General features: G+C 43.2%; 1 protein-coding gene across 3 annotated transcripts; it reads right to left on the bottom strand.

The window, feature by feature from the left end:
- Positions 1 to 33249: 33249 nt before the first annotated feature.
- Positions 33250 to 56554, bottom strand: CXCL12 (C-X-C motif chemokine ligand 12). 3 transcript variants are annotated; one of them, XM_056130486.1, is made up of 4 exons: positions 56365 to 56554; positions 52332 to 52449; positions 50335 to 50421; positions 33250 to 33787 (listed from the first exon to the last, which is right to left on the bottom strand). In XM_056130486.1, the coding sequence occupies exons 1-4, from the start codon at positions 56423 to 56425 to the stop codon at positions 33637 to 33639; spliced, it is 417 nt and encodes a 138-aa protein (XP_055986461.1). In that variant the 5' UTR covers positions 56426 to 56554; the 3' UTR covers positions 33250 to 33636. The 3 variants fall into 3 exon arrangements, with proteins under 3 accessions (XP_055986461.1, XP_055986463.1, XP_055986462.1); XM_056130488.1 differs by lacking the exon at positions 33250 to 33787 and adding an exon at positions 42016 to 45194 and having other exon boundaries at positions 56365 to 56550; XM_056130487.1 differs by lacking the exon at positions 33250 to 33787 and adding an exon at positions 47390 to 47741 and having other exon boundaries at positions 56365 to 56552.
- Positions 56555 to 72089: the final 15535 nt, after the last annotated feature.

Below are 72089 nucleotides of genomic sequence, written 5' to 3'. Positions count from 1 at the left end.
AAACTCAAATATGAAAATTTTGTAACTGTATCTCACAATGAATCAATAAAAAGGGGAGGGGGAAGAAAAGATGAAGTCATGAAAGTTGCCACTATATGAACAGAACCAAAGGGTATATTTCTGGCTGAAATCAGATATAAATGAGATATGGATGAGTCATATATTGGATATAAATAAAGGGAGTAATAATGGAGTATCAAAGGCAACAGAACTAAGGAGTTGATCTACAGAATTGAGTTTACTGGGGAAAAGATAAGGGGTATTGATGAGAGGAGTCCCTGGATATTAATGGATGATGTAAGCACTCTGATTATGGACATGGAACTGGAACAATGTTTGCATGAAACTACCATTAACTGTACTGTAAATAACAAAAGGGGGGAAAGTATGTGTTTTCTACTATTACTGCATAAAACAATATATGTAGATCAATGTATTATTCAGTTCTTTTTTATCTCTGCTGATTTTCTGTCTCATGTTGCAATGAATGCTGAAGTGAAAGACTTGAAGTCTCCAATTACAATTATAGACTTGTCTGGACATCTTTCCTCCATAAGTTTTTACTTCAGATAGTTTAAGTATCTCTCTATGTTTGGTGCACATGCATATTGGGATTATATGTCTTCCCCCATGATTGAATATTTTAAAAATTGTGCAATGTCTGTTTCTGACTCTCTTTTCTATCTCTGAATTTTTTTATCTGTTATTCATATAGTCAGAACTGCTTGCTTCTTAAATTAAAAAATGTCATGGTAAGTCTTTTTCATATTTTAACTTTCAATGTATGAAAATTTCCTATGCCATCATTTTTTGCTTTTTATCACTGTTATATTTATGTAATGTTTTATAGATAGCATTGTTTTATCATTGCATAAAGTCTATTTGTCAATTTCTAATTTTAGATCGATATGTAGATCATTTATATTTAAGATTGTTATATGATTACCCTTAAATATCACATTTTCTTGTTTTCCATTATTTGTGTATTTCTTTTTCCATTGTTCTTTCTTTCCATTGGGTGACTTAAATCATATTTTTGGATCTCATAATGATTTATTTCTATTTTTGTTTTTAACTCTTGAGAGAAGTTGCCATGTCAATATGTTGTGTCTTTCCAGTGAGAAAGACTCATTTCAGGACCCATATGGGACTAGTACAAAAGTCATAGGACCCAGAGCATAGATTTCTTTAGAGTTAAACACCCAGGGCCAAATGCAGAACTGTTTCCATTTTTAGCATAGTAAACACTTAACAGTGACCAAATATTAGCAGTGGAAACTGTGAACAACAAGAACAAGACCAACTCTCTGGAGCCAAATATTTAAATTTATTTTGGAATCAAAATACATGAAAGAAGGTAGAATTTCCCATTGTTTGAAGAAGGGTGAGCTTTATATTATCATAAAGCTGTGTTAGTTTCAGTTTTTACCCCAAGTGAAAATTGTTTCATACATGTTAATTTATCTCTTCTTTAGCCAGAAATATATAACTGCAATTTCCCCTGTGATGGTATTTTGAGACCAAATAATCTGTCTTACAAGGCAGAGTAAAATAGAGACAGTTTCCACATTCCATCTGACATAAGATGACAGAAATCCTATGCTCAGAATTTTCACGAATATAGAGTCATTAGTCCATGAGTTAAAGATCAAAGTCTTAATCCCTTTTGTGTAAGTGGAAAGATTAAAGTATAACAGATACTTGCTCAAAGTCACATGCTAATCTACAAGTTGGATTAGTAGAGCCGCTCCTTAGATATGTGAGATAATTGGCTATACCAGATGATGTCTGCAATGCCAATAATTTTTGATGTTAGTTTATATTCTAATTGTGACTTTAACCTTCCTAGAAAGACATGTACAGTCTGACTCAGTCATGGTTTATTTAGAATGACATGCAATGATGTGTGTGATGTATAGTTGCTAATAGTTCACCACATGCAGAGGCTTTGGGGACCTTTACAGAGAAATTTCATTGTATTTTATCATTCATTAATTCATTCATTCATGAAATTATCTTATTCATATGCCACTGGAGCCCAGAAGAGCTCTTAGGTTGCAAAGGAAAATGTGACAGTTTGGTGAAGAAGATCATCAGATAAACAAAAATTACAAATGTGGGGAAATTTACTTTTCAAAAGAGAGCTGAAAAAAAGCCAGGAAATAGTAAAACAAGACTGAGATAACTTTTTAAAAGTAGCTAACCTTTATTTTTAAATAAGTCAAACGGCCAAGAATGCAAAAAATAATCTAAGCAGAGAATGTTCCAGATTGAAGGGACACTAAGTACAAAGCCATTGACTTAAGCATCAGTGCACATCCACGAAAAATGAAGAATTTTTTGTGTCTGGAGACCAGGAAGATAAGTGTAGCCTTATTAGAGCAAACTGTATTGCAAGAGGCCCGTTAATAAAGGGCTTGTGGTTTTGTTTCCCTCAAAGGTAATGCACAGTGGTAGAAAGAACACGGGCACTGGAGTCACATCTTGTCAAGATAGCAACAATGCTTTTTCATGTAATTCTTTGCTTTTTCCTCCTGCCAGTCACCAGAATAATTGACTGAGGTGTCTAAGGCATTAGACAAAGTATGGATTTATAAAGCTGTAAAAATACCAATGTAATGTCATCTAATAGTTTGTGCATGTGTCTGGATTTAAAATCAGCCAAGCGGGGCTTGGAGCCACTTTGCTATGGTCATAGGATCTGGTGAAGCTTAAGAAATTGGCTGGGGACCAGGCTGTGCAGAATAATTGTTTGCCAACATCTGCTTCGAAGCTACCTAGAGCCACAGCATTCAGGCTTTCCACTGTTCCTTTACAAATACCTAAAAATTGTGTTCTTTAGGAGCAAAGCTCTATGTTAGAACTGTTGACACATAGATCCCAGGGCAAGATAATTGTGTCCACTAATAGCACTTGCTTTCACACACACAACTTTCTAAATTTTTCCCTGGGAGAAAAGTTCTTGGGATTATTATCGGTCAAGATTGATGCCTTTTCCTCTCTTTTCTTTTCTTTTCTTTTCCTTTTTATTTCCTCCAGAGATGATGATTTATTGAGTACAGTAGCCAAAACTGGAAGGCATCTAATGTGTCTATTAAACCATAACCATGGACTTACCACTCCGTTTAGAAAACTGTCTACACCTAGTCTGAATAATAGCTGTGTCGACAGTTCTGAAATAGATGAGGAAAATATTATAGATATGTAAAATGTAAAATAAAGTGACTAAGTTCTTTGATATTCCACTCTGTGAGGTAAATGACTTAGAAAGTTGCTTGTTTTCCCTAAAATTGAAATGAGTAACTTCCTGGGGTGATTCCAGCAATCAGTTTATTAAGTTTGTTCAGGGATAGCCTGTATATGTAGACATATTACTTTGTACTTAATATAACCTAAAAATAAACACTTCTTAGGCACACACAGAACACACCCCACAAAAAAATATGAAAACAATTTTCTATGTCCATTAGGACCTTGAAAGTAGTGGCATTAGGTAATTCAGTCTTGAGAGCTGAGGTGGATCAAAACTGTAGAAGTTTTAACTATATATGCTCATGTGCTGTGGCCACTTGCTCAGATAAGTAATTGTCTCAGTAATCCTTTGAGATAAGCATTATTCTTTTCACTCATAATGATATAAATGAAGTTCAGTTAAGTAAAGTTGTTTCAACGAGTTGCACAGCAAGTGACTAATTTTTTGACTGTCAAGTCGATTCTCTACTACTGTACTTATCAGTACAGAGATTATTGAATAAAAGAAAAATGTAAGAAGTGCATTTTACGCAAAGATAAATCATCTTTTCCACTACCCACATGATCTTTCATAAATGCATCCATTCAGTAAACTTCTATGAGCAGGACCAACTTTGTGCCAGATATTACTCATTTTGAAAAGCCTGTCAAAGTACAAATCAAATGCCCTGAGAAGGAGCTTTAGCTCCTGGTCTGCTTCATATATATCTCACATGCCAAGGCAGAGATAATTCTGTAATTCGGGTAATCAAATTCATGTATATGAAGTTACATATATCTTAAATGTTATAGCAACTATTTCAACTGGAATATCCTTTTCCACTTCTCAGCAGTTTGCCAGGATAGTCATAAAAAATTACCACAGACTGGATGACATTAAAGAACAAATATATTCTCTCACATTTGAGAACATGAGAGGTCAGAATCAAGGTGTTAGCTGAGTCACATCCTTCAATATTCCTAACGGATGATTCTTCCTTGCTTCTGAGAGCTTCGGGTTGCTGTTAATTCAGTGTCCTCCAGCCCACGGAAGTATATTCCTGCCTCTGTCTTCACATGGTTTTTCTTTCTTTGTGTTTTTATGTATCCACTCCTCTCCATACAATCAAATTAAGGCTTACCATAATCCAATGACTTTATATTAACTAATAACATCTGCGAACACCGTATTTTGAAATAAGGTCATATTCCAGAAAACAGGCAAATAAAAACAGGTTTCCAGGGGACACAAAATTTGAATGGAAATTGTTAACCTTACGTTGTATGAATAACCTTGTTTGATTCCAAATGATTATTCCCTAATTTCTCTAGTTTATGACTTTGCACCCACTTTTTGCACCCTATGTCCTCTTTCTCTAATAAAATTCTTAGATAGAAACCCTATAGAATCACTCTTGCTTAACACATCCTATTCCTTCAGGCCTGGATTCCAGCACAATGGACCTCGTGCCTCAAAACTTCTACTTAGTTAAGAGATATTTAAGCAGTGGCAAGACGAGATCTGGATTCAAATTCCCATAGGATTAATTTCCAACTTTATCATCAATTAATAGGATATTTGGAGAAATCTTCTATAGGTATTTAAGTACCATAAACCTTAATTTCCTTATCCATAAAATTTGGAAAGTTTAAACCACAGGATGTTTAGAAGATTAAATTCAGCAGTAAATTAATGTTACTGAACAGGGAGTTATTAATAGTAGTAGAGTGCAATAAACACTAGTCTCTTGGGGAAGCAACAATAAGCTCCATGATTTGGTCCACTGGAAAGAATATGACTTGTATAGAAGAAAACAGAAGTTCCCTTTTACGTTCAATTTTCTCCAGAAACAGTAGGATCTTCTATCCACTGGAAGTGAAACACAAATTGTCCTATTTTATGTGCAAAAAGAGACTGAGAGAATGTTCTGATATTAAGATTTCTTTCTTACCTGGAGTGTGAGTATATGCAAATGGTTGGAAATTTAAAAAAAATAAATCCTGATAAGACAAGTGAGGATCTTTTTTTGTGGACAAAAAAAAACTGGCACTTCTATTTGTAAAGGCCCTCCCGTTGATCGTCGATTTGCTCGAGAGGGCCCAGTAACGTCTCCATTGGAGACTTTGTTGTTACTGTGTCTGGCATATCGAATACTCTCGGTAGCTTGCCGGGCTCTCTGAGAGGGGCGGAGGAATCGAACTCGGGTTGGCCATGTTGGCCGCTTGTAAGGCGAACGCCCTACCCGCTGTGCTAACTTCTATTTGTGGAGAGTGCAAATCACAGGAATTTTCAGAATCAAGCAGAGACATCATTGGAATGCATTTTAAGATCAGCAATATGAGCTAAGTATCCTCTAAAGAAACAGCTACCCTTCTCCTCATAGAGTCGCCCATACATTATAGAGTAATCTGGCCTGCTCCTGTGATGGACCTGCTGCCTATACCTTAGTAGGACCTGGTGCTGACAAAACGGTCACTTTCTTAAAGCAGACATGTGATTGTGGACTTTGACTTTCTCCCCTATTCTATTTCACATTTTTATTCCCCTTTCCTTTATTGCTAAGTACAGATTGCTAAGTATGCACAGAAATAAACATTCCTGAAGTGTTCCCATACTAGGGATCAGTGAACAAGTCACAGAAACCCACCCGTTGGCCCAAAGTCATTCTGGAGATCGGTGTACAGAAGGGCCCTAGAGCTGTTCTTGCCCTTTGCCCCACTCACTTGCTTTTTAGGAATGACCTTATTCAAACCCCCAAGGACATGTGATGACTTGTGTATGGTGCTATTTGAAGCTGCAAAGTTTATGGTAAGGAGTGGGTTAGATAAATTGTGACCTACCATGTGACAGAATTGTGCACAGACTTCAAGACACGGTTTTTCTAAGAAACTTGAATTACTAGGAAATTCTATTCTGTCAAAATAGTGAAAACAAACTATATGTAAGTAAAACTATGAATATATTCTCATATTATCAGTTTGACTAGATACATAATTTAGCTATATATGTAAAGATATGCTTCTATAAGAAACTGGAAGAAGCAGTTATGTTGAAATGTTAGTGTGATTTTATTTTTGTAATTTTTTTATAGTGTTACATTTTAATTATGTTGAAATTTAGAGAACTTTTATTAGTGTGAGTTGTTGAAATTTAGAGAATTTTTATTTTTGTCATTATATTTTTCTCTTTTTTTGGCATTTCCAACCCCTAAAATTTGCATTGATTCCATAATCAAACCAAAATGTGTTATTCAAAAAAGAAGAATAAAGCAATGTCTTAGTGGCTGCTTGTTGAATACTTGTGTGCCTGGTGCTGATTTTTTCTAAGTGAAGAAGTAGAGAAAGAAACGGTGGAAAACAAAGCCTGATGTTTTTCAGACAGGAAAATATGTTTCCTTACACCCCACACTCTGTGGAAGAATCACAAACCATGCTGGAGAGAACGATGTGTGCCAACTATGCTTCGGAGACTAAGCTCAGAAGCTTATGGTCAACTTGACCATGAGCCCCAAGAGTGTTTCAAACTGAAGTGCCATTCTAGGTTTTCGTCTTCAGGGATTCTGAAAGGCACAAGGGGAGATAGGATTCAGATTCCACTCCTAGCACTGCCCGAACTCTGGGTAACAAGAAAGAGTCCCTATTCCTCCAAGTCTCTCCCATCCCTTACACAAATTAACACATTGAGCTCTCGAGTATTGTCTTGAGATGTTCCTAAGTAGAAGATGTCCCTCTTTCCGTGCACGTGCCTGCCATCTTCCAGACCCAGGTGTCTAATGCAGGTGTCCTCACAATCCTTGCAGAGTCAGGATCATGATGAGGAGGCCACTAAGAAAGCGAAAGATCAGAAAGGGTAGGTTTTTCTTTCTTCTTACTCAGCTTTAAAAGATGTTGTTCTAAATAATAAACTGGATAATTACTTTTAAGCCCCCCTGCAACCAACACCTGCTTATTTTCTAAGGAGTGTAAAATGATCCCCTCCAATGGCTTCCACGTGCCTGCTGAGCAGTGGAGCCTGCATTCTATGCTTTTTGTCTTTTTCCTCTCTCTCTTTATGGATTCTTTTGCAAGGACTATGTTTTGTTCGTTTGCTGCAGTTCATGTCATGGAGAAAAAAGCTGCCCCAGCTGTGTTCTCTCTAAAAACCCAAATAGAGGCAGCTGCAGGGCTGAATTCCATAGGCCCCTCCCAACACGAGGTTAGCATCAGGTTTCTAGGCCCATAGCAAAGAGACCACTACCTTCTGTCCCTTTGCCTAGCCTGTGGATTATCTGGAAGACAAGAACCAGAATAATCAGCTGCTTTCCTGAGCAGAGGGGAGAAGGATCAATTGGATGTCCAGGGGTAAAAGAGTTCTTAGATTTGCAAGGTCTTACGCAGAAGTTAACTATAGTTATTATTAATTGAGAGATGTTCATGAGTCACAGGATACAATTAAAGACTAATTCTCTGCTAAATCCTCTGGCTCTGATCACAGCTGTGGTGGAAACTGGCCACATAGAGAGACCAATGTGGTCACAGGGCAGAAAAGAGTGTCGACATGGAAGGCCAAGGACTAGGTGAAAGTTGCCCATACAAGGACACCTGATCTGAGCTTCTAGCTTGCACACACACACACACACACACACACACACACACACACATTACACACACACAGCAGCTTTATTTCCTGCACAGCACTCTTAGACCAGATTTGTAATTTGAGAATTTACATTCAAACATTGGTCTAGAGTAAACATGAACTTTAAGAGTGATAATAGTTTTTGTAACAGGACATATTGAATATAAACTTCAACCCACCATAGTTAGACTGTGCTCTCCACCAGTAACTCAGTTTCCTCATCTACGATACAACTAGAGAACCAATCCAATGGATCACAATCTGTTTAAATGAATCACAGCAGAGTTCTCTCAAATAGGGTCTAGCTTAGAATATTCTATCACGGTTAGAATTCTGCACAGACTTTGAATTTCAAAAATCAATCAAGGTAATCAGTTACTGTCCTCAAGAACCTTCAAGTGTCATGTTTATTAAATGAGTGCAGCCACCTCCATGTCACAAATGGATGAGAGAGAGGTGATCAAAAATCAATCAAGAAATGTCAGACAGTTTGCTTGGGCACCATGCCACAATTGATATATTCAAAAGGAAATCAGGCATCTTCACCTTCAGCAGGTTCTAGGTAAATGAAGCCTTCAAACAATGCCCTTGAAGATTCAGGCTGTAAGTCAGGATGAAGCACAAAGCACAGGACTCAGCCATCACTGAACTCATATTCAAGGGAGTCAAATCTACAGTGTATTTGAAATCCAAAAAGGAAACTCCCATCCTCCTTGCTCTATCCCCGTGTGGTCTGTCCAGGCCATTGAGATTCTTTATACCTCATTCCTTAGGTTCTAAGAATCATCAAAGATGAGGGCAAGCAGTATCACACTAAATTACTGGATATTTTCTTCCTAGTGAGAGACTGGACATGTTTCCTGCACTCAGGTTTTTAAATAAGATACGATATATTTATTTAGAACTGAACATTTCACACATTACCAATTTCATGGCAGTAGACACTGAGTATGAAGGGGTGTAGACAAAGGATGGGGAAACTTTACAGTCATTGCTGGTGGAAGTATCTCAAATGATATTTGCCAGAGCCTTTATTGTGGGCTTGGTAGAAACACTGCAAGTTCAAAGGTGAAGAGTGAGAGACATCTTAGGAAGAAACGTGAAGTAAGGACTAGGAACCTCTTCAGGCAATATTAGCTGTGTTGCACAAGTGGGAATCAGATCTATGCTAGATATCCTGTGAGATTATTAAATTATGGCTTGGTGATCAAGGTGTTGCTACTGAGTACACAGAAAGATGCAAATAATAAAATGAAGGATGTCATGGAAAGGCAGAGAGGAACTCCTTAGTAGAAATTGAAACCTGCAGAGACTGAGTCAAAGCTGCTTAGAGAGGACTGTCCCAGCTTGCTCATAACTGTCATAGTTTGGGTATCCAAAGTTCCATGATGTAGTTCACAGTCCTCCTCAAACAGAGAAATTAATCTCCCTATTTGGGACAGGAATTGAACTTTATCTCCTCTAAATTCAGACATTCGAGTATAAACTACCACCTTCTCCAAGTGTGACAATATTTGAATATAAAAGCAATTAAGTTAAAAGAAGATCCTTGGGATATTCTATTAAGAAAAGGACATTAGCAATAGTATAGTAGATAGGGCATTTACCTTGTATGCAGCTTACCTGGAATGGATCCTTAGCATCTTATATGGTCTCCCTAACCTCACCAGGAGTTATCTCTGAGCACAGAGTCAGGAGTAAGCCCTGAGCACTGCCAGGTGTGGTCCAAAAATAGAAAGAAAGAGAAGAAAGAGAGGAATAAAGAAAGAGGAAAGAAAGAAAGAAAGAAAGAAAGAAAGAAAGAAAGAAAGAAAGAAAGAAAGAAAGAAAGAGGGAGGGAGGCAGAGGGAGGGAGGGAGGGAGGGAGGGAGGGAGGGAGGGTGGGAAGGAACATTAGGATACAGACAAGTACAAGTGAACAAACACATAAAAGAAAACCATGTGCAGGCCAAGGACAGGAGTCAGGATCAGATCCTTTTTTTTTTTTTACCCTTAGAAGAAACCCTCCTAGGTCACACGCTGAACTTGGACTTTCTAGTGTCTAGAATTATAAGAGAATGTATATCTACATATGTGTTTTTTAATCATCCAGGTTATGGCATTTTTCTATGGCAGCCCTAGCAAAGGATTCACTTTAAAAAAAAGGAAGTCATTTATTTAGTGGCTCCCACAGGTGAAAATGATCTTGCATTTTAATAATTTTTTTTAAAAAATGGTGTCAGGCTAAAGATGTAGATAGTATCCCCAAAAATTAAGATCATATGTGCCAAAAGGGGATTTTTTTCCCCTCAAGGATGCTGAGTTGCAAAGAAGGATTTAAACATGTGGCCTGGTTTAAGTTTAAAACAATTACTCTCTCTCGTAAAGTAGGGGACAAATAGATTTGATGAGATCCAAAAGAAAGACCCACTAATAAAGTAGCTCCTGCAAGAATACTGCTCAGAATCTTATGCAGAAAAAAAAATTATGTTCACCTTTGTCTCAACTAACAAACATTCACCTAAGCCAGTTCCTCCTCACCAAGTTTGTGCAAAGAAAAAGATAATCATGAGATCTTCCCTTCAACTATTCAATACCCTATCAGGAATAGGGTCTTCCCTCAAAGTTCACCTAACAGAATATCAGAACAAGATCCCAGCATTTAATCTTATTATCCCTAGTTAACCTTAGGTAGCCTAGCAATTATCAGACATGCCCCATCAACAGACCCTGCTAAAGAGTAATAAAGGAGACAGTTTCCGCTCTGCCCAAGGTGACCCCACCAGAATTCCTTGCCTGCCCCCACTCTGAGATCCCCACTTAATTCTGGTGGAGATGCTATGGCAGTCAGCTCCCATGCTCAGTAGAAATACAGTTGATAACTCGCACAGGCACATGCCTGCGGGACGACTAACACATCACAGATGCAATAAGAGGAAGGTGAAGGTCAGCCATCCGCCACTCGGAGCAGCCTGGAAGCTGAGCATACACAGAGGACTCTGGCTTATGGGGAAAGGCTCTGACCTTTATTCCTAACTTGAAAAAGAACACTTGTTGAAACAGGTGGGGGAAGTGGTAGCTTTGGGAAAAGTTGAGACAAAGAACAGAGATGTTACCTAAGACAGTTTAGGCCCAACTCTCAGGGGGCACCAAATCCCACATCTGGCATTTGAAGAGCAACCACTCTCCCAGACTACTCAGACATTTGGTAAGTCTACTAGTTGTAGGTTCAAGTCAGAGGGCAGCAATTTTCAGAGACAACACTAGTCACGGTACATTGAATACCAGGTTCAGACACATGTTCTCCTGAGAGGCAGAAAATCTACTTGGAAGTGTCTGTCAGGGTCTTAACAAGTCCTTAAAGGTCAAATGACCACACACAGTGACAGGGCCTGTTAGCACAATGTTCTTAAATCTGTCCTTGAAGTGAGAGGGAATCATTTGTTCAAGGGGTCAGGCATATGTGCGCGCGCGCACACACACACACACACACACACACCACCACCACCAACAACAACAACAACAACAACACCAACACCACCAACACCACATTGTAGTGGTTTGGCAACTATCAAACTAGGCATTTAGGCCGGAGAAGTAGGACCCTGATTATGCAGTTCAAATGTGCCAAATAGGGAAGTGGATGGCTAGCTTATTTAATGGCCAGTTTTCAGATATGTAACAGATTTTTTCTAAATATTCTTAAAATTTCTTGCACTTTATATTTGATATATTTGCACTGTCTATGAGAGCTGCGGAGTCAAGATTCTAGACATCAGAGACTCCCTCTCCACATTTCTGTATCTTTAATCCTTTCTCTCAGAGAGTTGGGGCCATGTACTGACTGCCCTTTGCCTTTCCCTCAGTGGAGAATTCCTCTATGCCCAAGTACCTTTCAGGGTGTCTACACTGTAGCACTGTAGTACTCTTCTCCCATTGTTCATCAAGTTGCTCGAGCGGGCCCAGTAACGTCTCCATTGTGAGACTTGTTGCTACTGTGTTTGGCGTATCAAATACCTCATGGGTAGCTTGCCAGGCTTTGCCGTGTGGGTGAGATACTCTCGGTAACTTGCGTGGCTCTTTGAGAGGGGTGGAGAAATCAAACCTGGGTCAGCCGGGTCGACCGTGCAAGGCAAATGTCCTACCGATGTCGAATCACTCCTGCCATGTCTAAGACAGTCCAACTGGAACACCTTTGAATGAGCTATAAGTTGATAAAATTATTACGTACAGCAAAGACCATTAAAAGAGCCAAAAGAAACAAATTGTTGACAAATTGGTATACATTTACTGAATGAATTGTTAGCCAACCTGACTTATTATTTAACTGACTTTCTTTGAATTAAAAGAAGAACTAAAAAGGATCTAAAAAGAGACAATGAAATTTGCAACAGTAGTAGGTTTTGGTGAGAGACTGTCAAACTTAGACAAGGAGATGGGAGAGAGGGGCAAAAGGAAGAGCCAGTGATAGATGTGGCCAAGAACTGGGGCACCAGAGGCAATAGTAAGGAATAAATGTGTATTCTACCTCTCTGAAGATGTATCATTTTTACTATCCCTTTTCTCATTTGATTCTCACACAATTCTGTGAAGGAAAACATGTCTTTTAGTACTATTTGTACATGATTAAACAGGTTTACAGCTGTAGTTTTCCAAGATGATGAAGTGAATGCTTCATAAAAAACTTGGAGCTAAGGTCCAATTCACTAGACTCTAATACCCATATTTTTGTTTGTCTCATAAATTAAATTGACAATGAAAGATAGAAAACCAAGGAACAGATAATTAAACATGTTGAATTCATAACTGTTTTCTCACTATCTTGCACACAGTATGTAGACAAAAAATATATTTTGAATGAGTGTATGATTTAAAAAATTAATGTTTTTAATCATGAGTAACTTTGTAACTTTATTTCACTGTGCTTCAATGTCAATTTTAAAAAGACTAAAATATTTTCAGAAAAAAATATTTAGCATATTAAGTATGGAGGAATGATTTCATTTAATTTTTAACTATATGTGGTCAATCTATTATTAAATCCATTCTAAAAATTCCCTATTCTTTCGAGAAATTTAGTTTTTTTGCTCTCAAAGTATTCAATTTAATGAGGCTCATTAAAGCAAATTGATTTAATTTTTAATCTAATATATTTTATTTAAAAATAACATTATCTAAAGTACTGGTTAATCAAATATCTGGGTACCAGGATGTAGTTGAATTAGCCATAAAATTAGGCATAACAGGACTTGTTTCTTAGAATCAAGCCACCACGCTGTGATAAAAGCCACATGGAAATGTAAAGCAGGGGTGCTATGATCCACAGCCATCGCAGGAGAATCTAGCCAACCAATCAAACCATACACTGAGTGAAGGTAATTCTGGATGATTCTAGTCCATCCCTCAGCAGTTAACATCACTTTTGGCCAATTCAAGTCTTTCCAACTGTAGTCCCAGAGAAGATGGAAAGGAGACAAACCCCCATCACATTCTTGCTTTCTGTTGAAAACTCATGACCCACAGAATTTGTGAGCACAGTAAAATGGTGGTGGTTTAATGTCAAGGAATTTGCGGGTGGTTTGAATGACTTAATATAGAACTGGAGTACTAAAATATGTCAGAGAAAATTTTGATGAAGTCTTACTTGAGTAAGGTTGTCATTGATGTAGTTAAAAACCACAGTTCCCAAAGCAGTTCTCATTAAACAAAATCCTAGGACTTCTCACATCATCCTGTCTTTTATGTCTTTGTTTTTCTTCACCAGAAATATGTTTATGAACCATCCCAAGAAAGTTCAGTTTTAAAGTATTAAATCCAAAATTCTCCTCACTTCATCTTGTGTAAAATTGAGCCCTCTCCAAATCAAGTTTATAAGATAGATCAATTTAAAGCTTAAGGAGAAATCCAATTACGTAGAGGTTATGGAATTTTTATTTGATAAATTACTTAACTGTGGATACATCAGGGGTTACTTTATTAAAAGAAAGAAACATAATTACTGGAGTTAGTGAGTGATTCTTTCCATTTACAAGAGATCTCTTGTGAATTTTATGGTTAGTCCTGAGCTGGCTCAGAGCCACCTGTAATGAAGGACACTGGGAATATACACATAATAAGTTCTTTTTTGTTTTTGAGTGAAAAGAATTTCTTGAGGAAGGAAAGGAAAAGGAATAGATTGTTTAATAGATTCAGTATACTCAGATTGGTGTGAAGAACCGTTCCCCATTTTGTTGAGAAGGTAGGCTGAAAAGTCTGACTGCAGAAAGACTCTAAATATACCTGGGCTTTCTCTAAACATCTTTTGGGGGAAATAATGTTAGGGAAATTATAATTAGAAACTTGGTGTATCTATCTATAACATATGAAGACATCCATAGAAGTGAAAGACAAAATGAAAATGAATATCCTTTCCACAATGGATAAAAAGGACTCATAATCCAGGTAATAAAGGCAGGTTGACTATTAAATGGGCAAAATTAAAGGAATTTTGATTTTTTTTTCCTTTTCACCTGAGGATTCTTAGAGCTTTGAATTTTAGTCTAAAATTATTTGTATTGACTTTATTGCTTTATTTTACTTTATTTTTCTCATTTGGGGGCCATACCTAGCAATTTGTATTGAAGAGTAGCCTGGTAAAGGGAAAAGACAAAGACACACACTCTGGGGAACAAGAAAAAAAATTGTTTAACACCAATATTGATCCAGTGAAGTGGCTTCGAAGTCTGAGCCCTCAACCCAGGATTTAGGTTTCATTTATATAGGGTGCTGGGTGATGGTCTTTTCAGGGAACACTCCTCGGCTAAGGTGGGAAGAGGGTCAGGTTACACAGAACACTGCGATATAGTACAACAAACACATCTTAGTGATGTATATTATACACAGATATGGTAAGGTGATATTGTGATCAATAAAAATAGGAACGGGAATGAGACTTCTCTTGAGAGGAACAAGATTTCCCTTTATAAACTGGGTAAAGAATTCAGGCTCGCTTTCACAGCTGAGGACTAGCTACTCCTGGATCTGTGCTCCACAGTTGCTCCTAGAGATGCTTAGGAGAAATAAGGTACTGGACCTCCTGCATGCAAACATGCAGTGGACACACAGTTCTTTGCACTATCCTCCAGCCCATTGTTGACGTTTATTAAAAGACACCTAAAAAACCTACACAATACAAAATAAATCTATAATAATAATAAAAGATTTAGACACAAATTCAAAGAGGACAAAATTCAGTGAATCCTCAACAAGACTCGTTGTCCAAGTCTCTCTCATTGCCTGCCCAAGAGAAGAAGAGTTGCAAGTTGCTGAGGAGGCATTTGAGATCATCACCTATAGTAGAAATCCATCAAGATTGTTAGTGCAAAGAGCAAGGAGGAATGTCAAATGTCTTGGTCACAGAATGATACCCAAAACTAACTTGATTGATTCAGAGAAATCAATAAAATTTAGCATAATGAGAGTCCAAAGGAAATCTTGAGAATGAGTAATGATTATTCTCTCAAACTTCTGCAGAGGAAGACAGGTGAGAACCTGAAAATCTTAGGCATTCAGCAACTATCCATCTTAGAAACGTCTGTCTTAAAGGTTAAGGTGCTCAGAATGCGAACACAGTTCAGCCCCTACCCACATGCCCTCAAGCCTCTGGCAATGTAGTTTGAAAGATCAGGTGACAGGATGTCCTTCAGTCTGTATTCCTATAAGGCACCAACTAAGTGTATCTCAACTTAGAAATTGCCTGTATTTTGTTCCGAACATTATTGACGATCTCCCAGTTCTTAGTTATTAGTGTGGTTTCAATGCATAACTTTCCTTTGCTCTATAACACAGATTCATCTGAAAACCTTGCATATTGCTAAATTTCCCATGGGTAACATTGGGGTAAGAATCCAAAGAGACTTGGGGCAGGGTTGGAAGGAAATTAAGCAAGCATCCTCAAAGAGATATTTATATCTGTATTTGCAAAAATTAATAATAACTTGTCTAATACTTGTAAAAACTGAATCAGTTTGTTCTTATAGTCAGGTTCTTGTCATCCACTAGTTCTACCTAAAATGTAACTTTTAACACAAGGTCACCTGAAACCTGAGAAAAGAGAGGACATGTTTCTGAATTTCAATAAACTAGAGAAAGGGAAGACTTGAGTTTCAGGGCCTTCAAGAAAATAGCTGGAATATGTCGAAAAGTCTTAGCTGTTATATTGGACATTGAAACTTTATAAAGACCCAAAGTAACAGATGTGAAGATAAATAACTAAAAATAACTCATAGTACATATTTATTCATATTTGCTTTTTTTGTGCCCTGTTCACTCCTGGACCAGCAAAGTCAAGGGAGTCATGGTAGATAATTAGATCAGCAAATGTTTACTGATTCATTAGGAAGGAATTTAGATATATTGACCTCCTTGGGCACAGCTGGTAAGATGGAATCCTTGACCCAAATGACTTTTGGGAAAGAAGGGTAGATTTCTAGGTATAAAACTGCTGCTAGTATTATGTGAAGTAGAGAGTCTGTGCACTGGGCTTACTCCTGATGGTACTCACATGACCATATTAGCCACTTGCAAGGCAAATACTCTACCCCCCCTATACTATCCATCTGGTCCTAGAATGGGAATGTTTAGAATGTCAGATGGAAGGATCTATTATTATGTTTTCTGGACTTTATGAAGCAGTAAATCATACATGCATGTGATCTCAAGAGAATAATGCAGAGCTGAGCTACCAAGTTAGCTTTCTGCTTGATTCAACACTAGGTGAAATCTATTACTCTACATTTTCTTGCCATAGTATGTGGAAATGGGGGTGGGAGAAGAAGAAAGGTAACTGTTTCACATGAAGATTCTGAAGAACAATTTATCTAATATATGTGAGGCACTTTGCAGAGCAGCAGGCACATGAAAGGATTTATGTTCGCATGTCATATACCAAGACTTGTCTTGGGAAATATTTCACCAGCAAAGTGTATCAGAGTGAAGGAAGACTAAAGAAGGGAGACAGATGAAGGTATTGATATATAATTCAGTGCAGTACAAAATGGTGAGAACCTAATTAGGGAAGGAGAGAAAGAAAGAACAAAGGAGGGTGGCAAGAATGAGAATAGGGTAGCCAGATTTTACACCGAATGATTTCCCGTTAAGTAGATGATAATGACCTCCCTTCATTCATTCAGTCAAAGAAGACAGTGAGCACCAATGACACGCCAAGTGTCAGGTGACTGAGAAGAGACAGGGAAATAATGAAGAAGCAAAGTTTCCCCTATGTTTTATTGTTGTTGCATTCCCCTCTATCCTTTATAAACTTGACACTCAAAGTTTAAATTTTGTTGCATATAAGGTATCAATAGAAAAATTAGTGGGAGGTGACAACAGTCACGTGAGACTAAATTTTGGAAGAGTAATAGGGATGGTTTCCGACCTGGGTCGGTTCACCCCTCCTTAGGCAACCTGGTGGTCCTCCGCTCCCGGAGGGTCACCATATTGATGCCGAACTTAGTGCGGACACCCGATCGGCATAGCACACTACAGCCCAGAACTCCTGGACTCAAGTGATCCTCCGGCCTCAGCCTCCCGAGTAGCTGGGACTACAGGCACTCGCCACCAAGCCCAGCTGGAGCAATAGCACAGCGGTAGGGCGTTTGCCTTGCTCGCAGCCAACATGGCCGACCCGAGTTCGATTCCTCCGCCCCTCTCAGAGAGCCTGGCAAGCTACGGAGAGTATCTCGCCCGCACGGCAGAGCCTGGCAAGCTCCCCGTGACGTATTCGATATGCCAGACACAGTAACAACAAAGTCTCCAATGGAGACGTTACTGGGCCCGCTCGAGCAAATCGGCGATCAACGGGAGGGCCTTTACTTACTTACTTACTAATAGGGATGGAGTAAATATGTGGTGACTAGCAACATGGAATGATTGGAATAGATAAATTCCACTAAGGGGTGAATGTTAGGGGAAGGCAGAAGAGGACCAGAGGAACCCTTGAAGGGTAGGGTAAATAATTCCATTCTCCTCCCCAGCTGCCTATGAAGTAGGAAGGACAGCTTCCTGTCCTGTGGTCCCTCTAGTCTCATCCTAGTTTGTGTTGTTCTAGTACCTTTGTAGCCAATTTCTCTTTAACAATGGACCAAGATTCATTCACAGATAAGAAACAGAGAACTCTGACACAGGTTCCAATTTCACTACGTGGGTTACTGGGGGTGTTCCCCAGATCATGCATGCACAGAACTTTCAATAAGGCTAAACTCCAACTCAGGATACTTACCAGAAAACTGAGACTCCACAGAACGCAATGTAACCAACTCAACAAGTGTTTAATTGGAATGCTGTGTTAACCTTTCACTATTTTTCCTAATTTTATTGCTAAAAAATTGTGCCAGCACATGATATTTAATATGTGTATGAAACAAGTGATCAACATTAGATAAGGCACCAACCACCTCTACATGTTTAATCTGGTATGGAGGGGTAGGGTTCATATTAAGCAAGTGGGCTTAAATGCAAAACCCCCAAAGGTTGGTGTAGGATGGGGTTGGGTGGAACTTCCTTAGGGTGGATGTCATAATTCTCTCCTTTAAGATCAAAAACCAAGGGGGAAAAAATCTTTGCTTTAGCTAATGTTTACCTGTGTTCATTCCCTTCCCAAATTCTATGTAAGGTTACCGCCAGACCGCCTGTTGATCTGTAATAGAGAGCAAGAGCTTCTAGAAGAATTTTGAAAGGGCCCATTTCAAAAATCCGCAATTTCAGGGGATCATTTTGCCTCCCTGTTCCATAAACACCTAAGTAATTTACTTAATCATGTTAATTTAATAATTTTCTTTATTTTTACTAACAACAAATCATACATAAATTTTTAAATAGATATATTCCCAGACCTGCATCAGTCAACTGAAAAGTTTCTCTTAATATTGATGGTCCAAGTCATACAGAACTTCAGTACCATCTATAGATGTGCATGGTCCATTTCCACCACATTCCCACCCCATACAGTCTCCAGAAACATTGACTAAGTGAATATGAAGTAGTTGTCAATATATATGAAGAAAAATTGGAAATTATGCCCACACAAAGCAAAAAGACAGGATGTCGATACAGAGTATCTGTGGAATGATTCTCATCCAGACCTCACCAGAAGAACATCATGCTACAGACTCTGTCTTTTTCTTTTTTCAGGATATCTCTTGGTAAGCAGACTCTCAATTTCCTTGCCACTCAAGCAAAAATTTCATGGTTGGAAGGAAGAATAATGAGGAAAATTTTATTTACTATAAAATAGAAAAGTTCCCCAAACTATTAGAAAGGTAAAATAGATTCTGTGAAATCAGAAACAGCAATTTTAACTTTATGTGTTCAGGAGCTCTACCAGAACTGTTCACCATCTGGTCTCCATGGCACCCAGAACTATGAACAGAGTCAAGAACCAACTCTATTTGCTGACCCAGGCACAGTTCTCTTCAGAAAGCATGAAGGTGTATATTCATATTCAGGAAAGTTGTGTGTGAGCCTCATAGAGTCCATCAGGAAGTTCCTATTCCTTGTAGAGATTCACTTTAGAGTAATATTTCTCAATTCCGAAGTACCTAGGATGAGTGACAATAATAATGGCCTCCATTCACAGGGTATCTTTCTAATTCCCTTCTTACAGGAATTCCAGTCTCTGGAAACCTCTGAACTGAGACTGAGGTCATGATGAAAATGTAGCTTATGTTCACTATCATCCTTTCCCAAAAGTTGCTGACTCAAGAGTGCTGCTAGGATCTGGGATATCACCGAGGCACCAAGGAGCTCCCTGCCTGGAGGAGAGAAGTTTGATATGGGAAAAGAAACCACAGACCCAGAACAGAGGCTGTTGCTGTCTGGCCAAGAAGCTAATTCCCCGCCACCTGGACACCTCACTTGAGGAGAGTTGCAAGATTGCTGGATGAATGTCAGCCCTCAGGTCTTCTAGGCTATTTTATTAACCAAATGTAAGTGTAAGAAGCTTTTCTGATGGGACCACTGGAAAATGAAGGTTTGGTTTGGCCACATTTTCTACTTATGTTAGAGAGAATCAGATATGAATCTACTTGTCAGGCTGAGGTGGAAAGGGACCACTTTCCTTTATTTGCTTTATACAGGTTTAGTTCTGGCATTAAGCCTTCCCTTATCAGGGAAAACAAGACACCCAGAATCAGTCAGCTTTGGGTGGAGAAGGTAGTGGTCGCAGTGCTGACTTCTGCCCCCTCAGTGCATAGTGCTCAATATGGTGGACAATCCTGACCCCAGGGCTGCAGAAAAGCTGTTTTCTCAGCACACTCAATTACAGAGGTCTTACTTTCTGCCCTTCTGGAACAAGATCACCTTATACCGACTGTGTACATTCCCAATCAAGAAGATAATAGGCAAGGGATAAAAAGGATCTGCTGGTCTCAGCAGCCCAGATAGGACTTTAGTACAGATGGAGAATTGAGCAAATGTTCACCATCTGGTCTCCATTTGATAACTAGAATTATTTTTTCTTCATAACACATGTCCTTTCTGACACTATACCATGCATTGTTTCTTCTCTACCCTTTCTAGTTGATTATATACTTCATGATGCCTGCATGCTTGTTTTTCATCTACCTTGTTGAAGCAGTATCCTCAGTGCTTAGGGCAGGCTCCAGATTCTATCTGTTGAAAAATGAATGGTGTTTTCATCTGCTGAGAGTTCAGGGGAAAAAAATACGGACTAGGTGGCTTGAACAACAACCATTAATTTTTGCACAGTTTTATGGACTAGGGAATCCAAGATTAAAGTCCAGCAAAATTACTGTCTGATGTGGGCTCTCTTCTTGCACTGCAAATAACCACCTTCTCTCTGTGCCCTCACATGGTGTTTTCTTGATGCATACATGCAGAAGGAGGAAGAGGGAGGTCTATGCTGGCTCTTCATATCAGGTTGTTACCTTTATAGAGCAGGATTCCAATCTGATCACCCAATTTAATATTACTTTTATGCTTATGGGTAGGTCCTATATCCACATACTGTTATTTGGAGCTTAAGGTTTCAAAATAGAAATGGAAAGGTAGGACATTTATTTCCTAACCAATAGAATTCCCTAACAAATTCAGAAACAAGCATGGACAATTATATATATATATATAATATATATATATATAATTGTCCATATATATATATAATTGTCCATATATATAATTGTGATATATATATATATATCACAAATGGAGAATAAAGTCAAACAACAGAAAAAATAACAAAATTAAATATAAAATTGAACTCTGAAAAAAACAGATGATTTTGGAAAGATAATTGAAAACAAGGAAAAGAATTATGTTTACTTTGTGGAGTCAGAGAGATTATATCCACCCAAAAGCATAAGTAATGTGAAAAAGGAACATTCACAAAATAAATAGGTTTTAAGTATCAAAAATATGATTGGACCCAGAGAGCTGGACTAGAACCTGTTCTTTCTATACAAGTTGCCCTGTTTTAGTCCTCAGCATCTTATGGTCTCCTAACTAAGGGCAAGAGTGACCCCTCAACCACAAAGCCAATATTATCCCATGAGCACCAGCATGTGTGACCCCCAAAACATACACACACACCACAATCACTGAAATTAAAGAGTGAGACAAAAACGAAAACCTTGTCTCAGATGGTTTTCTGAGACTCAGGAAATGACTCAGAAAATTGTAAAGACAAAGTTCATTTTACTTTGTAAAAATTTGCTGAATAATGGTCCTGAGGATTCAGAAATGAGTATCAGAACATATACTCTTAGGAAATTCAAAGTCTAAAGAAGACATAAAATACACACAATGCACAAAATATGCACAATCAAGTTCTGTGGAAGAAGTTGGCACAGATGAACCCAGATGACTGGGAAGGGTACTTAACTCTACGAAAAAAGATGTCAATTTGACCTGACAAGCTTCCACTCTCCTCTTTTGCTCCTACTTATTTTGCAGAACTCTTTCTTTGCCTCATCATGGTATTCAGGGCACTGCCATCCCAGGTACAGTTTCTTCCACCATCCAGAATGTTTCCGTTCCTTGCCAAGTTAGTTAACAATCAATTGATAAGAGTTTAAGCAGAATTTATGAGACCCTTCCTGGAAATAGCCTTTAACAAAGGTGTCTATATTGGAATTCTGGGAAGATAAGATTGATGGTGTTTTTTCCCCCATGTTATGAAAGGTAGATAATATGATGCTAAAGGAAAGAAAGCAGGAATATAGTGGGGTGGGGGGACACAAAGATTTCTGCCCCCTCCCCCAAAATAAAGTTCTGAATCCTTTTGTTTCTAAAGCTCCAGCCATAATGTTGGACCAGTTTTCATAAACTAGAACACAACTTGATTTTGAGTTGACTTATTTCACTTCCAAATCAAGAATTTTATCAAATAGTGATGAGAACCTACACACCATGTGCATGAGGGGAGAGAATGATTTCAGGTGCTAATTGTTGATAAACTAAAAGAGTAAGTAACTAAGTATGATTGACTCAAAAAAAGGAGATGATTTCCATGAGGAGCAGAGGAATACCAGATTTTCAGGAGAGAAATTGCAACTTTGATAAATTCAGGGTGTGGAGTTGTTGGGGCTCACCATAGGGATGAAATGAAACTGCCTTGAGTGGAGAGCCAGTTCCTCAATAGCTCAGCTGTAAGACTTTAGGCACATTTGCTAACCTCTTTTCTGCTTCTATATTAGGGTTCTCAAGAGAAGAAAGAGAACTGAAAATGTATGCATAGACATTCATCCCACATATGTATATAAATATATGAATATGTATATATGTATATGTGTATACATTTATATGTTGGAAGAGAGAGATCTAGAAAGAGACAAAGGCAGGGAGAAAGACAGAAAGAGCTAAATATTTACTTTAAGAAATTGACTTTCATCACAGAGGCTGGCAAGTCCAAGGTCTTCAGGGCAAGCTGGTAGGCTGGAAATTCCTGCAGAATTGATGTCACAGTTTTTATTTAAAAAGCAGTCAGGAGACAGCCTTATTCTCTGGCAGATTTCAATGTTTTTGCTAAAAGCCTCTCAGTTGATTAGACAACATCTATTCACATATAAAGAATAATTTATTTTACTCAGTTTGTTGCTTTAAGAATTAGTCCCAGGACCAGAAAGATAGCACAACAGGTAAGGTGCTTATCTGGCTGCAAATCTTTAATTCAATCCCTAGCACCACATTTGTTACCTTATCCCCTAATGGAGTGATTCCTGAGTACAGAACCAGAAGTAAATATTGAGCACTTCCAGGAATGACCAGCCCCCTTCCTCATTCCCCCCAAAAAATCATATCCAAATTTTTTTTCTTTCCAGAAACATCTATATTGTTATTGACCCAATACCTTGGCATTATGACCTAGTCAAATTCACACATAAAATAATCCCTTACAGCTTTATATACTATGACTGTGAAAGAAATAAAGCAGTTTCTTTTATTGCTGTTGGGGGGGATTGAAATAGTTATTCTTTGCATAGTGCTGAGAAATAAGCAATCACACACCTGTACCAGGTATTTTTTAGCTGATTTTGCCAATTATTTTCATTCAAAATCATGTGCCAAATGTATTTTGTATAGACGTGTTTCATCCTGTATAGATACTGATGGGGGGTTGCCATAGTGATCACTGTGACCAGGAAAAGGAAGACCCCTTTTTCCTGGAAGACCCAGTTCATCAAGATGACCCTGATTCCTCAGCAAACTTTTATGAACTCTAAATCTGCCACTAAAATGTCCACATATACTAGTTTTCCCCACTTTCAATCAATGTTCCCATGAATAAAAAGCCCTCTACTCTCTGGGACAGTCCTTAACATTGGTGGCTGTCTAGTTTGGGTACCTGTTCTCATATCACTCCTATTCACTCCTATTGCTCCTATGATGGTACCATATCTTTACTGTTTTGTACATGGTGTTTTTTATTCCCTTTCCCCAGGTCAGAAAAATTCCATTCACTCTGGCTTCTTATTCCAAGGCAGCTAACTTTGCATGATGGTTATGAGCAAAGCCTTGGGAGCCATTAAATGCCATCAGTCTCTACCACCTAATGACCAAAAAACCTTTCAATTTGACTTCACTCAGTCTTTTAGGTTCTCCATCTGCAAAATGGGAACCCATCGTTGTACCGTGCGTTAAAGAAGACAGTGGAGTAAATCAAGTGATTAATAATGAATGGTTTGTTACTCATCTGGGCAGCCCTAAAACTTAACGTATGTGGTTAGTCATGTATCAATCAATAAATCCACACTTAATCATGTATAGAGTGGCCAGTAGAGGCCTATATTATCATGAAGTTTAACAAATGTGTTTTGAAAACCTGGTAGATACAGATTAACTGCATCCCAGTTGCTTAGATCCCATGGAAATGTCAACCTCCTCTTCACAGGAAGCACAAATGTGTTCCTGGATTCACCTGGAAGACACCATAACACTTGATCACTGAGATAAGTCATATAAGGTACCTGTGTGTTGTCACCAGAAGGGAAACTGCAATTTAATTTCCCCTGGGCATAGTGTATTCTGTCTGCTGATAACTTATCCTTGCTATTCTTTCTCAGAAGTGGCAATAACCTTGAGAGGTAGATATTCTCTTTGTCTTCATCATGTGGATGAAGGAATCATGATAAAGATGATGAACTTACCACAAGTCATGAAGTTAAGCTATCAGCTGTGTGATTTTACTTCCCAATGGTGCTTCTTTCCAGTTTTCAATTGCACTATCTTTGTACTGGAAGGCTGCAAACCAGGACCATGTAAATTCTTTGCACCAGAAACATGTAAATTCCAGTATTCCCAGGTTTCTAACTGGGGCCTCTGGATTTTCAGGGTTCTGTTGAAAGCCAAGGAGTATAGGTGGTATAGGAACCAGGAGAAATGACAGGTAACAAGACCTGAGTCCCTGCCAGACTCTGGCCATCATCCCAGAGAAGAGAGCACAGCTAGAAAACTAATCTTTGATGAAACCCACTTCTTGAAGTTGAGTGTTTCTGACCTGGGTGTTTAGCAAGCAGGGAGCTCCTAGAAGCTGCTTCTTCAAAGACTTCTAACTTGCAAAAATTCCATTTTGTTTACTTGGTTTGCTTTAGGAAGTAATAATCAGCTCTTTCTTTGCCTCTTCTCCTGTGACTCCCCCTTCCATACTTTACTCTTCTTAGTTTCTCTGTTTATTCAACCCCTTTCTATTTCTGCCTCCCACAACTCTTCTCTCCCACCTTTTCTCTTCTTTCTCTTTTCCACACTATCCCTTTTCTAATCCCCTTTATATTTTCCTCTTCTCTCTTCCTTCCTCTCCCTCTCATTTCTCTCACCCTCTTTTTTTCCTTTTCCATCATGGCAATCAAGTCAGGAAGGAGGAAAGTGTGAAATTTGTTTTCCTGCACCAGAGCTGTGATTTCAAATCAAGAGGGAAACTGTTTGGAAGAGAGGGACCTACAAGGATTTAGCACGTATCAAAGACACATCAGTGTCTGGGCCTTGGACATCCTGTTTATACCATTCTTCTGGGAGGCTCAGCTGAGCCTGGCCAGCTGTGGCCTGGGCAAGATGCCTAGCTCCAAGGCCCTGGATCCCACAGTTAGGTGTCAGGCCCAGGACTCTTCACCCCAACTTCAGGCCCACTGGAAACCTCCAAAAATATGTGTCTTCCTCATGCTATCCCTGCTATAGCTTCCCACACCTGACTATCAGTCTCCGAATGTCGCTGCTTAAATATCCCTAGTTCCTCCCATCAGGAACACCAAGGGCTTTCACTCCTTAGGGCAAGAGTTCCTGGGTGTGTTTCCTACAATCAATAATGTGTTACCCACATTATGCAACAGGTACATAGGGATAAATGACTACACATGGCTACTGGCCCTTCTGTCCTGGAGCAAGGACCCTATCCCTGCCATCATCAATTGTTTAATCTGGACAGGCGCCCTAGTGAATCATTTATCTGTCCAGTCCTCATTTAACTGTTAACATACCTAGTAGGACCCCAGTGGCACAAGCCAGGCTTTCTGTTGTACATGTACTTACGCTTTCAGTTAATGAACATGAAACAAATTATTAAGGAAATATCAAATTCTTGTAATGAGAGGACATAAAAGGGGTTGAAGCAATTGCTGAGGAAGATAGACCAATCTACCTGACATGACCAAGGGAAAAGATTCGTTTAATTAAAGATGAATGTGAGGCAATAGTTCGATGGGCATAATATATACTCTGAACAAAGGAGGTTCAGTTCTCATCCCCACTTCATGGTCTGCCAGCAATTCCAGGAGGGGACTCTGAGAACAGAGCTGGGAGGGTCTCCTGACAAATTTTGTTCTCCGGTACATCCTTTGTAGTGGGAGTAACGTTGTGAACATATGGAACACAGCGTTCTAGGAAAAAGCAGAAATTAATGCAACCTTCCTGAGGTTCATTTTGGTCAAATTTTAGAGTAGCAGAAAAGGCTGGATCACAGGAAATAGGTGAGAGATAGTTTCCATGAATTCTGAAGGTAACCAAGAGCTCACTGGGATGGTATGTGATGAAGAGGTGTTTATCCAATACACTGGAGAATTTTACTCCTGGACAAGGTTGTGAACTCATTCAGTCTTAAAAGATAAAAATGGCTTTGGGGAGCTGTTGGATGCCCTGATACCATGGAAAACACCGTATTTGATATGTATTTAGTAACAAGTCATGTGGGCTGTAAGGGATGACCATGAACAGAATCCTGAGCTCCAGAGACAATGCACATAAGATCTGTCTTCTTGGTTCATTCACTCACAGTCCTGGGGTCAGATGTGAAGAATGGAGAAATAGCTAGGAATGGACAGAAGTGAGGACATAGCCTTGTCTGTGAAGTACCTGCAAGCTGTTGAGTGTCATTGGAAAGCATCCCTCCAGAGTATTTGATTCCCTCTTTCCCTTCAGGGTTGGATGGCGAAGTGGATTTGACCTTTGGGACTCAGGAGCATGCAGCCTCAAGGATACCACTTTTATTGCAACTGTTACTCATGAGCTTCTGGATTCTTGAGAATTTTATGACAGGTTTGCTTACAAAATTCAGATATTTAAGAAGCTAAAGTTTATCATGCAGTTTAGGTACAAAGGTCTGGGGTTCTCTTCAGTGTTCGGATCTCTCCTGTTAGTCACATAAACATCGTTCATACTGTCCCTGAATGCCCCATCCAGATCAGGATGCCCTTGTTCTGCCTCTCGCTTATCTGCTTGCCTCCAATGTACCATGGCTCAGTGTTGCCCTCTGCATTTCTCTATCCATTGTGTAGTTCCCTAGTCTGAAATATGCAGCTGGAATTCTGTCATACTGTGTCCCCTTGGAGGGGCTTGATCCTCTGTAACCTCCCTCTGTGTATCTGGAGGACTGCACCCCAGAAGTTCCCTTTCTCTCAGATTTCCTTAGTTGCCTGCCGCAACCACATGTGCCTGGGTGATATCCGTGCTTTACTGCTGTCTGTCTGAGTATAGATATGAGGGCAAAGAGCAGTTGCCTAGATGGGTACTTCCTTTCATTTCCTATCTCCCACCCCCAGTCATCCCTTTAGCAATATGGACTGACAAGATTTAAAACAACCAATTCAATCAACTAGTTCATTTGGCTCTCCTCCTTTCACTCCTACCCTAACTCAATCATGACCTCTCTTTTATCAAAGTCAGTTGTGCTTATTTACAAAGACGCAGTTGGGGCTTCTAACAACGGGAAGAGTGATTAAATGGATATCAAGGATAGAATGCCATTATGGGGGAATTGTCCCCATCCATGAGGGAGCCCAACAGGGGGTTCAGTCTGAAACTCATACAGGAAAAGACTTCCTGTAGAACCAACATTTAAAATGGTCCAACAACACACTGAACCAGTGTGACCCGCAGGAAAGATTCTTATCCTGACCAACCACCTAGGCTACCAGCCAGCACCCTGGGGTCATTATTAGGAAGATTTTTCTTCCTCAGGCTTCAGATGACAACCTCTGTGCAGGAAGTGAATTTTCAATGAATGCAATAGGTTGCACATTTTCTGACAATGGGAACTTGGGCTTTGGAAGGAGGAATTTGTTATCCAAGGCTGACTAAATTTGTCTTTGGACAGTTTGGTACAGAATAAGGACTGTTACAGATGCCAGGGTGAAACACTTATTCTGTTAAAAATAAACTAAGTGGTAAATTATGTCCCACATTACATTATCTTAGTATTATATCGCTCTCTTGATTGTAATATCACTTTAATACTTATAAGAATGGACTCTGTGTTTTGAGCCCTTAAGACAAATGGGTTATCATAAACACTGTCAGCTTATTATCTCATTTAGTTATCTCCACAGGTGGTATTCTGCCAAAGACAAGGTTGGGGATCAGAGATGTGAGGGGACTTGTTCGTGATCACAAAAATCTAAACCTGGATTAAAGCCCAGATCTGCTTAACCTCAAAACCTGGGTTACAACCGCTAAGTGTGATACAGATTATGGAATTAGAACAGGCATTATAATTCTCACTCCAGAATTTAGTTGCTCTCAGCAAATCCTTTTGGCATTATCATAACTCATATCTGGGTTAAAAATCTTGGGTAGTTTATGCAAAGCCACAGGGAACTGGGTTAGCTCCATTGGTGCTGAAACTGAGCCCAGAGTGATCCCATTCAGAGGGCAGCCACTGCCCTTGTGGTGTGCTGAATGCTGCCTTTTCTTGTTCTATAGCATTGCAGTTTACTTTTATCATAAAAGTAGCTTAGATTTATTAGAAAGATGGAGAAAACATGGAGCAATCAGAGTCCCAAGAGAATAAGATGACACCCTTGAGTACTTGAGTAGAGTCTTTATTTTTTTAATTGAATCAAAATGAGTTACAAAGCTGTTCATTATCAGGCTTCAGTCATACAATTTTCCGACACCCCTCTCTCCACCAGTGTACATTTCCCAACATTAATGACCCCAGTTTCCCTCTACCACCCCATCCTGCCTGGCTCTATGTCAGACACTTCTCTCTCTCCCTCTCTCTCTCTCTCTCTGTCTCTCTCTGTCTCTGTCTCTCTCTTTCCTCCTCTCCTCTCCTCTCCTCTCCTCTCCTCTCCTCTCCTCCCCTCTCCTCTCCTCCCCTCCCCTCCCCTCCCCTCCCCTCCCCTCCCCTCCCCTCCTCTCCTCTCCCCTCCTCTCCTCTCCTCTCCTCCCCTCCTCTCCTCTCCTCTCCTCTCCTCTCCTCTCCTCTCCTCTCCTCTCCTCTCCTCTCCTCTCCTCTCCTCTCCTCTCCTCTCCTCTCCTCTCCTCTCCTCTCCTCTCCTCTCCTCTCACCTCTCATCTCCTCTCTCTCCCTCTCTGTCATCTTAAAGGAATTAATTGAAGGGATTCCTTTCAAAGCTGCAAGCAGGATACAGACCATTCCTGCTGAGAAGGAAGAGAGGAGTGAGCAGTCATCAGATGTAAAATTAGGAATCACCGAGGAGACAGTTTCAGTCGTTCATCAGCAGAAGTTCTTGGTGACCTGGTCTGAAATTCCAGGACATAAACACTTTCACCAAGATAATCTCACTTTGTTGCCAGCTTGACCCCTTGAGAGAAACTAAAGATAGTCCACATTTCTATTGCAGAACATCATTCCATCAAGTAATTTCTGTTAGCAACAAGGTCTCTGGACACCATTCTATGGACTGAGTTCCCAGACTCACTAAACCTGGAGTATTATTTCTCCAAACTGAATTTTCTGCGTAATGATCCTCAAGTTTTTCATCTTAAGTAGAAAGAGGTTTACAAGGTACACTTGCAGAATCACATTCAGAAATTGAGACAGTGGAAAGTTTCTGGGAGACGGTATGAAAAGAGAGAGTAATATGAGGGTGACTCCATAGAAATAATCAGGGATGTGGACAAAAAGAGAACACCAGGCACTGGAAATAGCAAATGTACAGAAAACACCTGCATCACCAAACTTTTGCCCCTAGATACCTCTCCCACTCCTCTATGTGCTGACCTTCCCTACTAATTTTCTCTAAGCTCAGTGAAAGTTTTTTCACAGTCAGCTAAGGGCACTCGTGATCATGTGTGGAGGTCCAGACTGTTCTAGAGGGCTAACTATTAAAGAGATTGAGTTTGACTTTGATTTTGGCTTTGATAATGAATTAAATGGGGTTGAGGTGTTAAACAAGTTAGGAATTATAGGTGACTCTGGGCACATGTCTGCAGAGACTGAGTAATAAGACCATGTGGCTTGCTGAACTAGGACATCTGGGTGAGGTTTGTATTCAGTCTCAGAAATGGGGATGTGAAAATCAAGAGTTCATATTTGTCCAAGCATACAAAATTTGAGATGTCTTTTATATCCAAATAACTAACTGAATATGTTTAAAGCTCAGCAGACATGTCAGGATGGAAGATTTGCACACAGGATTCTCCTACATCTGAACCCTAGGAATGCCCAACACCGAAGACTTCAACAACTGGGACTGTAGGTTTCACTACCCTCTTCAGTAGGTGGAACTGATTTTTCTTTCAATCTCTCTCATTTTAGTAATCTAAAATTAGATGAAATGAGAAGCCCAGGGAAAGGTGTCAGAGGAAGACCAACTAAATGGGTATAGAATACTTTGTTTTCTGATGCTTCTGGCAGAGAAAGGGAGAAGAAATATAAAATCAAGCCACAGGTCAGCTTCATAGTTGGCATCTGGAGACACTGTAGCACTGTAGCTCTGTCCTCCCATTGTTCATCAATTTGCTTGAGGGGGCACCAGTAATGTCTCCATTGTGAGACTTGTTGTTGGCATATCGAATACATCATGGGTAGCTTGCCAGACTTTGCCGTGCGGGCAAGATGTTCTTGGTAGCTTGCCAGGCTCTCTGAGAGGGGCGGAGGAATCGAACCTGGGTCAGCCGCATGCAAGGCAAACACTCTACCCGCTGTGCTATTGCTCCAGCCCAGGCTTACTCCTACCCTAAGAAATTTTATACAATTGCTATCATGAGAGTTATCATTTCATTTATACTAGTTGTTATATATCAGGTGATCTTTTATGTAATTTTTAAAATTTTATTTATTTATTTATTTATTTGCTTTTGGGGTCACACTTGGCAATGCTCAGGGGCCACTCCTGGCTCTGCACTCAGGAATCATTCCTGGCGGTGCTCAAAGGACCATATGGGATGCTGGGAATTGAACCCGGGTCAGCTGTGTGCAAGGCAAACGCCCTACCTACTGTGCTATCCCTCCAGCCCCTTCTTATGTAATTTTAATTACAATCTTTTACTTATCAGTGAAAATCTGGAGACACTAGTTTTGCTAAACTCCAGAAGGGCATAGTCTGCACTAGGGATCTGCCATAGGATCTCTCAGGACTACCCTGTAGAAAGTATGGGACAAGCCCCACCCAGCCGCACAGTCTTAGAAATTTTACCAGGCCAGAGAGAAGATGCTTCAAGATCTATTGGGACTGGGATTTTGAGTGGTTTCTGTAAATGAATTGTTGCTACCCACTATCCTGACCATTGACCACAAGATCATGGAGATCACTGGGACTCAGATACTAGGAGGAAATCTGTGTGTATGTGTGTGGTTTGGGAATCCATACCCTGTAGTGCTGGGACCTACTCTTGGCTTTGTGCTTGAGAATCACTCCTTTCAGTGCTGAAGTGATCAAGTGGTACTAAGGATACAACTTGTTTCATGCGTATAAAGCTTATGCTCAGCCTGAGAAGTTATCACTTGGCCCTAAGGAACTCTTTTAAAGAGTGTCACAACCAGTAACCAGAATCGGATTTCATTTGACATAATCACTGGTGCCCAAATTTGCAGCATCCTCCCGTGTATCCTAGATGCACCCAGTTTGGTTTTGTGGAGACTTAATAAGTGGAAAGCATCACAGATGATTCCCTCCAGGGGCAATAGCCAAAACTGGAGAAGAAAAAGCACTGAAATCTAATCAAGATGGGGATAGATTCTGTTGACTTGTCCAAGTAGATGTTTGGGAACTGTACCCAAACACTATCCAAAGAGGTATTGAGATGTTTGAGTACAAAAACAATGTGATAAATCTCTAGTTTTCACATTATCCAAACCATGAAGCAATTATGTTCAGATGTACTGAGACCAAGTAGAAGATGTTGCAGCCCTAACTGAGCTTCACTTAAGAAAAGAGTGCATGTGATCAAATCTAGAAGAAATGTCCCAGAGTTTCCTTGATGGTGTAAGTTCCATTAGGTACCTGTGGAAAGGCATTCTAGAGGTAGAATTAACACACCTAAGGTCTAGAGGTAGTATTAACACACCTAAGGTTGAGTACTTCTTTTTTTTTTTTTTTTGGCTTTTTGGTCACACCTGGCGATGCACAGGGGTACTCCTGGTATTTCACTCAGGAGTTACTCCTGGTAGTGCTCAGGGAACTATATGGGATGCTGTGGATCGAACCTGGGTCAGCTCGTGCCAGGCAAATGCCCTACCTGCTGTATGATCACTCCAGCCCCAGGTTGAGTGTTTCTTTCTTGAAATCTCATATTTCTCTTGCCCAGGGATCCTAAGCACAAAAATTGTTCATCACCACATGCATACCACCCACCACAGGGCCAGATGTCCTAGATCTAAGAGCAACTTTTTATAAAGGAAAAACTGGTTAACTACCAAATCCTAAATAATCAACAAAACAGTTATAAAGGCCCTCCTCACATTATTAAAGATGAAATGATTAGCAATATTTTAAAAGTTCTGTTTATATCCATTTTAACTTTTGTTTATTATTTTGTTTTGCTTGTTTTATCCTTCAGACTCTCTTCAGATCTTTACATTTCTTTTATCATACAACTTGATCTCCACTGGACAGACTCAGAGAGTCAGAGAGCTCGTGTTTCTGCTTCTGAGTGCTGGGAAGCACAAAGGTCTATAAACCTGCTTTTCATTTTATGAGACCTGGAAATAAGTCCCCAGAGTCTCATATTGAGGCCAGAGCTGCCCCCAAAGGTTTGAAGCTGCCTCCTTGGCTCCTTCATGGGTTTGACTGGATCCTTGAGCTGGGATTTCTCCTAAGTGTCTGTGGTTTCTGGCATACTGTCAGTCCAAACCTGTCGAAGATGCCAGTTTTTGTCTTGTTTTGTTTCCCTTGAGGCTGGATGGTGAGACACATGAACAAAAAGTAGGGGGAAAGAACATTTTAGTGCTGGGAACGTGACAAATTTGTTCCACTTAGATTTGATTCCTAGAAATCATTCAGCATAGATCAGAGAATGAGGTTTTATTTCCAACTTTCATGCATATTTTTGTGTTTACTTCCAAACAACTTCTGGGGAGTGACGAGGTTGAGGGATTGGGGAGGAGATACATAGGTAAGTGTTTTGTGTGTTGGTGCTCATTGTGAAAACCATTTATTTTAACTTTCATTTTCAGGAGACCCATCTGTCTGCTCTTAGCAAAGACCTGCATTTTTCACCATAGCACGAAAAACTGTTAGGACCCCCTGGCAGGACATATGGTGGGATGAATTTGTGGACACATTTTAAAAAAAGAAGAAACTGGGGTAAAAGATGGAAGTTAGGGATCTGAACTCCCAACAACACATATGTTCAAATCTCCAGGAATCTGTGGTTTGAGACTCAATAGCAACTTTAAGAAATGGTGAAATACAAATGAAACATTTTTAGTTCACAGGTAAAAGAGGAAAAACAATCTTCCAACTATATCACTGGCAGCAGACTTTTAATCATGCACTTCCTGAGTGACAGAATTTCAAAGGGAATTTTAGGCCTAAGGGGCACTTGAGTCCTGCCTAGAAGTGTGGCTGCTTCAGTTCTACCTGACAGGAACTGCAGGAGGTGACAGTTACAAAGTCTCAGTTGTTCACTGAGTATTCTGATCAACAAGTAAATATAATCTCTTGCAGTAAATTAATGGTAGGCCTGGAAATTCCCAGGGAGTTGGACAGACCTGGTGTCTCAGGATCACAGAGAGGAAGGCCTACAGCCTGAGTTGAATAGAGCACAGATGCCAGCCAGTGTGGTGTGGAACTGGAAAACAGAAAAGAAGCAATGCATTGTGAAATTCAGTGATCTAAAACCTAAGCACAGGCAATTGGGATGATTGCTGAAACCAGAATTCATGAGAAGACTTTGCCTTTGGGTACTCAAAACTGTACAGGTCAGTCTATCAGTATCCCATGGTGGGTGAAAGATTAATGATACGTGATTCTTTATCCAACAGTATCCCGTGGTGGGTGAAAGACCCAGATTAATAATTGTGATTCTTTATCTTTACAGTCTCCAGAAAAAGAACACCAATAGTTAAATGGAAATGTCACCAAGAGCAGTGAGCACTTCATGAAAGAAAAAAAAAACCAATTTGATTACAGATAGACAACATGGGAGGCAGTTTTGAGAAGTGAGGTAAATATCTACATGCTTGGAACCCTGAGGGGCAAGACCAGAGGTGGGAACCCAAAATGTATGCTATACTCTCTAGTCTCTGGCATATCGAACTGCCCACACCACAATGCCCTAATTGCCAACCTTCAAACAAAACCACACACAGATGGAGAGAAGGAATCCAAAGGTTGGCCTAGGATCAGTCCCATGTCTACTACTGATCTTGGAGAATCCTAAACAAGTCACTTACTTTCTTTCAAGTATGTGTTATTGTCACTGTCACTGTCTTCCCGTTGTTCATCGATTTGCTTGAGCAGGTCCAGTAACGTCTCCATCATGAGACTTGTTGTTACTGTGTTTGGCATATCGAATATATCACGGGTAGCTTGCCCGGCTCTGCCGTGCGGGCGAGATACTCTTGGTAGCTTGCCGGGCTCTCCGAGAGGGGCGGAGGAATGGAACTCTGGTCGGCCATGTTGGCCGCTTGTAAGGCAAATGCCCTACTGCTGTGCTATCGCTCCGGCCGAAGATATATATATATATATATATATATATATATATATATATATATAGGCTAGCTCTTCCTGGGGACATTTTGTTATGTATTCTAGACCATAGTTCTCAGGCCAGGTTAGTTTTTCCTAACCCCAGCAGAGTCCTTATTCAGTTACTTCTTTTGGGATCATGACAGTGTTTGAACATGATCATGCTCTTAACTTATTATACTTATGGTACTTAGCTTGTCTCCTTTTGATGCCAGGGTAGCTTACAGCTTGCCCTGGGTTCATCCAGTCCCTTTGTCAGGACCCTGCCATTGGAGTGCTAGGAACTAAGAACAACTGAGGCTTAAATCAAGTAAATATGGATGCCCAGGAGTAAATATTATTTTTGAGTCAATTAATTTCCATATTAGAAAGCATAGCACAAACTGTCTTCCTGTGTCTATATAAAAAAGATATTGCTAAATAAACCATGCAAAAGACATAAAGGAAAGACTTAAGCAATATAGGATTATTAGTGTTTGATGGAATTGGGTGCCTTGGGAGCACTGTTGTGGGAGTGGCTCAATAAACCTAAGCTCCCTGTGGGAGGAGCAAGGCAACATGATGTTATCCAACAAATAAGCATAATGGAATATTACTCAGCCATAAGAAAAGATGAAGTCATGCAGTTTGCTGCTACATGGAAGGATCTGGAAAGTATTATGCTGAGTGAAGTTAGTCCTAGGGAGACCTAAACAAAATGATCTCTTTCATATGTGGACTATAAGGAAACATAATGGGGTAATAACAAATACCCAAAGACAATGGAAACAAAAAACATGAGAACTAGGAAACAGACTACCTGAAGGAGCTGGGAGATAAGACAGAGAGGGGCAACTATAGCGGAAGGAAGATCAAACAGGAAGAAGAGGCAGTATTGAAAGATGTAAAGTGTTACTTATGAAACCCTCTCAGCAACAGTACAGTGAACTACAATGCAAAAACTTATATATTTTTAAAAAGTACCCCTCATAGAGGCAGATTGGTGGGTGGGAGCCAAAAGGGGGAAAAGGGGAGGAAATTGGTGGAGGAAAATATCCACAGGTGAATGGTTTGGTTCTGAAACAATGTATGCCTGAAACTCAACCATAAGTAAGGTAAGGTAAGGTAAAGGCCCTCCCGTTGATCGTCGATTTGCTCGAGCGGGCCCAGTAACGTCTCCATTGGAAACTTTGTTGTTACTGTGTCTGGCATATCGAATACTCTCGGTAGCTTGCCAGGCTCTCCGAGAGGGGTGGAGGAATCGAACTCGGGTCGGCCATCTTGGCCGCTTGTAAGGCGAATGCCCTACTGCTGTGCTATCGCAACCATAAGTAACTTCGAAATTTCACAACGACTAACACAAAAATTAGGGGAAAAAAGTATTTGAGCCTGGATTCCAGAACTCCAGGTTAGCACAAGTGGCATCACGCAATCCCTGATCTTCTTAAGTAACCCCATCTATTTGGATCAGCAGCATAAGAGAACAAGTATTACTCAAATGTTTTATTCATAGAGAACTGCACTCTGTAGTGATGTAAAAGCACAGAGCAGGAGGCTTATGGGGGTAACAATTATGATACTGATGTTTTGATTATAAGATATAATTTTATTGTAAAGTTCAAATATCTTTATGAAATAATAAAAGATTATTAGATGTCTTTTATGATTATAAAATGTATTCTGACTTTAGAATGTTATTGTTTTGTCTAAGTATCTTATTAAATCAAGAAAATCTAGTGTGATATTCTAAATTCCTTCCTTCTACCCAAAGACAGTAACCCACATTTATCACTGGATTTTATGAACAGAAGACCAGACACTTATTTGTTAACACCTTTATTTAATTACATTAAACATTATGAAACACAAACAGCAATTGCAGAGACCTTGCGTCCACAAAGTCATCTGCCTGTTAATGTGCAAAGCCCAACATTTCAAATTAATTTCCTTCTCTTCTGAATTTTCTATTTAATGGGATTTCATTCTCAAAAAAAAAATCACTGCTTCTTACAAGTTATACTGATTTCACAACTAGGATTTTCCCTGCATTTTATCCAAATAAAATCTCCTTTAAAGGCCAGAAATATCTGACAATCAAGAGTGCAAACCAGACAGCCCAATACCACTGCCTCTCCCTGGGCACCATACTGTAAATTTAAGGAACTGGTGGTTTGCAGCCGTGGAGTCAATCAGCTTAGGATCAGATCTATCTTGCCAATTCTGAGAAATAGACCATCTAGGGTCACCCTGGAACTGCTCTTTGTTTGAATCTATCACATAGAACAAGACTGGGATTGTTAGGGAATATCAAAGAGGACAGTGTCTGAAAGTGCTGCTCTAGGTCTGCCAAGACACAGGCCACCACCTGGATAATAAATGCCTGAACAGGTTGATTTTTCCCCGACTGGAAACTCTGCCCTGTGCCTATGCAAGGAAATGCAATGAATGCATTAGTCTTGGTTCCCCTTGGGTGCTCGTGCAGGGGGGTGCACATAACTGGTTGGGCAGGTGCTCTTTCAGAGGAAGAACTGGACAGAGCTGGTCACTGGCAGGTTTTATTCCCAGATGCCAAGATTCAACAAATCACTGAGGAGTTCCCATAGTGGCCAACAGAGAGCCACCTGACCCCAAGCATAGGAATTTCCAGAACTGTTGCTTTCTCACAGCCCACAAGCCCATGTGACTTGGGCCAGTTGTATCATGGCCAGGAAAATTCCTGGGAAGAGGCCAGGACAAGGTGAACACATCTGGTGCCTTCCAGACTGAGCAGGGGCCAGTCATTACTTCTCCTGAGCAACTTTTCCAGCTGCAGTGAGGAACCTGACGGCTGCCTGGGAAAACTAAACAGTCACCACTGCCAACAACCCTCCCCAAACCTTTGACCCCAAACTCATCTTCTTCCCTGAGGGATGGCCAGCCTCTAATTCTGGCTAGGACCATATGTCTTCAGGTCTGCCTAGCAGCATTCAGAGTGGACTGAGGCCTACATTGGAGCATGGCTGTGGGAAAGGCAGAGAGAACCTTAGAAGTCAGGAGATCTGGTTGACTAAGGGCTTATATAGGGAGTCAGAACCAGGTCAGAATTACCACTCTGACCCTTCCCAGATGTGTCCATTTGTGGAAGTACATGGCCTTGGCTTCAGTAGCTGATCCTCTTGTTTTTATTTTTTTCTACATGGTGGTATGTCTGGAATCATACTCCTCTAGGGCCCTGGCTGGGGTTTAAGTCTGGTCATCCATCCACTGCCCCCAGTCAGGCCCGTCCTGTGCTGAAGTATCAGCAATCTCACCCTCAGAATGTGCACAGGCAACAGGAACTCTCTGGTGTGGCTATAACTTACCCCATGGTCTGTACAGGGAATATTTGCAGGCAGAGTCTGGCAAACTCCCCGTGGCGTACCCAATATGCCAAATACCAGTAACAATGATGGGTCTCATTCTCCTAAAGAGCCTTGAATATAATCTTAGGGCTAGGATGAAGGAGACCTTACTGGGGCCTGCAATCGACGAATAACAGGATGATTTGTGATTTGTGTGATAAGAGAAGAACTTAGACCAAGGTACTTCTGGAGAAGCGGAATCATGTTTTTTTTCTTGTGGGTAATCTAGGAGGGTAAGGTAAAGGTAAAGGCCCTCCCGCTGATCATCAATTTGCTCGAGCGGGCCCAGTAACGTCTCCATTGGAGACTTTGTTGTTACTATGTTTGGCATATCGAATATGTCACGGGGAGCTTGCCAGGCTCTGCTGTGCGGGCGAGATACTCTCGGTAGCTTGCCGGGCTCTCCAAGAGGGGCAGAGGAATCGAACTCGGGTCAGCCATGTTGGCTGCATGCAAGGCAAAGGCCCTACCGCTGTGCTATCGCTCCATGCCAAATATCACTGTTTTAAAGAAGAGCCAGTATTTGTAATTACTGGTATGTAAATATTGAAGTAAGATGGACTGAATCTAAATAATGATTTACTAGTGTGACTTTGAGTAGACCAAAATAAGAAAATGCATAACCTTGTTAGCTGAATATTGCTATCTTGATTTTAGAGAGAAAAGATTCCAATGTGCTTATCTTCAACTGATTGTTCATTCAAAAATGTTTGTCTACTATCACCTGTTTACCAACCACAAATAATAACTAGTGAGCAAATCACTCTAAATAGCTTCCTGCATGTTATTAATAGTCTGATGTGAGGAAATAGACAATAAACAAGTAAATATTCCAGGTGGTGCTGAGGAATGGGGGGGGGGGAGGGGGGAAGAACAGGAATCTAGGGGTAGGGCAGATGATTTCTATGAATGCATAAAGTGAACTAAAGGAAGAAGAAAATACATGGTATACATTTAGGAACTAGGTGGTGAGCACCTTAATACAAATAACAACTGCCAGGGATGGCCTAAATTGTACCAAAAAAGAGAGTTGTATAACTGGACCAGGGAGAAAGTTGTAGTGAACGAGGTTCCAGGGAGCAGTGGGTGCAAACCTTTGAGATACTGAAGGATTTGAGAAGGGATGATATGATCAGCATAGGAGTCTGTCTTCAGATCAGCCTAGTGGCATTTATTCTGTTTTGAAAATTGTAATAATTAATTTTTTGTTATATTTATTTATTGAATCACTGTGGGAAAAGTTACAAAGTTTTCAAGATTAAGACTAGGTCATGCAATGATCAAACATCTTTCCCTTCACCAGTACTTATTTTTCACCACCAAGAACCCCAATATACCCCCCTCCCACCCCTCCCCATACCTGTGAGGCAGATGATTTCTACTAAACTCTCTACTTTGATTACATTCACTATTTTGACAAAAGATGCACCATTATTGTTTAGAATTTCCCCCCCCCCCACAACAATCAGAACTGCTGAAAAGGCATTGTGAAATAATTTGTTTTCTATAGCTAGTTATGAAAACCATATGATGTCGGACAGCCATGATAGCGGCAGCACGATTTTGGATTTCTGATATTCTACTAGTTAAGTCTGGTGGGGTTTCTGCCAAGAGCCAGATAATTACGAGATTGGTTTCTGTGCTTAGGGTGTTATGGCCATGCAGGAGAGCTGCTCTTGGGGGGGCAATTCGTGACCTCCGTAGGGTGTGAAGGATGAACCAGTACCATCCCCGTTCCCATAGACTGCAGTTGCCCCGTTACTGCCGACCCACACCTGGCCTTCCCAGAAGCTCTGAGGCGGTGGCCACCTTGCTGCAGGTGGGGAGGGGAGGGGGAAGGCGAAGGCATGGTGCTGTAGTTTAATACATAGTCCATTCACTTTTCTGCTGCAAGCTGCCAGACTCTGGATTAAGTCCTTTTGCCTCTGGAGCTATGGCCGTGCCAGAGAGCCGCTCATGGGGGGCAACTCGTGACCAGTGGCATTCATTCTTGCTGCTAACGAGAGGTCACTTACCAGCATGAGAATGACCCAGCTAGGGCCTAGTACAATGATCCAAAGTGGTAGGTGGGTATTCATTTTACCAAGATGGTGGTACTAGAAAGTGGTTGAATTGTGGACATATATTTAAGTGTCAGAATATGTAGACATTTGAACTGGGAGTTAGGTTCTGAGCTTCTGTTACACTTAGGTGAATCTTGTTCACACTTCTAATTCTGGTGAATCTTGTTCACACTTCTAATTCTGAGTTGTTGAGCCACCCGCAAGCTGGTGGCTCCTAACTGCAGGGTCCATGACTGGGGGTCAAGCCATCTGCCTCAACTCCATGTCTGTACTTGCAAGTTCTGGGCTGACAGCACAGCTGATGTCAGCTGACTAAATGAATTGAATGAGTCACAAAAATCCTTGAGTCACAAACTTGTTAAAAAAAAATGTGACTTCATTGTAAAGATTCAATATTAGTCTGAGGAATTACCCCAGAGGTGGTCAATTCTTGGGCTAAAGGTATAATGTGCTGGAACCAAGACTACACAAACACTCAGGAAACCTGCCCCAAGTAGGTTCAACTGCCAAGGTCACTTATAACTCCTATTGTGTGGAAACTTGGTTGAGGTTTTAAGTAGATGCAGATATGATGACTCTGATTACTGCTTTTTTTTTTCCTTCTTGGGTGTCACACCCGGTGATGCACAAGGGTTACTCCTGGCTCTGCACTCAGGAATTACCCCTGACTGTGCTCAGGGGACCATATAGGATGCTGAAAATCAAACCCAAGTCGGCCGCGTGCAAGGCAAACTCCCTACCCGCTGTGCTATTGCTCCAGTCCCTGACTACTGCTCTTTACTCTCTATGGAGCAGTGGGTGCAGAGGGAACAAGACGTTTTCTACAAACACACTATGAGTCTAATCCTCACAGATTTTTTATGATGAGACAGAGCTTTGTTTTTACAGCTGGGGAGACTGACACTCAAAGCAAATGATGTGTCTCCAATAATAGGGAGAGCAGAGAGAAGCAGTGGTCTGCTAATCCACTGGTGGTTTGGCTATCCCCCCATAATCAACGTAGGGCAAGTTCAAGCACAGGCCTGCTAATCTTCACACCCACGCTTGTCCCAGGACACCACACTGCTGCATGCCATGACCTCCCCCATCTTTCTTTTTGCTTCTGGTCTTTCTGCAACCTAGCAACTGTATCTTGGCCACCCTATAAATAACCTAGCAGGTTCTGCGCCCAGGGGTGACATGGTCACTTCTGCATCAGCAGGCAAGAGGGCCTGGAAAACAAGCCATGTAGACTCAGAAGTCAGGACTTCTGTGCTGGCCTCTTGTTTCCAGTCTGGTTGACTATGGAGGAGAGAGTATGGTGGTGAGCATGGTGAATTGTTTTCTGTGTGCACAGGATTCTGTGTTGGGTTCAACCCCACTCAGTTTTTCACAGGATAGGGCTATCTGGCAGTCATTAAGAGAAGCAGCATCTGGTTTCTAGGCGGGTCTCTTCACAGGAGGATAGAAAATGCATAAGATGCTGGATATTAGATAAAGCCAACAGGTTCAGGGCATCTGTGTGCCACTAAGCCCAAGAAGATCAGAATGGAGGTTTCCTTCTTAAGAATAGTGAGGCAAAAAAAAAAAAAAAAGAATAAAAGATGGTTCTTAAAAAAAAAAATAGTGAGGCAAGTACATCAGCCCTTGCAACAATCAACCTTATAGAAGTCTTTAAGATAAAATTCCAGGAAAACCAAGGAACTTTCAGAGAAAAAAAGAAGTGCCCTAGGATCAGGTGACAAGGAAAGGCAAGTATACCCCTAGAGTTCTTGCCTATGATTAGTGTGATTACAATGGCTTGTTTTCCACTAACCACTGAAGCTAGGATTACACAACCCCTGCGTGCTCTGTTGGAGAGAGAAAAAGAAAGTTTGGAAAATGCCAAACGGTAACACTAAACATCAAACCATTGACTTTTATATTTGAATACATGTCTTTATTAGGAAAATTATAAGTGCATATACATCTTTCATTGGTATGACTTCAAAGTAGAAATAGTTTCTTAAAAGGAATTGTTATTTTTTATTTTTTTTATTTTTTTAAAAGCACACTGCATACAGGAAGCTGCCTTCTCCTGGACCATTTTCACATTATCTGGGAGATGCAATTTAAACAATACAAAATACAGTATTAATCACATTTAACACTGAACCCATCACTGCTAGAGACTGAGCATCCAGCGAGGCTGCAGAATAGCAAATTTCCTCTGTTTTGTTTTCTTTTCGTTTTGATAAGGCAATGCCAGGGGTCTGCATGGGCAGGCAATCTGGAGGTTTCCGGGGAGCAATTTCCCAAAATAGGAATCCCTCCAAGTGGGTGGGTAGAAAGAATAGACCCCACATCTCTCATTCGGCTGCATAAGGGTTACCGCACCTGGAAAAGATGATGCGCTCCCAGGAGGAACTGTGTTGAAAACACCAGTGGTCAGAAAATGGCACCACGGAAGAAAAAAGTCGGATCCAATGAAAGGCTTAGAAACTGAACTTTACATAAGGTTGGAACCTTTTGCTATTACAGGCCTTCAGCTCCATGTAAAACCTCTTCTAGAGGAAAGGAGAAGAGGGCCTCTGCTGTGCCTCCTCGCTGGGGTCTCAGTACCTGGCAGGCACAAGACAAAGAACAGTGCAAACAACACAAGGCACAGATTCAGATTCCAACACACAGCATGCCTGAGAGACCAGGTAGCCCCCTCCACAGACAGGGTCCAAATGCAAAGGCTGGCAGCAAAGGAGATTCTGCAGGTTCTTTCTGGAGGTTCTGGTTACAGGAAGCCCAAGGGAATGTCAGCAGAATGGGAGAACAGTGGGGTGACCCCTAATCAACCCAGGCACTTGATCTGTAATTTGAAAGCAGAGTGGGGGATGGGCAACCTTTTCCTTTGCAAATGGCCTATTTGAATGCATATTTGCCTGAGCTGGGTAGTTGATCCTAAGGAGCAATTTGCCAGAAGAGGAATTGTTACACAAATAATTTTCCCTAAAGTCTCTGGTACCCTATAGAGAAAAAAATAAGAATGATTTTTTTACTTAGATGTAATCAAGATTTAGAGACATGCTTATTTTCCTAGAGTAAAAGATCTGATGGCGCTAGTTCATGGATTTGAACAGAAAATATTTTCAAATTTTCCATGAGATTTTTATGTACTTTGGATTAATGGGAAGATAACACTAAATATTTAATATCCCATGTGTAATTTAGAATATTAGAATGACTGGATGATTTCAACACAGAAATTTGAAACCAGATCTGTATCCCTCATAATCAATAAAGGTACCTCCAGGCTCTATTTTTATCAATATAAAACAGCTGGTTTTGGAATGTTGAAATGTTTCTTCTGATAAATTTGCCTTTATTTGGTTCCTACCATGAAGATTAAATCTAAAGGAATGCTTATTGAAAAGCCTAAACTAGGTTCTGTAATTCTACAAGATTATTAAATCTGAAGAAACAAAACCCTTTAAGTAATATTATTTTACTATATTTTTCTCACATGTGACAATGTCTGGTGAATTGATGCTTCCCTGTTTGCTCTTTATTCCATTTTAATTTAAATTATTTTGCCTGGTATCTTGAATCAAAAGAAGAAAACGATAGAGTCCAACTGAAAACCAAAAGTTAAAATCTTAAGGGCTCATCTTAAAAAAAAAACTGAACATTTTAAACAACTTAAGTAACTTTACAAACTGTTCTTGTTTGTAAAGGCCAGGGTTTTTAACCTACTCTCTCTCTCTTTTTTTTTTAATAAGAATGTTCTGGAAGCACAAGAACAGAAAGGCAACAGAAAAACATTCAAGGCACAATTGCAGATAACAGATTATCAAATGAAAAAAACAGATGAAGTTTCAGATTTTAATTTGGAAGAAACATCTCAATTAAATATCCCAAGAATTAACTATCCAGGATTGATTATTTCATGGATAGGGCTTGCAAAACTAAATTAAAGTTGACAATTTTATTTTCATGCTATTTCTAAAATGATGCTGGGGTTGACACAGTGAAGATAAATCTATGGATCTAAAATATTGACTACAGAAATTTTGGTGACCTTAGAGGTGAATATTGCTCCAACTGAATTCCCTTGGGCTTCATTGATCCATAATGGCTCTGTAATCAGGAGGCAAACTAAGGCTTGACTCACAGCCTTAATAAGATACATGGTAAAAAGCCTGAGAGGTCTTTCCTCACTCTCAGCCTTTACATACAAGGAACTCACAGTGCATGCTTTAGGGAAAGTGGCTGCGAATGAAAACACAGGATGGACAACATACAATATTCCAAACAAGACACAGACACACAGTGTTTTCAAAACTCTGTAACATGACACACTTTGATGTGCTTCTTGGTGCCAGGTTAAGTTAAAGCTTTGGTCTTGAGAGAGTCCTGATCCAGGGTCATGGAGACAGTCGTGGAGACACATGATGATGGATGACAAGAGAGAATGATGTGAGAACGTGATGGGATGTGAAGAAGAGCTGGGATGAGGGCTGTGTCTCTATGGCACTCTAGTCTGGCCTCATGCTTTTGCTGGTCCTAGCTCAGGAAAGCTCTAAGGTGCTCACCTAAGGGACAGATCTCGCTGTTTTTACTTGGAGGGAGGGTGCGGACCCTTCATGGCCTTCTAGATCATCGCCTCTCTCACCCCTTGTTCCACAGAGCAGCCATCCCCAGGGTTTGCCCAGGCTGACGGGTTCTGACACTTCCTGATAATTCTCCATCCCAGGTAATGTGGGCCAGGTTCCCTCAGTCTGAGGTCCCAGCCTGAGCAGCTCAGAGATATAAAACTCAGGAAGCTGGAGGAGATCAGGGATTCCACGGGAAAGATATTATAATAAAGCAAGTAAAATAACTAAGTTCCTATCTGTCACCAGTGACATTGGATAATCAAACTAAATGAAAAATAAACACCATATATCTTGCTACAAAATTAAATGGTGATAAGAAGGCAAAACGTGCAAACCAAAGTCCTTGGACATGTGTGGGGGGCCTGACTGGATGTGGGGGAGCCCCCCAAGGCCTTTCCTAACACTGTTTTCAGACCAGAGCTCCTACTGTAAGGGTTCCTCAGGCGTCTGACCCAACCTGCGCCTCTCACATCTTGAACCTCCTGTTAACAAGAACAGAGGGAGATACCATTAAGGAGAGTTCCATCAGCGGCCAGGCCACATGTTTGAGAGGAGGGGCCCCGCTCCAGCAGGGCTTCCATGCCTGTCTTCCAAATTGCTGCCATAGTGGGACAAGCATTCCTTGAAGGACCTGAGCAGGGGAGGGTGTGAGAGCAGGTGGGGCTGAAGCAAAGGCCTGGTGGAAGATGGCGAGTGAAGATGGAAGGATGCAGCAAGCAAGGGCCAGACATAGGAGGCCACGAGGGTACACAGACACATGGCACATGGGTTACACAGGACAGAATGATGTGCGTAGCCTTGGTCTCACAGATGGTAGGACCAATGACTACCCTGCCCCAGCATACCCCAGATAGACACACTCTGAGCTAGATAGCTGGCTCCTGTTGAATACTGGCACCACCAATCACTTGCTCAACCTACCACCAATACTCACCCACCCTGGGGCCTCTCAGAATGGCCCGTGGGCTGGGTTCAAGGACCGCAAGCAGCACAGGCGTGCTGCTCACCTGGCAGTAGATTCCTGATGCCTGCCGAGTTTCTCCCCACATCAGAATGGAGATGTATTCCTCTGGTTCTTCAAGGTGACCCAGTCTTCAGTGGCCCAATCTTCAGCAGGGTTGGGCTTGCCTGCTCAGCAGACACAGTGAGGACCCAGGGCAAGAGACCCGTGGAAGGACAGGACTGGAGTTTCTTGACCTTTCTCAAATGGGAGGTGGAGACACTCTGCACCTGTAGCTCCAGACCCCCTAGATGAGTGGAGGGGGGCTCATCTGGGATGATAGGGAGGGGAGATCTCCCTGAGGACTATAAGAAGTAATTCATTATCTCAGGGCAATAGTTGACCGACTGCTACTATGAGGTAAATAGCTCTCCCTACCACTGGGAAGGACCATCTCCAGGCTCAGGGGTACAAAGAGTCAGGGAAACAGGAGTGACCTCCAAGGTGTTGCCCCAGTCAAAATGCAGGGTCCCCTTGAGAGGTAGAGTGGGCAGGAGGAAGTAGGCATCTATCCTATCCTGGAGCTGTCCTTTGGTGTTATCTGGCAGAGGGGATATCTGGGAGACTTAGCCAGATGAAAGGGCCACCAGTAGGAAGTAAAAGTCTTTGTCTGCTCTGCCAAGGGGGAACCCTTCTCCAGGGAGGTCAAGGGCGTAGCTGTGATCACCAAGGAACTTGTTAACACAGGAGAACTCTGGGCTTTGAGCCCCTGAATCTGACACACGGAAGACTTGGGTTCTCCTCCTGAAATCCATCTTCTCCATCCTTCAACCATGTCATCCTTCTGCATAATGGAATCAGGGACAAGGGTCCAGGGTGCATATTGATATGGGATAGGGGTTGGGGAAGAGAGTTCAGATGCTCAAAATGTGATAGAAAGCAGAGCCTTGCTTCCCCATGTTTTCCTTTCTTGTGTTCTAAATTAGACTTTTGGCAAGACATCTCAGACACAGATTGGGGAAGGAGGAGGAGGAAGAACTTCAACCACATCAGTTCAAGTACATAGTTCCCATGAATGAGGCTAGAGGCAGCTGCATTCCCCCCTGGAACTTCAACACACAGGGACATGAAGAATCTCAGGCCCAAGTGGGGTGAAGTTAACAGAGGAGTTCCCGGAGCTGCAGATCCTTCACACAATATCTCCATGTACAGCTCTTGGTGACAAAAGCTACCAACTGGATTGTCTGGTGAGAAAGCTCCCTGAGAAGTATTTCCATATCCACATTCTCATCCCACAAGGTCTACAGAAATGCACCCTTACTTGAGGTAAAGCAGCTGACACAGCACCAGGAAGAGGGGGCTGCAGAAGTCTCACCCCACGGGAGTGGCAGGGAGCCACCGCACCAAGAGGAGTCACTGGTGAGTGGCCCAGCCACAGCCCACAGCCCACTCTACCCTGGGGAATCCATGATGGAAGAGCCACGAGCACCAGGAGATGAAAGGGCAGCAGACACAGGCCCCGGACTGCTGAAGACTGTCTGTGTCAGGCAAGACAACTGGCCTGTGCCAGCCAGGAGGCCACTCATCCTAGTCTTGGATGGAAAAGTGAACTGCTGGAGTCTGGAGCTGGGTGAGCTCAGGAATCATTAGGGCCTCTAAGAAAGTGAACGCAGAGTGGAGGGTGGGGTAGGGGCTGGAGGGATGCAGAAGACCAAGGGGTCATTCTGATAGAGTCCTGTGCACATGGACCCCTATCCCAGTCTCTGTCAACTACCTACTTCATCACTTAGCAGGCCAGGAAGGACCTTTAAGAAAGCACATAAATACAGGAGCCAGTGTGGCCCAATGGGGTGACAACGTGCTGCCCCCATAGAAGTCTGAGTGGCCCCCCAGTAGGCCGCAGGTTGGCCCTGGAGGAAGGTGAGAGCGAATTTACAAAGCGCCGGCATAGGCGAGAGCGGAAGGTACTGCGGTCCATCTGGAGGTGGCAGGGAACTAGATTTTCCTTTTCTGAGCAGCCTTTCTCTTCTTCTGTCGCTTCTTTTTTCCTATCTTTTCTCTTTTCCCCACTTTTTCTTCTCTGCGCCCCCTTAGACAGAATCAGTAGAACCATTAATAATGTTGAAATGAACACGTGTCTGTCTCAGCCTCCGCAATAGTTAACTCTGTCCTCAGCCTCGGGCCTGGAGGCCCCTTGGGCAAAGTGATGTCCATCAGACAAGACTGTTCCTGATCCATTAAAAAATGTGAGCCAGGTTTCCATGGCACCAGCCAACTGGTTACAGCAAGTGCCAATTTGTTGGCTAGGCCCTGGTTCCCATCAGGACAAGAGGTTCCCACCTAACAGGGTGTGTAGATAAGCCCGGCTGGGCTAAACTTTCTTTCTTTTCTCCCCAACCCACTGTCCTCAGGTTTTCGTGCTTCCCAAGGCAGAGTTGAACCGTGCCCTTCATCCAAAGCATCTCTGCCTTTCAAAACAGAAAAACCACTTCGGGGACTGGGGATTCCAAGGTTCCAAAAGCCACCCAAGAGAGGAGAAAGAAGGTGGGCCAACCATATCTCCTCTTTTCTGGGGGCTTATGGAGACCCTCCAATAATGACTGGGATTGTTCTGAAGAACGAGGAAGAGAGCTGGTTAGCAGGATTTTATTAAAGCGACTGGCTCATGACTGTCATAGTAAAATGATTCAAGCTGAATGGTATTTAATGATTTATGGGAATAAGACCACCTGTTCTTGAGAAAGCTGTATATTAACCATGGCCTGGAATTATAGGGTTTTTACACGGGAAAATGTAATAGCTGGATATTACAAGGGTTGCGTCTCCACAGATTACATGGGAGGATGTTAAGAGAACTTGGGAGAAGAAAGGGGAAGAAAAATTAGTGGGTCAAATATTATTATTCAGAAAACTAGCCCCACCACTTCCATTGAGTCTGGGGGGGGAAAAAGGTGCAAAAACTTGAATGCAGATTTCATCTGCTCCTAAGGAAGGCCCATGTGCTCACACATGAACTTGTTAGGAGCAATCTAAGGCACTTGACAAATTGGCCATTGAATCTTCAGAAACTCCAGAAATTTATGTGAGCTCCAGAGCTGACAATTCATGGATTTTATTTCAGGTAAATAAATCCCCAATTCCAGTAGGAGGTTTATACCATGAAACAATTAGCATTTTATTGCTAGTGCATATAATGTCACATTTGATACATTTTTAATACAAGTGAAAAAATACACTGTGACTAACATTAAAAAGCTGAAATCACATTTATATATCATTTATATTTCTTTACAAATTGCCAGTAGCTTAATAGAAAATTGTAACCTACTGACATTCATATGGCTCCACTTCAAATATATGAGTTGTTTGACTATAAATATATTCTGAATACATTTTTTTCTAACGAAACATTTTAAAATGTGCACAAAAAATATATATAAAAAATGCCTTGCAAAAAGTTACAAATACCATCAGGCCCATCTGTGGATCACCATTATGCATGGAAAGTTCATCTTGCCAACATTTCTCATTGAAATGTGAAACCAGGTTGAGGCTTCAGAGAAGGGGTTAGCTGCAAGAGGCTTGTTTATCCTTTTTTTTTTTTCACTTCTGATTTCAAAAACCTCAGAGTTTGGAGAGCCTCTGTGGCATACATAGGCTTCAGAGGCAATCACAGAAACCAAATTCCCTCAAAGCAAGCACTCAGATTAAATCTCGCATCAGATTCTGCAAAGACTTGTCTTTTGTGGGAAGGTAGAGACTTGATCTCACCCCCTCCAGGGAGGGCCAGCCCCAGTCTGGAGGAGGCCAGAGAAGGATCTCACAGAGGGCCTGAGCCAAAGGAAAGGGGGTGGGGGGTCGGAGATAGAGCAGGGGGAGGAGAGGGCTGCATGGTGGGAGCCCCAGCCAGCCATCGCTCTCCTCCCTGGAGGATGCAGGTGCTTACAGAAAAGAGAAGCAGGAGTGAGATGTCAGCATGCTCTTGGGCTCAGGGGGCAGTAGGGAAGGACCAGGGCGGGTCTCTGTGCACAGTCCCCAAAGGCTTTTACAGGGAGCCCCACATCCAATCAGAACTTGAAAGGGGCAGCAATGAGGGTCCTGCCCAGCACGGGTCAGTATCTGAGAGTCATCCTGGGCCACTCTTCCAGATCGTGGTCCCCAGCCTTCCCCCCAGTCTCAGAGGTCTAGAGGAGGGCAACTGTTCTGTTTGTTTATTTTGAGCTCCATGCTTGGCCATTATCTAACTGTGCTCAGATGCCCAGAGGGAGAAGAGGAGAAGCTACAAAACAAACCAAATACAGATCTTGAAGTACTTATTGATTTTATAAGGAAGATGAGAATGATGGTGATTATGATGCTCATGAGGAAACTGACTGATGGGAGACACGGTTGGGATAACACCAGGTCTTAGAAAAACCCCAGTTCTAAAACAGTCAATATATGCAAGGGTCCAGGGCACAGAGGAATACAAGCTGTAATATCGTACCATAGGCTATAAATGCAGTGGTCTACATGGTGGGCAAACCGCAGCCCACTGGCAGGTCAGCGTGCTACCCAAAGACACACCCGGGCCACCCCACTCAGGCCTTCCTCCCCCCACAACTTCGCCTTCCACCTCTCATATGGTTCTAGCTTTCCTCAAGCGGAGCTAGTGGAAAGTCCTTTGCGGCTGTTGTGCTTACTTGTTTAAAGCTTTATCCAGGTATTCCTGAATCCACTTCAGTTTGGGATCGATGCACACTTGTCTGTTGTTGCTCTTCAGCTTTGCCCTGCAGGAGGAAAAGAGGAGACCCTTGGCAGCTGACCCGCAGGAGGCATGGCTTAAGCTCTGTGCCGTCAACATATTACCTGTACCAGAGCCTGGACCTGGGGCCTATATCTGGCAGGCCCAGGTTTGAGAAATAAGAAGGTGTGAGTGTCTGGGGGGCTCAGGGAGGGAGGATCTGAGTTGGCTTTGAAGGATAAATTACCAGGGCGGGTCGGAGTGAGAGTATAGCGGGCAAGGTGGTTCTCTTGCATGCACCAGACCTAGTTTCAACCCCTAGCACCAAGATAGTCCTCTAAGCACCACCAGGAATGAACCCTGAGCACAGAGCCAGGAGTGAGACCTACTAGGTGTGGCCCAAACACTGAACATCAAAACAAACAACCAGGAAGTGAAGTGAGGAGCTGATAATTAGCACAAACCAACCAAAGGAGTAAAAGTACACAGAGGGGGAGAAGAGAAGGGGGTGACAGTGTGCTCAAGAATTAGATGTAAGGGCCAAAGTGAGGGGTTTATCTGCAAGACTTGGGAATAAAAACATTATAAAAGGAGTGTCAGGGGCAGAATTTTAGTTGGATGAACCAACTTAACAGGACATGCCAAGCTGACTTTGGAGTGAGCCTTGAAAAGACCCACAAAGATATACTTCAACATTCTGGAGAATGGGGCTGGGGTTAGGGAAGGGGACAGTGAGGGAGAGGCAGACTTTCCTACCTGCCACCCAAGGGTCTCTGAAGAGAACCAAGGCCAGCTGATGACCAGGGATACTCACCATGCACCAGACCAGAGTCAGCAGGCAAGCAGGCAGTCTGTCAAGTGACTGTACCTGCAGTGGTGTGGCTCAGAGAAAGGCAGACCAAGTCCCAATCTGGATACTGCCACTTACGAATTTTATTTACCCAGATTTATATTTGGCTTCTTTCCAAGCTAGCAAACCAGCATAATTTGTACTGGAAAGCAGGCCCGTTCTGGCTGAATTCTGCATCTTATAGATGACTCTTGCCAAGGAGAAATAGTACTTTGCTATATTAAAACTAAATGGCAAGAAGCATTTATCGTACAGTGACTTAAATGCACAAATGCATTCAAGGGAGCAAAGGCTAGGAAGACAACAAGGAACTCTGGAGGAAAACAGCTGGTGTGGGGATGAGTCTCCACTGGCAGCTTTCATTGTGACTGCGGAGCTCCCTCCTATTGTTAGTATTGGGATCTTTCCAAGGTGAGTTCTCAGGGGAGACCCACAGACTCCCTCCCCAGTGCTGACATATGACCATGACGATGCTAGCTGTGTGTTAGGGCAGACACAGGCCTGCCGCTGCGTGTGGCTTTCTTCCGGCACCTCATCCAGTCTCTTGCAGCATGTAGGGATGCTTTCACTTCATTTAGCTTCCCACGCGAATTGGAAATCAACTGCTACCAGCTCCCATCAACACCAGCAGAAAAAAAAAAAACAGCTTGTGTGTTGTGTTTGAGAAAATGCCATTGAGTTGAACGAACTGAGATTTACTCAAATGAAAAATGATTTCAACTGAATTTGGGTTTCTGTTCTCTGATCAAGGATTTATCTCAAGTACCAAAGTTTCAAAATTGGCAGAGTAGATAGAACTGGGACTAGCAAAGGGCTGGTGAACTTACTGGACTCCAGAGAAACTTTGATGAAGCCTAAATGCAGAGGCACCCAGCTGGGCTACCATTTCCTGTGCTTGAGAAGAAGAGACTTGGACCAGGACACAGGGGGAAAGAGTGGCTTTGAAATTCCTGCTTCGTAGGACACAACTCTGGCAAAACAAACAGCTGCCTCTAATTATGCCAAGGCCATGGCTGCACACTCTGCATGTGTCAATGCCCTGAAACAGGTTTGTGTGTGAGGCATTACTAGCTCTTTAGATGCGCATCCTTCGTGTTCAGACTTACACAATCTGGAGGGCGCAGTTGGGAGTGCTGAGGATTTTGAGATGTCTGACATTGGCTCTGGCCACGTGGCTCTCGAAGAATCGGCAGGGACATCTGTAGCTCAAGCTGACAGGTTTTCCTGGAAGAGGGAAAGAGAACAAAGCAAAATGTTACCCTGCCTAGCCTAGGGATGCAAATGTGCCTGGGTTGTTATCCTAGCGGTCATGCAGATGGGATAAGCCAGGGCTGGCTGAAACCTCCTTGGGCAGCATTGTGAGCCCTGGGTGGGCGCTCCCATTGCACCAGAAGGCTAATCTGCAGAATGGGGTGGGGGTGGGGGTGGTAGGAAAATGAAAAGCAGCGACTCCCCACCCCCCGCCCCCACCTTCCCCCCAGCCTCAGGTATCCCAAGATCAAGGGAGTAATCACAGGAGATAATTTTTCAGCTTGAGGTACCATACCTTAGTGTCTAGCTATTCTTTGCAAAGAGCACCCCAAGGGGGGAAAAAACCCAAACCCTTTCTACTCGATGCGGGAGGGATGAAATAAGGCTCCAACTTCCAGCTCCCAGCTCTGCCCTCTGGCACCACCTCCACTCCTGGAAGTGTACCCTCCCCCACCAGCATTCTCTTCTCAAAACACCCGCATATTCACCTTAATCCCAGGCAACCACAAAGGAATCCCCAGAGGGCAGGCCAGGAGCCCACCTTCTCCCCAGCACTAAAGTGTGGAGATCAATAGGGCTGGAGTCAAATGTGGCTCCTACTGCCGGTGCAGAGACGCTCTAGCCGCCCGGGTTGTATTACAGCTTTGTTTGCCAATTGGACAATTTGCAGAATGCTATAATTGACACTCATTAGTGTAAATTAGCAGAGGGCTCCTGCAAAACCCACCATTCAACCTTTAAGTTTAGAATTGCAAGCCCTGAGGGGGTGCTGGGATTTGTGTGTGTGTGTGTATGTGTGTGTGTGTGTGTGTGTGTAGATTTTATCCAAGCCCTCCTAATACCCCCAAATTATTTGAATTTGTGGATCCTTTCATCAGGGATTAAATATATGTCTGAGAATACTTAGTCCAGAGATTAAAAAAAAAACTGCGCTGTTTACAGAGGTCCCAAAGGAGTCCTGATGGTTCTTGGGGGAAAAGAAGTAGAAAAGGAAAATTAAAGTAGGTAACCGGCAAGTAAGGGATCTTTCAATAAAAATATAAGGCTACTTCAGTTGGGAGATGGTGCAGTCTGACCATTTAATTTCCAGTGAGCAAACTCAGCACCCTGTAAAGAAGGAAGGGAAAGGCTAGATTTCAAGGTGCTGGCTGTCTTGGCTGGGCACTGAAGAGAGAGCTCCAGGGAGCACCTTTTCCCTTTGATCCCTGACCTCTCCAGCAAGCTGCTGCTAAGGACTAGCTTCAGCACAGCTGCAAATGAGAAAAGTCTGCACTTTGCAGATCACCAGGGACCTGGGTAATGGGAGGGACAGTCTCCCCTTTAGGCAGGGAGCATGGAAGAGGCAATCCTGCCTGGAACTTTTTTTTGGAATTATCCTGACTTGAGCAGACTGGAGAGGTGGAACCACTGAGGAGATCCAGGATAGGTCTCAAACCCAAGACAGAACAGCAGCCAGCCAGAGGGGACTGTGTGAATGTCAGAGGGGTGGCTGGTGGGGACTGCTGCTCCCCATTGAGCCCGAGAAGCTGTTCAGGCTCCAATAATCAATCAGGAGAGAATTGATTGGAAATCAGAACCCATTTTGAGCTCAAAGAACTGACTTTCTCTCCCTGCCCCCCCCCCCCCCCTTCGATCTATTCCTTCTGGGATAATTCATTTCTTTCAGACAGTTCCTATCTATTCTTGATTGGAAACCCAGTTGCTGGCCTTTCAAATGGGTGACTTCATGGTTTTAAAAAGTGACAGCTCCCCAAATGCTCTTATCAAGAGCACCTGGTGCTACATGGGCCGGGAGCCCTTTCCGTTAGCTTTCTGCAAGTATTATGAAAGTTTATAACTTGGATGTGAGGCCGTGTACAGGCAAGAGGCCTGATCGGCCCAGATGTTACATGGAGTTGGGACCTGGTGAACTTGGAAGTGTTTCAGAGTCATTCTCAGGAAATCTCCCTTTGAAACAAACAGAAACGGGGGCCCCCCTCCAACCAACACACTTCATAGGCTTAAGCCCTGAAAAATCCAAGGCACCCAGGAGCCCAGCTGCTTGGCTGTGGTCAGCTAGTGGAGAGCGAGCAGGAGCTGAAGCTGGAGCTTCGGCCTGAATCAGGATGTTTTGGAAGCTTAGGGAAAGAGGATGGGACGAGAGGACACACAGGCTCCTGAAGATCCAGAAGCACACTGAGATCTGTGCATGTAATGAGAAGCAAGCCAGCCTCGACTCGGCCCATCCACTAGGCTGCCAAGAGGGCAAGTCAGAGGGGCAAGACATCTAGCCTTCTCGCGGTGGGGATTTTGTGGATGAGATCCATACTCTTTTCAGTGCTCCTTCAGGCCAATTTTGTTTGCAACTCTCTGGGAGGGGGGAGCAGCTAGGATCAGCCTCATTTCCCCTGAGGAGTACACAAAACACTCTCCCCCAAATCTGCCACTATTAATTGCCCAAACCACAGTCATAACCTGGTTGCGGAAGTGAACACAGAGGCTAGGACACTTTTACAGGCAGCATTTGAGAAAACAAGAGATTGCCTTTGATTGTTATTTGCAGTTCTAAGGAACCACAGCTCTCAAGAATGCTTTCTGGAGTCAGCCTGGAACCCCCTGCTGGTCCTCCTTTTTGGAGCCCACTTATGCTCCTTCACCTTAACCCTACCAACTTTCAGACCTGGACAAAGAAGGACACAGCAGCTGGTCTGGGGCTGGAATTTAGCCTGACGCTCCGATGTTGGGGCTCTGCACAGATCGTGGCTGCATGCAGAGTTCCGAGCGTCCTTCAACCCTTCACACGGATTGCTGGAAATTTAGAAGCCCAAAAGCGCCTTGCTGCTCGATCAACACGGGTTTACTTTGCGTGTTCAGAGACGATAGTTTATTTTGGTTTGCAGCAGGGGTGTCCCGTGACAAGACAGAGAGATTTCTCTCGTGCTTCAAAAGAAAGAGGATAGAGAGAAGGGCGGAAAAAAGCTCTCTCCCTTTCCCAGTGAAACTGGACACCCGTTTTCCCAGTGGCCTAAGACCTTGGTGATTGAACTTTGCTGCAGCGCCTTTTCCGGAGAAGCGCGCTGGCTAGCTTAGCTGCCCGCTTGGCCAGTTATAAAGACGCAAGTTTGCAGGTGTGTTGGGGGGGCTGGGAAGAAGCACGGCAAGCTTGTAAACCCCCCCGCCCCGGTCCTTTCTAGAGTTACCAGAAAGCTGGCGTGCAATGACTGGAACCGCGCCAGGGTTCACCGCGTCGCTGCGGACAGACGCCGCGCTGTGCAAAAGCGCGCGGTGGGGTTGGCTGTGCAAGCCCGACAACTGCTCAGTAAACTTTGGTCGGGGACCAGGGAAGGAGGAAATAGAGATAACGCCCTGTAGGTGTGGACCGAGAGTCTCCTAGCGGCACCACCGCGACCCGCGCTACCTCCTCTCCCACCTGAGTCCCGGTCCCTGCCCCAACACCCTGCCGAGCGGGGTCTCTGAACCAGGCTCGACCTGGCAATCCTTGCAGGGAGCGCAGGCAAGGGTACAGCGGCCCGGGGTCCCCACATTCTGCTCCGCACCCCGCGCCTCGCCGCGCCGGCTCAGAATGTACCCTGGACTCGCTCTCACCGGGCTAATCCAGCCGGCCCCGTCGGGGCTGTCCGCTCCCGATCCCGGGGAGTCCCCTTTTGGGGTAAGGATGGTGCAGCCGGCTGCAGAGCCCATGCACGGCGGGCGCTGCCGGTGGAACTTGGAACGCAACACCCCAAGGCAGTGCACCCTGCGAAGTGGGCAGCCTCCCACTTCAACGCCAAGCGCAGCGTGCCAGTTGGGGGTCGGGGGCGGGGGCTCGGTGCGCGCCGGGGGGCAGCGGGCGCGCAGAGCCGGGAGCCCCCAAGCCCAGCACGCTCCTTCGCGGCCGAGCTCACTCACCGTCGCTGAGACAGAGCGCAGCCAGCACGAGGGCCAGCACGGCGACGACCTTGGCATCCATGGCACGGGCGGGCGTTGGGGCTGCACCGAGGCCAGGGGCGCAGGGGACGCGGCGGTGGAGAGTGAAAGTGCGGCGGCGGGAGGCGCGCGCCGGCCACTTTAGAGGCGAGAGCCGCGCGGGGCGGGGCGGGCCGGGGCGGGGCTCCTCGAGGGGCCAGGGGCGGGCCAGGAGTCGGGTCCCTGTCGCTGCACCAGCCGCTTTTGCAGCTTTCCTCCCCACCCCGAACCCTGCTCGGTAGGTCCAACCTGCAGCGAGGAACCCAACGCCCCGCAGGGCGGGATTGGACGGGGGCGGCTGTGGTTCCCAGTGTGCAGATGAACAAATTGAGTTCCCATAGGCTGCAGTTAGACGCGAACCAAGGAAAAACCCATGAGATATACTGGTCTCGGCCGTAAGAGCTCGAGGGACCCGCAGCACCCCCAAGTGTCCCGATTTTCGAGCATAGACGCACAGCTGGTCGCAAACCCAGGCTCACCAAACTCTAGACTTGAGAGCGCGGGCTAAAGAAGAGACCTGTTGGTCTTTGAACCGCTCTTTTCTCACCTGTGAAACCGGCTCTCTACCGGGACACTAAGTCAACCTCAAAGGTTCTTTGTGCCTCTGTTCTGGGGACTGTGAAATGTGCTCATCGCATTCCCCACATCCCTCGCGGTGCAATTCCAGTAGCACTGACTGAGGCTCCAGGGCCTCCCGCCACCCACCTTCTCCTGCTGGCCCTGTAGACCAGGGACACTTCATCAGTGTTCAATAACTGGAAGTGAGAAGAATTTGTCCTTAACCTCAATATGTTCTTCCTCTCAGGAATGCCCTAGAGACACAAAGCGATGAAAAGCGAGCCCCTTTCCCTGTTACCCTCCCCCAGGAAGGTGATCCTGGCTCCCTCTGACCCAGGGAATCCTTTCAAGCAATTATCACTCCAGGGAAGGCGTCCAGGCCTCCTGCCACAACCCCCCAAAAGGACCCCTAGATGACTAGACCCCTACATCACTGGAGCAAGAGAGCATGGGTGGTGGGTAGAATAATCTAGTGACTACAGGTTTTCTGGCACTGCCAGGCAGTGGAACAAGTCCTGTTCCTACAAGCGTCCAAGGAGCTGATAAGAATAGACAAATGTCTGTCATCTAGGGGTCCTAGAGTCCTGGCTGAGGGGGGAATAGGGGAGCTCTGCATCTCCAGTAGAGGACTGGGAGCAGCTGGCAAATGGTTATCCCAAAGCATTCAGATTATAGGAATTTTGACAGTGTAGATAAACGTCTTGCCTCTTTTTCCAAAACTACTTTTGTGTCCAATTAGATGAGACTGAACTATCCTCCTATCCATTCAGCCCAGTACTAGTCCACTTTTAAGAACTACTCCTGAAGCCGGGAAATCCACTAACTTGGTCCCCGCCCTGAAAGATCTAACAATCCAGCTGGAGAACACCTTCCCTGGCTTCAATCTTCTCTTGGGAGGTCCTGATGGGCCCTGGCTGCCTGCGAACTTGGCGGATTGCGGCAGCTGAGTTCGGGCGCCCTCCAGTGGTAAAGTCTGCCAACCCCTTTCTCCCTCTCGGTCCTGGTGAACCTCAAACTCAAACCTTGGGCATCCAGGTAAACCTGCCAGGCCCCGCTGGAAACGCAGAGGTCAAGACGCAGGGGCGCCCCGAGATGCCTGAGTCCAGGTAGGAATCAAACAGAGCCTCGCCCCAAAGACTGGTCAAAACAAAAGACAGAGCTTCTAATTGCTTTTTTGCAATACAATCTGGTGCTGCCCCTGGCTGAGGAGCGCTCAGCCAGCAGAGCCACTGAGAGGGGTCCCCCAGGGACTGGGGCAGAGGGAAAGGAGTGGGGGTGGGGCTCCTGCCTGGTCATGCATCTCATTGAAATAGTCTCAGGACAGGTCCCACTGTGGGACCCGTCAGTAACAAACACTTCATTTATATACTTACGAGCACTTTCTATGTGCCAGGAGAATCTAAGTATTTGATATACAGAAGTTAAAAGAAGCCACTGACCACTCCACCACACCCCCCAGAACACAGCACAACTTTCAGTTGGGAAGCTATTTAATTTGGGGGTGGGTCAGGAGACTGGGTCACATCCAGAGATACTCAAGATCAGAAAATCACTCCTGGTGGCATCTGAGTCCAAAGGTGGTGCAGGGGCAGTTATGGGAATAAAACAAGGGTCACTACCAGCCACAACCAAGGCAGGCACCTCAACCTCTTCATGTTCTTTCCAACCCCAGGAGGCTAATTTTTAAACTCTACACAAGCCCAAACTGAACTCTATGGTCAGGCACAGAGACATCTTTCAGATTTAGAGCTGCAGAGTCAACCTCCTTTTCTCCTTCTGTTCTCTGGTTTTGCTACTTATTCTGCTTAAAGGACCCCACCTTTCTGGCAGGGCCCCCTATTTTCACCAAGGCCAATGCAATGCTTCCTCCTCGTAAGGTATTCTAGATCCCCGTCACACTGTTCTTGGAGTTGCTGCTCCTCAGGGACACCCAATTCTTAGGAGTTCATGGTAGGAGAGAGCAGGGTCTGACTGGTGAGTTAGATGGCAGATTCATCCTCATGATCCAATAGTGTGTCATTACCTTTAGGGCCCTGATGCCCACTGTAGGATTTGCCCATGGCTCTCCACCCAGCCCAGGTTCTTCACATCTTCAGAGTTCAGTGGTTGAGCTTTCCAGGAAGTTCCTCAACAGAGGTTGAAGGCTTAGTGAGCACTTATAGAGCTCAATAATCTTCCAATGTATAAAAAGAAGTTTGGCTTTGGGTGTTAATCTGAAGACATTATCATAAATATATGAATTTATGTGTATATTTTAAGTGGTTAGAATAAGTATAATATATTAAATAAGATATTTAGATATTGTTCAGAATTTAACATATTTCAGAAATCAGGGGTTTTTTTTTGGTTTTGGTTTTGGTTTTTATTTTTGCTTTTTGGGTCACACCCAGCGATGCACAGGGGTTACTCCTGGCTCTGCACTCAGGACCATATGGAATGCTGGGAATCGAACCCGGGTTGGCTGCACGCAAGGCAAACACCCAGCCCCTCAGGAATTAGTTTTGATTATTGTTTTTTGTGTTTATTTTGGGAGCCCACATGAAGTGGTGCTCAAGGCTTACTCCTGACTCTGTGCTCACTCCTCTAGCTGCTGGGGGGTGCCAGGGATCAACCAGGATCTGTCAGGTGCAAGGCAAATTCCTTCTCCCTCTGATTTATATTACTTGGTTTTAGAAATAAAATATATATATATATATATATATATATATATACATATCTATATTCGCTTTTGGGGTCACACCTGGTGATGCACAGGGGTTACTCCTGGCTCTGCACTCAGGAATTACCTCTGGTGGTGCTCAGGGGACCATATGAGATACTGGGAATAGAACCTGGATCAACTGCATGAAAGGCAAATGCCCTACCCACTGTACTATCGCTCCGGCCCAAGTAAGTATATATTGAAAATATAGCATGCAATATAAAAAAGTATATATTTAAAATATGGTATATAGTTGTGGATATAGTAAAAAACCAGGCGTGGATGTACAACCTAGGGTTCAAAAGAACTGTCCAACTAAAGAACTTTGTTTGTATTTTGATATTGTTTGACTGCAATTCTCTTTTGTAACGAATGATTTGGTACCAAAGTAGTAAAACAAAATCATCCGAGGCAAGTATGACATCTTTATCATTCTTATATTCAAGATGCCACCAGAGAAAAGAGTGCTACCACCTTAGGAAAGATGGAGGGAATATGCAGTCCCTCCCAGGCCATGTATACCCTTCATGCCAATCCCTAGTCCTCCCTCTCCCAGATTCTAGTTCAGGTCAAGGGACATCCAGGAAACATCTGTATGTGATGTACCCCAGTCACCCACCTTTGCTCTTCCTTCTTTAACATCTCATTAGTATTCCTTGAGAAGGCAAACTTCTTGGGATCAGATGCCCCTTGAGAAGGATAAATCCGTAGAGTCTGAATCATCTGTGCAATAAGGCACATAAACTCTAAATTGCTGTTGTGATTTACAAAGTGTGAAACCACTTGGCACAGAGAAGTACCCTTGGAAAGATATTTACACAGGACTTGAGTTCCCCTTCTCTGATTTGTCCATTTTGCTCTCACAAAGACTGAGTTTACAGCATGGCCCTAAGATTTCAATTTGAAGGAGCCGGAAGCTTGGAAAAGTTAAAAGACTTGGCTAACATAGCAGCCAGCCAGGGCAAACAAACAAACGAAACCTCCTGCTTTGGATCTAACACCTCTAAAATCTGAAGCTGTGAAGACTATGAAAATATAGACAGGGACTAGTCACTTCCATGGTGGGTGTCTATGCCAACATCTGTGGAGCTGACCATGATTTCCTAGAAAACATCTAAATATTGCTCAGGAGTCAGACTTCTGGATTCGGAGACTTTGTAGGACCCTCGTTGGTTTTGGGGCCACACACAGGCAAGACCCACTCAAGGTGAATGTGAATACCCAGAAAGCTGGCATCTTGTTTTTTTATTTGCTGAGTCTGGGAGACTACAGAAGTTTCTTCTTTTTTTTTCTTTTTGGGTCACACCTGGAGATGCACAGGGGTTACTCCTGACTCATGCACTCAGGAATTACTCCTGGCAGTGCTTGGAGGACTATATGGGATGCTGGGAATGGAACCCGGGTCAGCTGTATGCCAAGCAAACGCTCTAACCCTCTGCTATCACTCCAGCCCCTAGAGGTGCTATACTTCTTTCACAAGCTCATTTATCCTTTTCTTTTTCCTTTCATTCACTAATTCAGCCAAACTTTAACTTACATAGTCATCATTCCTCTATCCATTCATTTATTCATCCGTCCATACATGTTCCCATATATACACCTTTCTACACCCACACCACTTATTCATCCAATACCATCCTTACATCTACTCACCCACCTGCCCACCCATCTACTCATTAATTCATATATCCATATCTCCATAATATATCCACCCACACACCTATTTCACCAACCTATCTTTTAGACACACATCCATATTTACCTTCCATTCATCCATGCATAAATATGTATATAGCCTTGAGTACTCATTCATCTCTGCTGCTATCCATGCTTCCATCCATCCATCCATCCATCCATCCATCCATCCACTCATCTACCTGACCATCTATCCACTTATTAATCCATCCAACAATACATATATCCACAATTTCAAACTTCAGCCTATGAATTCACCTAATTCTGTTCATCCATCCAGTGGTACAATCATCCAGCCAATACAGCCAGACAGCCGACAAGCCTGACATCTCTTTACCCATCCACTGATTCTCCTTTACCTATTTCATGCCAATGTTCTTATGGTACTGTGCCTCTGGGACATGTTTTTTGGATAATAACAGAAATATGTGTCTCCTGCTTTCTAGAAAACATAAGCAGAAAAATCAATCGTTAAACATCTCAAACTCTGAGATTACATAATGAATTTTTACCTTTAGACTTTTCTAACTGCTCGCTATTCTCTTGATTGAAAGAATGGTTTCTGTGAAAGGCAGGGGAGGATTCTTGGGGAATTCCCACCCAGGAAGGAACTGAGGTAGGAGGGTAACATCTGAGAACATTTCCACCCCCATCCGATTGCCCATCTCATGATTTTCTTCCTTAAATTAAAACAAAGAAAAAGCAAACCTTTATTTCTCTGTTTATTCCTCGGCATTTAATGAGCAGTTGTTAACATGACTGAAACCATCTGATGATTTTTGCCAAATGGAAAAATCTCCCTACAGGGGCAATAAAACAAATATTCGGAATAGAGTGAGGCAGTCATAAAATGCATTGCCCGATAGTAAACAGAGGTTATTGGTGGTGATGTATTACCCCTGCCTGGCAGCTTTCAACAAACTTCTGAGATTCCAGGAGGGGATTTGACCCGAGGCAATATTTACTTCTGTGGCTTCTTCGGCAGGTCAGTGTGGGTATAATTCTGTCTACCAGTTGACTGGAGTTGAGGTTTTGAGCAGGAAGCCCAAACCCCGAGGGCTCATAACTCAGCAGGAGGCAGGCACCCCCTGCCCAGAGTATGCCAAAAAAAGCACATTGTACTGTCCTGGTTGGCTGGGTGAGTCTCTGCACACCCGGGCCATTATCAAGAGATGGACGGCTCATTCAGTTTTTGGGCCAACAGCACCACCATTTGGTGTAATGGTTCTTGTATTTTTTATTTATGAAGGCCCATTTTCTTTGGTGAATCACTTTGCCAAGGTAGTACTCTTAGCTGCCTTATGAACCTTGGTAGTAAGAGCTCATAGACATGGAAAAAATTTTTCTTATAGTGTGAAAGGAAATAGAAACTAATTGATGAGGACGATACCCATTCTCAGCAAACAAGCACCAAGCTGACATGCAAAGTGACAGCAATTTGTCTATAGTCAGGAGACAACTGAGGTCTGTCCCAGTGTCACATCTCAGTGACTGCACAGAAGCATCACAGAGCCAGCTCATTGGAGGAACTCTCCAGCAGCATTGAAGAGTGAGCACATTTATCCTACTCCGTTTATGATGCAAGGCTGAAGGGAAGAGACTTGCACAGAAAAATCAGACCATAATCACACCAGATCTAGTAATTTTCTGGGAAAGGCCCCCAGACTCACACTCCCAGGCACTGCAGAAACTAAAATATGATGTAGGGTGTGGGGAGCATGCCGCAGCAATTCTCACGGGTATTTTTCTCTCTTACCAAATTGTAAGGTAAGGTAAGGTAAAGGCCCTCCCGTTGATCGTCGATTTGCTCAAGCGGGCCCAGTAACGTCTCCATTGGAGACTTTGTTGTTACTGTGTCTGGCATATCGAATACTCTCAGTAGCTTGCCGGGCTCTCCGAGAGGGGCGGAGGAATCAAACTCGTGTGGCCATGTTGGCCGCTTGTAAGGCGGATGCCCTACCCGCTATGCTATTGTAGGCAATACCAAATTGGAGCAATAGCACAGCGGGCAGGGCGTTTGACTTGCACACAGCCTACTCGGGTTCGATTCCTCTGTCCCTCTTGGAGAGCCCGGCAAGCTACTGAGAGTATCCCATCCTCATGGCAGAGCCTGGCAAGCTTCCCATGGCATGTTCGGTATGCCAAAACAGTAACAACAAGTCTCACAGTGGAGACGTTACTGGTGGTTGCTCAAGCAAATCGATGAACAACTAGAGGACAGTGCTACAGTGCTACCAAATTGTAGTGATTATTGGGGAGTAGTGTTATCCCCCATTTTCTGGTAAATAATCCAGAGCCCAGAAGCTTGAGAGGGGCACTCAGGAAGTGGGTCGTGGGAGCTGGCTATCAAGCTGTGGCACTGCTGGAAGTAGCTCTCAGGAAAGAGTAGCTCAGCGGAATAAAGTCCTATCTTCTGTGTCCTTCCATGATTTGACCTCAGAAAGACATTGGATGAACAATTCCTTCCCAATGCTTGTTGCCTGGCTGCTACAGATCTCCTTGTGCTTCTAAAACCTCTTGGGAAGCTTTTCGGCAGGTGCCTGCATACAACTGATTCCTGGACTAGAGCTGAAGTTTACCAAAAAATGGTTTTGAGGCTCCACTGCTCATCCCTACCCTTTGCAGCTTTTAGCTTGGCCCCTCAACAGGCCAAAGGGGAGTTTGTTTTGAGTCAGCTCCCACCCCTGGAATTTGAGCAATCAGAGTTCGGAGAGACCCAGCCAGTCTGCAGGTCCGGGGCCTGACGGGAGATGGAAGCAAAGATAAATTGGTTTTGGAACACAGGGTCAGTTCTCCATTAACATTGGGGGAGGGTCAGGGGGAAAGGCAAAGGAGGAAGGGCAGAGCCTGCCCTGAGGTCCTAGGAGGGGTGCACTTTCCAGGACCCATATCTTGCAGGAAGAGGATACCCAGAAACAAACCTCCATTCCAATTCCAGGACACCAGGGAGCGCAGTGAGGGGGGGCGGGGGCAGGCCCCGGGTGGCTGCCACCTGTTCTGCTTCTGTCTCCCAGGCTCCCACAGAAGTGAGACCCCTCTTCCCTCCCCCCACCCAGCCTGCCCAGGTGTGTGCTATCCTTGCAGCACAAGGGGCCAGGGGATAGTCAGGGCTGCAAGCAGCTGGACTGATTCTGGGAATGACAGAGGACCAAGAGGGGTGGGGAGGGAGGCAGGGGTTTGTTTATTCAGAAGGAAATGCTTCATGTGTGCAAAATTTGACCTCCATCCCCCAGGTGGCCAGATGGTCGATGTGTTTAGTTTGCAAGATAAGGAAAAGGAAGCAAGTATAGACTAAAGAGGGACACTGTCAGGAGGCTTATGGCAACTTAGCTCCCCTCTTTTAGCTCCAAAGGGGAGCTTAAAAGGTCATTGCCCAGTGACGAGGGGTTTTGGAGGGTGGTAGTACCCAGAGAAAAATCTTTACCTCCCTGGCCTGGCATGGAGCTGCAGTGTCCACTGTAAGAGAGTAGATCATTTACAGAATGTCAGGCTAAGCTCAGATCATGGTTGAGGAGGAAAAGGAGTGCTCAGCCAGAGTCTCCATTCAGCACCTGGCGTCTTGGACAGGCTTATATGGCAGCAGATTTGGGATATTTTAGGGACTAATGCGGTGCAAGTTCCACTCTGTCAGCCTCTGGCCGGCGGGAGCGGGGAGGATATGGAATAATGGTGAGAAAGTCCAGGCAGGGAAGGTCTGGTGCTTTGCCCACTAAGGCCCTTTCCTCCTGGAATCCATTTATGAAGGCAATTTGGGATGTTCAACATCCTCAATTCCCACCTCTTCCTGCACCCTGAGTATTTGTTTTCTCCAGGGAACTATACAAAGCAAGTCACTCAGCAGTGCCACATCTCCAATCCCCAAGGTCAGCCTAGTTCTAGGATACTTCTTTGCCTGATGAGCTGACTTCAGGATGCACCCTGGCCTTCTGTTTACCCTGCCATGATGGAAATGGCACACCTTCTTACCTGCAGTCTCCTGGGCCCTTCCTTCTACCCCTTTAAAGAGAGATTCCCTCACCCCAATCCCCACACCCTTTAGGATATGGCTATCCTGCAGAGGTCTGAGTGGAGAAAATGCTCTTATGCTTCCAGGAGGAGTCCTCAGATCCCTCCTGGTGTCCAATGTTGTTGTCCATCCTTCTATCACAGAGATAAATTTGAACACATTGGGATTCTGTCTCCACCAAATGAAAGATGGGAACAGAATGCCTCCTCGACCACAAAACCCAGGCTCTCCTTTCCCTTCATGCCACACATACCCTCTCTCAGGGTAGATGAAAGTGTGCCAAAGCCTCACCAGCCTGGGGTCCTTGGGGACAGCAGGAATAAATATGTATCCTAGGAGAGGAGTTGGGGCAAGGCAGGAGGGGAAAGGGTCCCAGGACTTCCCCTCTAGTGGTTTGCTGGATGCCACTGTTCTGAGGTGAGACTACTGACTCCAGAAGAGGAAGGAAGAATTTTCATGGGCAGAGTCATCCCAGGGCTTTGAGGAAGCTGTTATATTTTCAAAATTATTTTATGTATTTATTAATTTAGTTTTTAAAAATTATCTAGTGACACTCATAGTGTTTGGAGAGAATAAGTTATCCAGGCCCCTCTCCTACTGACCCAGTATCTACTATAATTTGCCCCTGATCTTGTCAAGTCACTTCACAGGAAGAAAAGGACCTGGCTAGGGTGTTGGCTGTTGGGCATGGAGTACCGGAGGAAATTGTGTACTCAGGAGGTTCCAGCTGTGGGTGGTCATCTGGGTCAAGCTGGACCAACAGGCTCTCTGTGAACTCCAGCACCTTTCATGACTAGCACTTGGTCCTGGTTTAAGATGTAATGTAATTTTAAGAAACATTTATAATGGAAACAGAAGGTATATAAAAATTCTACAGGCTTGTTATAGAGAATATCTACAAACCTGGTGCAAGCTCTTTTGTATCAGTCAATTTTTATAGTCACAAGTGACTAAACCCCAACTGAATTAACTTTTGTCAAGGTGGGAAATGTGCCAGTTCTAGTAAATAGATTGAGGGAAAGGAGGGTGAATTAGACCCCTTTGCAGATTCAAAGTCAGAGAGGCAGCAAATACACCAATAAGGGTCATTTAGGAGGTCAGTTGTCTTACTTTTCCCTGGACGTGAGACATGTGAATGCTAAGTAGGGCCCCTGAGCAGTGGAGACAGAAGGGCTGTGTTGGGGATTGAAGGCCCCTGCAGAGTCTGAAAGCTCAACCCCAGCTACCCAGCAGTTCTGGTGACAGTAGTTTCAGACCTCTGGTTGGCCAGAGCTACAATAGATTTGGGTCTCCTGTCCTGGGCTCATTGAGGGTGCTAACATTGTGATCCCCTTTGCCTCATCTCCCCATTATGTGGCTAAAATTTTGATGAAGCCTAACCCAGAGTGAGGAACTAACAAGAGTAAAACTAGGAGGCTTACAAAGCTCAGAATCTGAATCTAGTTCTCATAGCTAACTTTCTTCTCTCCTGTTCTTTACTCTGCAAATTTTCCCAAACCTAGAGGGATATGAGTTTTTCTAATCGATACATTAATGCTCTTCCTCTGGGTCATATACGCTGGGCAGGGCAGGCAAAGTGTGGTGCTAAAGGTAGGGATTGGAAGCAAGTATCTCTAGTCTGCTTTTTGGTTTTTGGAACTTCAAGTATTCCCAAATCCCATAATCCTTAGTATACAGTGCAAGACAAAGAGGGCATGGATGATACCCCAGAGACTGGTCTGCCATTGTTGGCATCCATAACAATATACCATCAAGTTCATGAACAACCATTCACTGTGGTTTAGGACCTAATGCAATGCTTTCAGTGCCAGAAGCAGTCATGCACAGAAACTGAAAGTTGAACTTAGGTCTATTGAGTATCAACTATATGTCACCACACTCCTGGAAAATAGATAAACACTCTCTATTCCAATTGTCACATCAAATCCATGAAGCAGACAGTTGTATCACTATTGTTCACCAAAGAAAGAAAAGGATTTAGGAGCCATTAATAACTTGTTCAACTCTTGAGCTGTGAGTGGCCTGGATTAAAACCTAGGCAGTCTGACTGAAGTTTACCCGGCCCACAGCCAGCTGTCTCTATAAGGCAGAAACTCCTGCTGCTGTGTTCCAAGAAAAGACGTGGTGCTAAGCATCTATTCCCATGCTTTCTCTTGCAGTCAGGGCCAATAGAAGCCATTTGCAGCAAAGAATAAGAATATACATGTAAGTGCTTTGTAAACTGTGAAGTGGTATACGTGTTGATTATTGCATAATTCTTACCAACTCTGCTGATCACTATATTCTTCCTTCGAGGATAAAAGTATAAGACTTGTTATTTGCAAAGGCCCTTGGCCAGTAGCTGCAATGTGGACCATTGACTCTGTCTGTCCTAACATTGGGCCTATTTTCTCAGGCAGGCTGAGGTTCCACTGAGGATAATCTAGACAAGAATTACAGAAAAATCACTAGCTCTCCCTCTCATTGGATACATCAGGTACTCTCCAGGTTTGGGAGCCTCATGGATGCCAAGCACAGGGCCCCTTGTGTAAGGATCCACAAGGACTTGAAGTGCTTGATAAATGGACAGAAGGAAGTACATGCGGAAATGAGGTAAGAGACCTACCCAAAGTCAGCAAATTTGGGTTTTCAGTCAGGGTTCTCACTCTGCATTCCTGGTAGCTAGAATAGTCAGATTTACTGGAAGAGTTATTAAAATACAGAGGCACTGAACCCCAAATCCAATGTTATTTTTAGGTTTTAAGAGCATGGTGACAGCCCACTGAGACTCTCTCCAGCTTGCTCCCATGACTCTCTCCTCATTCTCTCTCTCTCTCTCTCTCTCTCTCTCTCTCTCTCAGTAAGTACAGTGGTGGAAGGACATGAGCTTCTTATTATAAAAATCTGTTGCTTCTCCCAATCTGCAAACACCAAGAGTTCTGAGATCATACAGGTGTCAGGGTTCCTCCCCACATCATAGGATCTGGAAATACCCAGGATTTACCTCTCTTTCAAGGAAAGCATCGTCCAGTTCAGAAGCATTACAAGGTAGTTATTTCTGTTTGTTTCCTCCCCAAGAAAAGCACAGCTAAAGTCGCCTACACATTCCACACCCTCTTTTTCAAGGCCCATTAATAAGGAGCCTGGGGCCAAATCATAAACATGGCAAACTCTGTAACTGCCAAGGCCAGCAGAGCGAGGCTGCATTAAGGGGGAATTTCAGTGAAATGCCTCACGGTTCTTAAATTCATACCAGATGAGTTCCAGAAGATTAAAGTTATTACAATAAAGCCCCAGGGAATCAATCACATACTGCCATATAACCTTCTTGGTTTGCTGTCATTTACACAAATCACTTTCTCCAGGGCCCTTGAGAAGAAGGCTACGGAACCCATGGAGTTAAATGTGGCTAAAGCAAAGAAGGAAACCAGGTACTACCAGAGCATGCACAGAATTTAGAGCACTGGGTCTTCCTGAGCTGAAGACACTCAAAATGAGATGAACTTCTTGCGGAGTCCCACCAGTGGGTAGCTTGGACAGCATGGTTGGTGGAGGCTGCCATGGGCCTAGTTTTCGTGACTGGTCATTTATTGTCGACGGAGGTCGGAACTCTGGATTCCTTCTCTCACTTGAGTGAAATGTGATATTCCAAGCGTAGCTCTTTCGATTCCTCTTTGGGATACCCAAATAGCATTCTCGTCCTGTTTTCATAGGGCCCAGAGGTGTATGTATTGCAGGAAGAATGGTGGAGTCAAAAAGATGTGCCCAGAGCTGGAGTTTCTTCGTCCTCTTAACAAATTCTTCAATTCTCTTTAAGGCATTCCATGCTGCTATTCTCTTCCTCCTGCGCAGTTCTGGTGCCAAGTCATTCCTCATGTTGAGTTCTCGACCCAGGTACACATAGCTGCTTCATTCAGAGATGTTTATTCCATTGAGAGCAAATGGAACGTCAAGGAACTAGTTTGTTTTTCATGAACATTGTTTTGGTGAGATTCAGCTGCAGTCTGACCTATCCACACTCATGGTCAAAGTCGACCAGTATTTGTGCCACTTGGCTAATGGTTAGTGTTACTAAAATGATGTCATCAGCAAAGCAGAGGTGCAGTAGTTGCTGATCGTCTATCTTCATTCCCATTTCTTCCCATTCTAGTCATCACTTGACATTCTCAAGAGTGGCACTGAAGAGTTTCGGTGAAATAGTATCTCCCTTCCAAACTCCTCTCTTTATGTTGATGATCACTTCCTTGTAGAATAGTGAGATCCTGATGGTGAATCTGTTATACAGCTTGTGGAGGATCATAGCAAGCTACCCGTGATGTACTCGATATGCCAAAAACAGTAACAACAAGTCTCATGATGGAGACGTTACTGGGCCCACTCGAGCAAATCGATGAACAACGGGAAGACCGTGACCGTGACCGTGTGGAGGATCCTGATGTACTGAGTTTGAACGCCCTGTTTGGCTGGGCTTCGATGACTGCTTCCATCTCAACAGAATCAAATCAAATCATCTACTCTTTAAATCGATCAACGTTAGACAGAGCAGAATCTTGAACTCTCTTGAAACCTCAGTGAGCTTGGTCACCGTGTGGATATGGTTGATTGTGCTAAATCCTCTTACAATATAGTTATAGAGAAATTATGAAGGGTGACTCTTACAATATAGTTATAGAGAAATCATGAAGGGTGAAGATACAAGGGTGGGGTGAACGTTATCATAACAAGAAAAAAAGGTAAAGCCACTCCTCCAGGAGATTAACTCAAGGACAAAATCTCATCCAGGATTCAGCACTCCAGATTACTAGGAGATCCGATCAAGGGTGGGATTCCATCCAAGATGTATTGCTTTCTCCTTTCCTCAGCTAGTATTCCATTTAAACAATCATAGTAAATTTACTTCTTATAATATTTCTAGCAATGTCATTTTATATTAACACAGTCACTTGTCACTTGTCATCCCATTGTTCATCTATTTGCTTGAATGGATGCCAGTAATGTCTTCATTCATCCCTGTCGCATGATAGTGTAGCCCAATGGTGTACTGGGGGCTCTTTCAGGGTCAGGGGAATGAGACCCGTTATTGTTACTGTTTTTGGCGTATTGAATATGTCACAGGGAGCTTGCCAGGCTCTTCCATGTGGGCAGAATACCAGAATACTCTCGGTAGCTTGCTGGGCTCTCTGAGAGGGATGGAGGCTTTTTTGGCCTCCAGAAAATACTGCCACGAACACATTAAGAGATGTATTAACCTTATAGGTTGGCTCTTCCTGGGGACATCATTCTATATGTTCCAGACCACAGTCCTCAGGTCTGGTTAATCTTTCCTAACCCTAGCAGGGTCCTTATTCAGTCACTTCTTTTTGGGTCATGACAGAGTTTGTTCATGACCATGCTCTTAACTTATAGTTAAGTATTATAGCACTTGACGTGACCAATTTCAATGCCAGGGTATTTCACAGCTTGCCCTGGGTCCATCCAGTCCCTTGTTGGGACCCTGCTCTCAGAGTGCTAAAAACTAAGGGAAACTGAGGCTTAAGTCAAGTAAATATGGATGACCAGGAGTGAATATTATTTTTGAGTTAATTAACTCCTATATTACAAAACATAGCATGAACTGTCTTCCTGCATCTATATAAAAAGAACATTGCTAAATAAATCATGCAAATGATATAAAGGAAAGAGAAAAGCAATATAGGATTATTAGTGTTTGATGGAATTGGGTGTGCCTTAATTGCACTGTTGTGGGAGTGGCTCAATAAACCTTAAACTCACTATGGAAGGGGCAAGGACAACCCAATGTTATCTAATATAGGAGCACAGGAGGGGAAGGGCATGCCTCCTAACTGCCCAGCCTGCTTGAGCAATGCCCCTGGGAATGGTCTTATCCACACCATGGTAATACAGGCTAAAGGCTGAAAATCCATTTTTTTACCTGTAAATCATGGTACAGTTTTCTTCTGACCCTTTTATGCTACTTTGATATTTTCACTTTTCAATTTTGCTTTCTCCGAGTATCACTGAGTCACCTGAGATGAATTTCTCTTGGGTTCAGAAATTGCAAGTTCCCTAGCCCTGAGTTCTAGACTCTCTTTTCTCCTGTATCTTTTTCCTACATGAAGAAGTTGTTGCTACATGATGTCTCTAGATTTTCTCACTTTCATGCACTCTTTGCAGAAGTGTGAGCCTAGTCCTCACTCTTTAAGGCATTTCTAAAGCACGTGTCAGCTTTAGTTTCAGCAGAGTTCAAGGGTAAGTGATAGGTGTTTCTACAACTTCTCAGATTCAGACCTGCTTAGCCTCTGGAACACCCCACCCATACTTATATTTCTAGCTAGGTCTCAACACTGTATTCAGGTAATCAATCCTAGCACTCAGCCCAGAAAACTCAGTCTTGCTTCATGATATGTAGATTCTTCAATCCTTTGACATTAGACCTCATTTGGGCCAAAGAGATAGTTCAGCAGGTAAGGGCAGCCAACCTGGATTCGATTCCCAGCATCCCATATAGTTCCCTGAATCATGGCAGGAATGAACCTTGAGTACAGAGCCAATAGTAAGCCCTGAGAACAGTCAGATGTGACCCTCAAATAAAAATAAAAACCAAAAAAACAGAGAAACCCAGGCATGTGGGACCCGGGGCTGAAATCCCCAAGCCTGCTCAGATCGGGACTGGGACTTCTCCACCCAGATCCTCCATCTTCCAGTAGGTAGGCATTATACCCACCAACT

This window comes from Sorex fumeus, unplaced genomic scaffold (genome assembly GCF_029834395.1).
Source record: "Sorex fumeus unplaced genomic scaffold, SorFum_2.1 ptg000078l, whole genome shotgun sequence".
Classification (NCBI taxonomy): Eukaryota; Metazoa; Chordata; class Mammalia; order Eulipotyphla; family Soricidae; genus Sorex; species Sorex fumeus.
This window is presented reverse-complemented; position numbering and strand designations above follow the sequence as displayed.

Coding starts and splice junctions, on each gene's coding strand:
- CXCL12 (XM_056130486.1), bottom strand. CDS start 56,425: ATGGATGCCAAGGTCGTCGCCGTGCTGGCCCTCGTGCTGGCTGCGCTC. Junction 52,450..56,364: donor TGCGCTCTGTCTCAGCGACG/GTGAGTGAGCTC, acceptor TCCCTCTTCCAG/GAAAACCTGTCAGCTTGAGC. Junction 33,788..50,334: donor CTGGATAAAGCTTTAAACAA/GTAAGCACAACA, acceptor TCTGTTTTCCAG/TTCCACACCACACTGGCTGG.